General features: G+C 30.5%; 2 protein-coding genes, 1 long non-coding RNA gene and 3 pseudogenes across 5 annotated transcripts; 3 read left to right on the forward strand and 3 right to left on the reverse strand.

Moving 5' to 3' along the window:
- Nucleotides 1-7,124: 7,124 nt before the first annotated feature.
- On the forward strand, nucleotides 7,125-10,576 carry LOC149514110 (beta-glucosidase 44-like; annotated as a pseudogene).
- Nucleotides 10,577-12,699: 2,123 nt separating this feature from the next.
- On the forward strand, nucleotides 12,700-14,724 carry LOC111274895 (hydroxyproline O-galactosyltransferase GALT6-like; annotated as a pseudogene).
- A 3,796-nt stretch (nucleotides 14,725-18,520) lies between these two features.
- LOC111283361 (AAA-ATPase ASD, mitochondrial-like) lies at nucleotides 18,521-20,523 on the forward strand (annotated as a pseudogene).
- A 101-nt stretch (nucleotides 20,524-20,624) lies between these two features.
- LOC111283353 (DDT domain-containing protein DDR4-like) lies at nucleotides 20,625-28,926 on the reverse strand. The gene is made up of 12 exons (XM_022871833.2): nucleotides 27,958-28,926; nucleotides 27,756-27,866; nucleotides 25,037-25,123; nucleotides 24,892-24,929; nucleotides 24,737-24,818; nucleotides 23,925-24,031; nucleotides 23,600-23,756; nucleotides 22,740-22,832; nucleotides 22,520-22,643; nucleotides 22,244-22,286; nucleotides 21,919-22,101; nucleotides 20,625-21,838 (listed from the first exon to the last, which is right to left on the reverse strand). The coding sequence occupies exons 1-12, from the start codon at nucleotides 28,393-28,395 to the stop codon at nucleotides 21,103-21,105; spliced, it is 2,199 nt and encodes a 732-aa protein (XP_022727568.2). The 5' UTR covers nucleotides 28,396-28,926; the 3' UTR covers nucleotides 20,625-21,102.
- Nucleotides 28,927-30,293: 1,367 nt separating this feature from the next.
- LOC111289260 (uncharacterized) lies at nucleotides 30,294-32,478 on the reverse strand. Of its 2 annotated transcripts, none has more exons than XR_016328982.1 (5): nucleotides 32,129-32,478; nucleotides 31,814-31,874; nucleotides 31,089-31,142; nucleotides 30,752-30,826; nucleotides 30,294-30,650 (listed from the first exon to the last, which is right to left on the reverse strand). It is a non-coding gene; the product is annotated as an uncharacterized LOC111289260 (long non-coding RNA). The 2 variants fall into 2 exon arrangements; XR_016328981.1 differs by having other exon boundaries at nucleotides 31,967-32,476.
- A 33,714-nt stretch (nucleotides 32,479-66,192) lies between these two features.
- On the reverse strand, nucleotides 66,193-70,669 carry LOC111283367 (HIPL1 protein-like). Of its 2 annotated transcripts, none has more exons than XM_022871867.2 (7): nucleotides 70,109-70,669; nucleotides 69,858-70,015; nucleotides 68,539-69,336; nucleotides 68,247-68,385; nucleotides 67,766-67,944; nucleotides 66,968-67,209; nucleotides 66,193-66,765 (listed from the first exon to the last, which is right to left on the reverse strand). In XM_022871867.2, the coding sequence occupies exons 1-7, from the start codon at nucleotides 70,227-70,229 to the stop codon at nucleotides 66,375-66,377; spliced, it is 2,028 nt and encodes a 675-aa protein (XP_022727602.2). In that variant the 5' UTR covers nucleotides 70,230-70,669; the 3' UTR covers nucleotides 66,193-66,374. The 2 variants fall into 2 exon arrangements, with proteins under 2 accessions (XP_022727602.2, XP_022727594.2); XM_022871859.2 differs by having other exon boundaries at nucleotides 68,247-68,463.
- Between the last annotated feature and the right edge of the window lie 1,420 nt (nucleotides 70,670-72,089).

Genomic DNA, 72,089 nt, shown 5'->3' on the forward strand with positions numbered 1-72,089 from the left:
AGCTGTAGGGATTGGAAATAATTTTTTAGAAATTTTTGGTGAAAAATTTTTTTGGAAATTTCTGGGAAATTTCCAGATTTCGGCGAAAATTTCGGTGACATTTGAATTTTTCGGCAACAATTTCGGTGAACCTTGAAGTTTTCGGTGACCTGCCCAGTTCCCGACGAACAATCCCAGAAACCGGTGATCTTACGGCAAACTTTCGACGAACCTCCGACGAATTTTCCAGATTTCGGTGACTTTTTTCAGAATCAGGCGAAAATTCTACCGGTGTTCTTCAGGCCCTTTAGAGAGAGGGGAGAGGAAAAAAGAAGAAGAGAGAGAGAGGGAAGGAGCGTTCTGCCAAAAAACAGAGGGAAGTGCCTTTTATACCCTCTCAAAACGACGTCGTTTTGGCCTTAAGTAACCAGAGGATCCGCGCGTTTTGCCGAAACCCGACCCGACCCGAGCGTCGACCCGCTTCTGACCCGCGCATGCCTGCCCCCCTTCGAGCCAAGTCGAGCCAAGCCGAGCTTCCCAAGCCGCCCCTCGAGCCGTTTTCTCTTCTTTGAGCCGAGCCGAGCTGCGATCCGAGCTGCTCCAGGTTTTTTTTTTTTTTGAATTTTTTTTATTTTCATTTATTTGTTTATTTGTTTTTCTATTTTTTTATTTATTAGATTAGATTTATTTAATATTTTTTATCTTTATCTTATTTTTATTTTTGTTTTACTTTTCTTTATTTTTTTTTCTTCTTTATTTACTTTTTCTTTTATTTTGTTTTATATTCTTTAAATAAAAATCAAAAAAATATTTTTGAGGAAAAGTTGAAAGTATCAATTTTTCTTAGAAATAAATTTCCAAAAAATATTTTTGGGAAAAGTTGAAAGTATCAATTTTCCTTAAAAATAAATTTTCAAAAAAAAGATTTTTGAGGAAAAGTTGAAAGTATCAATTTTCCTTAGAAATAAATTTCAAAAAAATATTTTTGGGGAAAAGTTGAAAGTATCAATTTTCCTTAAAAAATAAATTTCAAAAAAAATAATTTTTGGGAAAAAGTTGAAAGTATCAATTTTTCCTACACAAGAACAATCATCATTTCCTTCCTTTCTATTTTGATTTTGATTTTGATTTTTCCTTAATTAATCCGACGACGGAGCCTCTGCAAGTGAAACAGTAGTTTTTCTTGCATACTCTTGAGGTGAGGGAATTTTCTCAATTTTCTGCTAAAAGTATTAGAGTCAATTGAGAATAATTTCCAATAATTAATTACTTGGTAAAATTTTAAGGCTTATTGGATAACACAAAATTATGCTGGTACCATCTTTTGATGGGCGTTATGAGGGTGCTATAACCTTCCTCACACGTAACCGAACTCCCGAACCCTGTTCTGGTTAGCAGACCCGAACTTATTCTTTTAGGGACCTTTAAGCTCAGGTGTTCCCTGAAAGGACAGATTTTTAAGGTGACCAATCGCACCTAGATAAAAAAGATTGGTGGCGATTCCCTAAAGTCAATGTCTAGCGATAGATCCTCGGATCTAGACGTTATGACAGAAAGTATATAACTATAAATTCTGAATCAATTATAATGATACAATCAAATTGAATATCTTTTGAGCCATTTATCTTAAAATAGAAACAAAAAACATAATATTTCTATCATTGTTATCTCATCAATTGACCCAAAATAATTATTCATGGATCAAGGCAAGCAATGAGATAAGCATTTTTCCTCTAGAAATGATAGCACTTATTTTATCAGAACCAAATTGTATGGTCTCAAGAACTAATTCATAATAAAACAAATTGTTTCTGAAATATATAAAAAATGTGAAAGGTAAAAAAAAAATTTTCTTGACAATAGGTTAAAATCAGGAAAAAAATTACCAAAAATCCAAACAAATACAAATTTTTAAAAAAGATATTCTAGTAAGTTATATTTTAATATAAATTTCCCAAAAAACAAAAGAATTTTAATAAACATTTATGAACATACACTATCACTTTATGATAAATGATCAAAACTCTTGAACAAAATATGAAAGAAAAAATTAGTAAATAAGTGTTAAAAGAAAAATGAATCAAAATAAATATTAGCTTTTTATAAGAATAAAATTATGAAAGTAGCAGTATACTTTCCAAAGAAAAGTTGTAAATTGAAAAATAATAGAGGTGTAACATAGTTTTATTGTATGAAAATTAAGTGTATAAATAATTTTTAAATTGATAAATATATTTTGAATTTTGAAATATAATAAATCATATGTCTTTTTTAATTTTAAAACCATTTTAAAAAATAAATGAATATAAAAAAAATATATGAAGGTAAAAATATCAAATTTTGAGATTTTAAAATTTAAAAAAGAGATATATTTACATAACTAATGAAATTTGAATTAAATAAGATTAACTTTTAAATTTTCAAATTTATATTATAATTTACTTTTTATTTTAAAAGGATAACTTTATCTATTTAATTATTTTAAATTTGAATTGGCTGAAAAAAATATTGATAATATGAAACTAACATTTAAAAATTTAAAATCAAGATTTCCCGTAAAAAGATAAAGCTAAAATTGGAACAACACTTGTAGTAAAAAATAATAGAGTTGATTGTAGATAATATGATAAATTATTATTATATATATGAATTTATCTTCCATTTTTGTTTTGAAAGTTTTGCATAACTAAATAACTTTTAAATATATTTTTTGATAAATAACCTAAAATTTTAAAAAATCTTACGTGTTATTTTAAAGATAAAACTTAAAAATTTTCTTACATATTAAAAAGAGAAGCTGTCTATATAAAATGTCCACATAGAGAGTACTTGTCTAAGAAAACGTCCACATTAACATCCATAAAAACTTTTTTATTTTTAGTTTTACTCGTTAATGAGGTATAACCTTATGATTGATTGATAGTGTATTGCAATCATACAAAGTGCATTAAATATTAACTTTTAATAAATATTGTTATTTAATTAAATATTTGGATAATTATGTGCGTTCAAAACAAATAGTTTTTTACATTGGCAATTATGTTTGAATAAATATTTTTATTTGAATGGACATTTATGTCTGAACAAACTGATACTTTAGATAGATAAATATATCTATTAAAATAAACATATACTTAATTAAGTTATAAATACTCTTGTAATTTCTTTGGAAAGTATATAGAATACAAATATCAGAACAGTTAATATTTCTTTAAATAATTCTTAGAATTTTTTTATAACTATTTGTTGTAGATTTTTATAACAGTTTGTTAATCTTGTTATGCATTGATGAATGCTTAGTGGATTAATTTAAAAATGCAATCAACTGCTAGGTTTCGTTATACTCTTAAGGTTTGTTATCTATAACTTTTTCAACACATATTAAGTAAATAATACAACGAAAACAAATAAAACATTAAGACAATTTCGCACTATTATATGTCTTAAAGTCTTTCCTCAATTTTGAAAAAAAATTATTTCATATTTTTTAAATACTATTTTGACAATCTTAAGGCTTTAATGGTTCAACAATGGCTATTGAAGGTAAAACATTAAGGTAATTGGATTCTAATTTTGTTAAATTGGATTGTTTTGATGGTGGTGATTTTCGAAAATATTAAAAGAAAATGTATTTCTTATTGTCAACCTTAAATGTTGTATATGCTCTAACAACTCTCATGCAAGAAAAAAATAAAATAGAATATGTTCTTACAACTAGAGAGAGACGAAAATGAGACAATATAGATTACATGTGTAAAAATCATATTTTGAATGGTTTGTCAAATAGTTTATTTGATACATACCAAAACTAGACTACTATAAATGAATTAAGGACAAATTAGAGAGTAGGTATATGATTGATGATATAACAAGTAAAAATTTTCTCAATGATTGTTTCAATAAGTATCAAATAGTTTATGGTCAAGCTGTTATTGAATAATTGCATAAAATTGAAAATGCTTAAGTAATTTAAATAGTATAATATGAACATGGATTAAATAATTATTGTGTCATCTGTAATAAATAAATTTCTTTCATCATAAAAAGATTTTAGAACTAAAAGTAATTTATTTTTAAGAACTTGACTATTTTTAATTTTATTCATTAATGAAGTATTATTTTATGGTTGTATAGCACTTATACATTTAGATAAATCAAATTTAACTCATATATTAATTATTTAATCAATACAAAACTAACCAAAACTTGGAAACCAAGTCTATGGTCCAACCAGGCACTTTGTCCACTTTAGGCCAATAATATTAGACTTTAATTCTTTTAAATTTAAATGGTTTTTTTTTTTTTTTCAATTAGACATAAGCTTCCCATAAAATGTCTAGCAAGTTTTGGAGGACTTGGAGATGTGAAGGGACAAAATAACTAATAATTGCATAATGTTTTTCCTCAATTTTCTTGAAATATGAAAAGTTGAAATTTATTTATAAAAAAAGTTAAAATATTAAAAAAAGTCTTTGAATTATTTTACTTTTTTTAAATAAGTTTTTATATTTTATTATATGCAAATAGATCTTTATTATTTGATTTGTGTCCAAATAAACTCTTATATCAAACAAAATATTAATTTATATTAAGGGTTTTTTAGATATAAATTAAAAATTAAGAACTTATTTAGATATAAATTAAAAGTTAAAAATTTATTTACATGAAAAATTAAAATCAAGAGTTTATTTGGGTATAATAAAGTATAAAGATTTATTTAGATAAAATGATAAAATTTATAGACCATTTTTTTTATTTTAGAAAAAAAGAAAAAGTTCAAACGAAGTTGCACCATTAGTCTACAAAAATATTATACTACTAGTACTTGGAGGCAATCTCAAGGTTAGGCATTTGTTGGTTTGATCATTTTTTTCTTTTATTGATATGAGATATGATTATGATAATTTTTTTTATTTAATTTCTTTCAATCTGAAAAGAGAAAATTTTGTCTTATCTTGTGGATTTTTTATAAAATTGAAGAATTATTCAAAAATAGAAATTAAAGAGGAAACATCAGATTTTGAGAGAATAAAATATCCTAATAATATAAAATTTTAAAACCGACTGATTTTATTTAGCAAACTTATTTTAATTTTTTCTATCAAAATAAAAGTTTCATTTATCAAGTATATTAATTCTTTTTTTTTTTTTTAGATTTCCCTATTCGATTTTATTATTCAATGTTCGTTTATTCAAATATTTAAAATAACAATTATATCTTATATTAAAACAAACACTCGAATTCAATTAAAATAAATATTTTGTTAAGAATTCCCACTAACAATTTTATTATTGCTGTCACTCATAATATTGCTTTGACTCGCTTTTTTTTAGTATGGTTCCACATGCAAATGCCAGGCAGTCTGAATTAATATCAAAAGTTTGAGTAGAGATAGTTTTTCGAAAGGTTTTGTGTTCGGATAATGGCGTCAGTATATCAAGTTAAAGAAATGGCTAACAAAGATGGTAGAGGACCTAATGTATAATTGTTTTTGTCAAAGTTTCAGGTTAAATAAAATGATTTTAATTTGAGAAGTTAGTATATAGCAAAGTTTGTTTCTTATATCAAATTCTATTCAGCCTCACCTATGTGATGGAGTTATTATCAATATTATAGTTTAGATAGCTTCCGACATCATCTTCGCAATCATGTTCAACCTCATAATTGAGGGTGGTTGCATTCTAAATTTGAGAGTCATAAATCTCATTCCTTATATATTGTATTTGATTCTTGCAGTGCAGCTTTAGTGAAGGGTTCAATTTAAGAGTCGTAAATCCCTTTCCTCGTATATTGCATTTGATTCTTGTAACGGGTGGCCAAAAGTACAAATGAGAAAAAACCTCAAAAGCTCCAAAACAGTTCTTTACGTTCTCAAACAATGTTTGCTATCAAATAAGAATGCTAATTTTGTATATTCTCATTTTTGACATTCAGCAACTCACTTGTGAAGATTTGTTTGCTTATAAAGACATTGAACCGAAGCAAATACGACGTGACTGTGAGGAAGCAAGGAGCAGTGCAGAGAAAAGGGTGATTCGGTCTGAAAAGTGTGTGATTTGACTTAGCTCACACAGAATTGACAACTTTGACAGCCACAGGCAGAGTCCATGTGCACCATTTTCTCGTGAGTTTTGGCTTGGTTCATTGTTCACGGCTAGCCAGTTGCCATATATTTGTTTGGAAGCATTTGAGTTGCCATATATTTGTTTGGAAGCATTTGAGCTGCCAAAACAAGTTAAATCCAGTCCAAGCAAACTTTAGGCCTGATATTTACAAACACTAGTAAATAATTATTCTGTTTACATGGTATTAAATTAATTTTTTTATTTTTTAAAATATAAATAATTGCTGTATCATCCTATTAATTTTACTTGTAAATTTTAAAAAATCATTATCAGCCTATCTGATAATCAGTAATAATAATATTGGCCTTGTTAAACTTCAACTGTTTTTGGTAAAATTTTTGTTCAGTTTTGATTAGAATTTCTTTGAGGATTTAGGGATATTTGGAACAGGTAAATTGATAGAAGAAATGACAAATAATCAATAAGTGTATGCAGAATCTTTTCCCTGATTTATCAAAAAATTAAAAGCTAAGTTGAAATTAAGACGTTGTTTGATTAACTAAAAAATTAAGTAGTGAATTTTTAATATTGAACTAATTTATGACTCATGTATGCACAAATTAATTTTACCTATTTTTTAAATATTAATTTAATCTATTTAAATATGTACATATACGCATAAATTAGCATTTTTTTAATTGCAGATACCATTTTTTTTCTTTTTTATGTTTATTAGAGATTATAGAAAAATAAAAGTAAGGTAATCATCAAAATTAAAAACAAAAATAAATTTTTTCAATGGTAGATACTGTGTATTTTCTTTTTTATGTTTCATAGAGATTAAATATTATAAACTCAGTACTATTTGCAATTAAAATAATCAGCAAGTTTAAAACAAAATATGCTTGTAACTTTATCTCCACTTCATGATTCAATATCAAATGACAATATTAAGTATATTATTTGATACGATATTCAATATCAAATGTTGAATATAAGTATATTATTTGATAACTTGAAATGTTAACTAATTTTAAAAATTATTTATTTTATATTTATATTTTTATCTTGATTTTTATTATATGTTATATTATTTCATAAAAAATTATATTTTAATTGATACCTCACAAAATCAAGATATGACGCCACCTTCTTCCCTTCAGAATAATTCAATAATTGAATTGTTAGAGTCATATCAAAGGCAATCCCAACTGTTTAGTCATTTTTTTCGTTTGATCAAATCTGTTTCTATCAAATTGAGATAAGATTATGATCACTTTTTTAGTTTTTTTTTTTTTGAATTATTACCTTTTTTTATTTAATTTTATCATATCTGAAAAAATATTTATTTCTGGCATGAAAAATGATATTTTTGTTTTCTCAAGTAGATTTTTCAAAGAGTTTTTATAAAATTGGAGAAACATTCAAAAATACAAGTTAATTAAAATATTCTTTTAGATTTTATTTTATTTTTCAATGTCTCTTTATCCAAATATTTAAAATAAGAACTACATCTTATCCAAAAAATCAAACACTGAAATTCAATTAAAATTAGCTTTAGCTTTTTCAATTCCAATAAAATCCCTCCACACACCTATAAATACACGTTGACTGTGAAGCTTTTTTTCACTCAAACAAAACAATAGGTTTGGTCACCATGAAGAGTTTAGTAATCTTATTGTTGTTGTTAATTGCTATTTTTAGTATTGTTTCACATGCAAATGCTAGTGCATGGCAGCCCCGATTTGACACTGGAGGCTTAAGCAGAGATATCTTTCCAAAAGGTTTTGTGTTTGGAACTGCCGCATCTGCATATCAAGTTGAAGGAATGGCTAGCAAAGACGGCAGAGGACCTAGCATATGGGATGTTTTTGTTAAAGTTCCAGGTTAAATCAAATGATTTTAATTTTAATTTTTACTTTTACTTTTTTTTAAATGTTAATTTTTTAAAAATTAATTTTTTTAAAATGTAAAATTTTAAAAGGATATCATTTCATATATGTAACAGGAAATATTAAAAATAATGCTACTGGTGAAGTTTCCATTGATCAATATAATCACTACAAGGTATGATTTTATATCATTTTTATTTCTTATTAATGCAAAGGCTTGGAATTTTTATTTCATTTTTATTTCTTATTAATACAAAAGCTTATAGATTTAAATTAGTCAGGCTTATTTCTTTACTCTTTTTCCGTTTGCAGGAAGATGTTAATTTGATGCAAATGATGAACTTTGATGCCTACCGATTTTCGATCTCATGGCCGAGAATTTTTCCAAGTACATTTACCATCTTCCTTGATTATAAAATTGGCATACACATTTCATTTTTTGATTAATTGATGCTTATATTCATACCTTTATGTAGATGGCACAGGGGAGGTAAACTGGAAAGGAGTTGCCTACTATAATAGATTGATAAACTACATGCTTGAGAAAGGTATATATATTAATTTCAATGTATAAAATACTGAAATTTTGGACCGGGTATATGACATATTGCAGTATTCTAGTTATATTTTTGTAACTGGATGAAATATGTTAACTTTGTTATCCATGTAGGAATCACCCCACATGCGAATTTGTATCACTACGATCTGCCAGTTGCACTTCAGGAGAGATATGGAGGTTTTCTAAGTAAACAAATTGTGTAAGTTGAGAGATAACCTCTTTTTTCAGAGGGAGAAACCATTAACTTAGAAAATTAACTAAACTGTAAAATTAATTTACTATGATATGAATCTTGCAGCAAAGATTATGCTGATTATGCAGAATTCTGTTTCAAGACATTTGGTGATAGAGTAAAGAATTGGTGGACATTCAATGAACCGAAAGTGATTGCTTCTCTTGGATTTGACAATGGCATTAATCCTCCAAATAGATGTTCAAAGGAATTTGGAAATTGTACAGAAGGGGACTCAGCAACCGAGCCTTATATTGCAGCACATCATTTGATTTTAAGTCATGCTGAAGCTTCCAAAAGATATCGTGAAATATATAAAGTAATGATTGTTTTGGAGATTCTCTCAGTCAATTGATTTGTAATCTTGATATATAATCTAATATCTTATTTTAATGATTTTAATGTGCCTTTTCAGGCTGAACAGAAGGGAAGAGTTGGCGTCTTCGCGGACTTTGTTTGGTATGAACCTCTAACAAAATCAAAGGCTGATAACTATGCAGCACAAAGAGCAAGAGACTTCCATATTGGATGGTATAAATCTCTGAATACATACTGACAATGGACAATGTAGTCATCTATGTTTTAATTGTTCAATTAAATAGAATAAATGAAACATTAGGCATCCAGGGCCCCAAAATAGCAAGCTGTCCTATGTTCTCGGATTTCATTATTTTGAAGTATTTTTTCCTGGCACATATCTGGTCCTTATGACTTATTGAAATATATAAAAAAAAAACTTCAAAAAAAAATGGAACTTATCAGTACTCATTTAAGGAGGGAATTATTGTCAAATTTATTTTGCAGGTTTTTGCACCCTTTTGTATATGGAGAATATCCAAGAACAATGCAAAAAATCGTAGGAGAAAGGCTTCCAAAGTTCAGCAAAAGTGAACTGGAGATTGTGAAAAACTCTTTTGATGTTCTTGGTCTCAACCACTACACTTCTTACTACATATATGACGCACACCAGCCAAAGACAAATGTGACTGGTTACGAACATGATTGGAATGTTGGGTATGCTTGTAAGTCATCCATCTTTTCCTACTTCATTTATCCAAAAATTTTTCTAGTTGTTTTGATGATATAACATACCTGTTTGTGTTCACTCTAACAGATGAACGTAATGGTGTGCCAATCGGTCGTCAGGTAATCTTTGTGCTTTCCACGTCTTAGCTTCTTAAGCTGTGTTAACACTAATGCACCAAAAAAATTGCAGGCTCATTCTCCATGGATTTATGAAGTTCCATCGGGCATTTACAAAGTTGTCACATATGTTAAAGAGCGTTATGGAAACCCCGAAATAATTCTCTCAGAAAATGGTAAAATTGAAGTTTTATTTCTCCACTGTTTGATCTTTGTAAACCACGCAAAGTTGTTCATTTGTTTGGTTGATTAATTGCAGGAATGGATGACCCTGGCAATGTTCAATTTCCTGAAGCTTTGTTTGATACAAATAGAGTGAACTACTATACAACCTACTTGAAGGAATTGAAGAGAGCTATGGATGATGGAGCCAATGTCACTGGCTACTTTGCTTGGTCAATGCTTGACAACTTTGAATGGTTGTTAGGTTATACCTCAAGATTTGGCTTGATTTATGTTGATTACAATGATCTCAAGAGATACCCAAAGATGTCAGCATATTGGTTCAGGCAGATGCTTCAAAGAAAAATAGCTTAGGTTTATTTCTTAGGTTTTTAGGCTTTTTTATGTTTCTTAGTGCTTTTGTTTTTAGTTCTTCTGGTGTTCACAACTTCTTAATTTCATATTCTAGAGTTTCAATAATAAAATTATTGTGAGCCAAATTATTGCTGAAGCGTATGGGTTTTTTTCTTCCTTCTTCCTCTTCTCTTTTTTGTTGCCACATTGCGTAGCTATATGGTTTGAGTAGCTTTTTCCATTGCAATTGAAGAACATAGCTCACCTCTTTTATCGAATGTTCATCTTTGTTTCAAAAATCGTGGCTTGAACTCATTGAGATTTTGTAAACAAGAATTCTTGTACCAAGGATACAAGGGTATTCGCAAGTACATAAACTGATGACTTTGACAAAATTATCCGCAAGGAGAAAACAAATTTAACTAATTATTAGTATTACGTACCTTGTTGAGAGAGAGGCAAGAGTTCTGCAACTGAACTTTTCAAGGCGATCATGAGTCTTTCTTGCACAATCAACCGCATCGATCTGCATAAACGGTGACATATCAACTGAACACCACAATTTGCAAGAGTATCAGTCAGCTTTATTGGTGAACCACAAAAGGATATCTTTCTACAAGCTGAAGAATTCTTCAAATAATGATGCCCTTCAAGTAGATTCTTCACTTCTTTCTCCTCCATCGTCGAAATTATTTTCTTGCTATCAAGCACTGATATTTGAAATGTTGTTCTTTCTTTTTATCCAAATCCTTTGATGTTTTCCTGACCTTCTCTTTTAATGATTCTTTGGCTGTTTTATGAGGCAGGTAGTTTGCTTTGATAAGTGAAAACCAGGAGGAATCAGCATCAGCTGACAATGTCATGGCCTTGGCTTGTAAATGAATGTCTCTACTAGGTGAGCCATGTTATCTAATTGGTGGTGTTGTTGGGATAAGGCAAGGAAAGAGAGAAGGGGGTGTTCCTGGGGCCGCATGTAATGGGAGTTGTGGCTTTTGAGTGGTGGGGGTCAGGGGCTTGCGGACTGTGGTGGTGGGTTCACATGATTAGGACACCTCGCATATGTGTGATTATGATGAGCTAGGGCCATTTATCCTCTAGCATGCCCCGTAGTTGGTGATGTGTGATTGTGTTGACCGTTGACTTGACCTATTCCTCCATGGAAAGGCCAGGCTTCGATATTAATCAGTGGGTCCTTCAGAAATGGCAACGGAAGTTGGGTTTTAGCCGAACTTCAAACCATGCCTAAACATAACGGGAAATGTTATTACAAATGATATAAAAGAAAAAGAACATCATTAGAAAAAAAAAAAAAAAAAGAAAATGTTATGACTTATGATCTAAGAATATTAACTTATATGCTGTGAGATTTCAAAATAATCATAATAATAATAATAAAGGAAGAGATATTTAAGTCGCATACACATTTGTCAAATAGCGGGGGTACAAATCAGACGAAGGAATGCTGCATAGATACAACACATTTTTATACTACCACTAAAAAAACATAAACGGATTCTGACTAATGGGAGGAATGAATGGGACAAATCTAAAAGACTAAGCATAATGATAAAACTCAAATACGCATATTCCAAGAGATGGAATCAAAGATGAGAGCGGATCAGTTGCCAAATAATTATGAAAATCAGTGAAGGCGAAGTAAATGCAAACAAGGAATACAAGGGCAGCGCAAGAAACAAAACCTGTTATTTTCTCAATAAAACGGAGAATAATTGTTACAAACAACATTAGCCTTCTCTTTCCTTCACCCTTCATTTAGCCGGTCTAAATCCCTACATGGCTACATCTATGTATCACTTACTGGAGGAAGTAACAAGAAAAATATCATTAACAATAACAGATGATTAAAAAATCGGACTAGTTGAATCAAATATCGATGACATGTCAATAGTTTATAAAATCAGATTTTCAACGAAAGGAATAAAAATCGATTAAACCGAAAAAAATCAATATTTACACCGGTTTTAAGGTTTATTTTATTATTTTGTTATTCATAAGTTTTTCGTAAGTGGTGCGATTTAGTCTTTAACCTCTTAATTCTACATTAAAGACATACCATAACCAAATGCATATTTTTATTAAATATTTATTATATTCAATCCTTATTTAAAATCAAAATCATGAATTTATTAATATTACAGTCTCTTTCTAAATGGATCAACCAATTGACTGAAAATCAAAACTTTCACCTGTTCAACCTTTGGTTGATTTTAAAAACAGAAGATCCATGAATTAAACAAATTCATCATGGAACCATGGATTGCATTACGTTTCAGTTATTTTAACAAATTCAACTCTCTGCAGGCCTAACAAATGAAAAAAGTCGAAAGAAAACAAAAATCTACGGTTTTAATGCATGGCAATCTTCTACATTCTCATGCCACAAAAATGTCTACTTCTTTATACCTGCAGTTGATGGTCAGGTCAAGTGTGAGAAGTGGATTCGGGATGATAATCACGATCACTCCGAGGAGCATTAGACAACAAGGTGGTTGAAGCAATTAATAGGCCGAAGAAAAAAGGTGACCGTGGTCCTTTCGGGGCAAACTTTTTGTGCTGACTCTTACTGCTGGTTTTGGAGGGATATCATGTTAATGTTGATGGGAGGCACATTACTTCTTTTCCTTTTCGAACTGTAAGTTATATACTGTAAACTTAATACTATCCATCGTGTTGCATTTGACTCATTCTTGATATAAGTTGATAATGTTGAGGATGCCACTGGACTAACTTTGAATGGGGACATTGATGTCCACTCTGTATTTGCGACATCTTTGCCTACATCACATCCTAGTTAATTTCGCTCCTCAAAGGCATCTTGAGATGTCCAATGGATGGAAGGCTCCACCACTTTCTGAGCAGCCTGTGGATCTGTCTATTGGTATACTTTCAGCAGGCAATCAGTTCGCTGAGCGGATGGCTGCAAGAAAGTCTTGGATGCTGCATGAACTTGTTAAATCTTCAAATGTGGTTGCTCGTTTCTTTGTGGCAATGGTAAGTTAAGACTATCCTAAATAGTTTCGGGCCTAAAGTTCTGTATTTAACCACCTTCTCCGTATGTTTGGACAGCATGCAAGAAAGGAAGTGAATGTAGAATTGAAGAAAGAAGCAGAGTTTAATTTACTGTATCTTAAGAAAAAACTCTTATATGGACAACTATGACCTTGTCGTGTTAAAAACTGTTGCCATCTGTGAATATGGGGTGAGTGTGCAATTTTTTCCCAGTTTGAAAAAAAATGAATAGTTGAAGTGTTTCTTGAGATTGTTTTAAGGGGTTTGTTTGTTAATTACAGGCCAGTGTGGTGGCTACCAAGTTTATAATGAAGTGTGATGATGACAATGCAGTTAGTAATGAAGCAAAGAAAGTAAAATGAAGTTAGGAGCTTCTATATTGGTAACAATAACATCAACTATTGACATAAGCCCTACACTACGGTAAATGGGCATGCAATAACATAAGAGGTATGGATGGTCTTTGAGTTTATTTCATTTCATCAGTTAATGAATAGTTAAACGAATCATGGGCTGATTTGCTTGTAGAAACACCAATCTATATCAGTTGCACATTTCAGCTGTTTCTTCAGATATTTTTTTCTTACTTTTTGACTGTATTTTAAATGTTGAAAGTTTGATTCATTGGAATTTTCTAAATAACTTCCTGCGAATTCAAAATTGCTATTATTGCTTCATGGTAATTAATTTTATGGAATTTTTGGGAAGCATTCTTATTGGTTCCAACCCATGTATCGGCTGTTTCAGGAGGAAACGTATCCGCCCTATGCAAATGGACCATGATACGTAGTCATCTGACATTGCACTCTTCATCGTGTCCGAGTTTGAAAGCACAATTTAAGAGCATAGCTTGATGTTCTACCAACCTGGATGCATAGAAGATTCTTATACAGCTCACTGCCAGTCCCCAAGACAGAGGATCTTCATGTGGGACAAGTTACAAAGGCAGACAAGGCCTCATTGTTGCTACATGAGATAGTGTTGTAATATTTGGGGTGCCATTCTTGGTATCTCTCGGATGGGTTAGTTATATTTAGGTTGTCTTTTAATTCAAATTTATACTTTATTTTTCCGAGCTCATTTTTTCTTTTTTGTTTCTTTCCCATTGTTTTTTTTCCCCTTAAAAGAAAATGGAAGAGGTAGAAGATATAGGTCCTATGAACATTTTGCTCACATATCCTTCTGTAATTTTCGGCATGATAATGGCATCAGATAGAAACAATTCTTGTCCTTCTTTGTTCTTTTACCATCCTTTCAAACCTTGTTTAGGGCTGCAGTCATAGTGCTCAGCAACCAACGGTTTTGGGAGCCACAAAAGATTCATGTTCATCTTTGTTTGGAAAAGCATTCCACGATTAAAGAACAAGCAAATTATTTAGAGAGGAAGATAATATTAATGTTGCGGACTGAATTAATTGAGTTGATAAAAATCGAATTCTTTATTTTTAAGGTTTAGAACAAAATTCGTTGACAGCAGGATGATTTGTAATCTACCATTCTGACCTTGGAACAAATAAGCATCCCCTCACCTAAACTTTTTTCAACCTAAATAAATAGGACAAAATTTACGTAAAGTTATTTAGATAAAATTTGTAAAGTTTTTTTAAAATAATTTAATAAAAATTTTAATAAAAAATTTAAATAGATAGATTAATAAAATTTAATGTGAAGATTAATAATATGTAAAAAAATTAGTAAAAATATTTATAATTTAAATTTAATTGATACTTAAAAATTTTATCAATATTTGTATTTAAAATATCTATTTAATAAATATATAAAAAAAATTTTCAAATTATTTCAAATTTTGCATGCTTGAAGATTTTTTAATTTTTGTGAAAAAATATTGTTTTTCTTAGGCCATTAACCTATATCCAAAGCATAGCTAAAACTACTTTATCTGATCGTTCTTTATTTGCTTTATCTTCCCTCTTCCTAACGAGAAGACAATCGAGAATATTGCTTTATCTTCCCTCTTCAATTATTCTCATAGAACTCCTAACAATTTATTTCTATATTTTTTGTTTTGATTTGAAGAGGAGAATTTAAATTCAACTCTTTTATTTATTTAATTTTTTAAATACAAAACATGAATATCTCCGAGCTTCGTTTGAATATGATTTCAGCTTTGGACGATTTTAAAATTGCATTCCCACACACTACTACATTAATCTCATACATTCGGGATTTATTTCACAACACTCTTTACAATGATTGAACCTAGATTAACAAAGAAAGAGCATTCATACCTACCAAGTAAACTCCTTGTGACCTAAATCTAACTTTTAGAATATTTTTTTATTCCATCATGATGGTAAAATTTTAGTACAAATAAGAGGAAGGAAAATAGGTCTGATTCGAAACTAGACCTTTGATGCTCTCTCAAACGACTTTAATTACTAGACTAAAAGTTTGGAGACCTAACTTTTAGAATTAAATCTTATAAAAATATTGATGAGCTAAAAAAAAAAAAGACAAGATTTCATGGACAATATGTTAAGCATTAAATAAGAAATGCTTACACTTATCAATCGTTGAGTTAAATCTCGGATTTCGACGTTGTCTATGTATCATGAATTATTGCAAGGTAGATTGCTTACTTGAACCCTTGTGCAAAGGCACAAAATGAGTTCATATTGTGAAAATACCAGTAAGGGATATCTACCGGAAGCCCTGCTTCAATCATTTATCTATCAACCATTCATCAAATAAACAAAAAGACAAGGGGAAAAAAAAAAAACCCTGAATTAGTGGAAAAAACGAGATTGATATAGACATAGTCAAGTATTGGGGGGAAAGTTGATTCCACGTGATTTGATATAATTTGTCGTGTAATTTGAAAAGGTCGAAAGTGACCAAGTCGTCGGATCAAATCATGAATCTGGGTTCCATGTAGAATGGGGTTGTCTTTCTCTTTGTCATATTTGTTTTTGTGGAGAGTTGCCACCCCCATTGCCTTTTTTTTTTTTTTGGTGAGTACAAACAAAGAGGGTTTTCTGCGCTGCCTGCCCCTCAGGCCCTGGGAGGATCACGCCCATTGCTGTGTCACTGAGCCATGTGTTACGCTAATATTTAAGGTCCAAGTCCAAGTCATTGACACTTTATTTGTTGGCTTCTTCGTCGTGGGAAAGGATCAAATGAATTTCCAACTGGACAATGACAGATCCTATAAAAGTCACCTTAATTACTTTTATTTCCTTTTTGTTTTTGATGATAAAATGGACCAAAGTTTTGAAAAATAGTAATCTCCTAATACTCGAGTTCTAAGCAAGAGTCACCATAAAACTGCTCAAGACAGATTTCAATTCAAATTTTATATTTATTAGATTTAAAAAAAATGAAGTACAAAAGAGTTATTGTTTAGTATTATATAGTTTTTAAAATTAAATAGAATTTCTTTGTTGTACGAATGATGCTGTGATTTAAGAATAAAAAAATAAATTGTTTATATTAAGATAAACTTGTTAAATATCACATTTTTAAATAAAATTATATAAATCAATTAAACAAAACTTTAGATAAATTTAACAATCTTATATATAAAATGCTAATACAACATAAAAATGAAATAAAAAAATTTAAAAACAATAAAATTTTAAATTAACAAAAATCATATCAATTTGGTAAAAATAAAAAAAAATGTTTTATATTTAATGTCTCAATATAAATTATAACAAAATAATTTTTGTGTTTGATATGAAATAGAGGTAGCATAAATACAAAAATTATAAGATCTAGCCTTGGTTTCAAAATTAAATAGAATTTTAAATGTACAAAAAATATGCGAAAGAGTCTAGACTTTGTCAAGACGTTCAAAATTGTGATATTTTTCTTTTTAAACTCATGGTCACAATTTAAAAGGAATATATTGTTCATAATAATTGTATTATAATTAATTAATTAATTTTTAGTGTTATGTAAGGTTTATCAAAATATTATGTAGAATCTACTCATAAATAATAAATTATCACATAATTTTTAATTATAATTGAACAATTATAACATTATAATAAAAATAATTATAATTGAAACTCTACCATTTCAAACGTGTAACAATATATAACAACTTTTATGCTTTATTTAGATGAATAATGAGATTAATTATGGTAAGATTAAAAATAGTAATAAAATTTATTATAATTATAATTTAAAAAAATTATTGTAGCTGTAATTAAAAAAATTTAATAAAAAATTTATATTAACTTGATCTCATTGATATTGACGTTTAAATTCAATTGAAGGTGCAATAAGTTTTATCACACCGTACTAAAAATGTGATGAGATCCAAACAGCTACTTACCCTTCTCCAAGAAGATAAAGTTTAAATCTTGCATCTATAATTTTTTTTTTCAATTTAATTTTTTATCAAAATTTTGAATAATTTATTTTGACAAAAAATAATAATTTTATTTAGATTTTTAATTTTTTAAAAAATAATTCAATTTATTATATTAAAATTGACATAATGTCCACATCTGAAATTTTTAGAACAGCCAGTTTAAGGCCCCACAAATTCTGTGGAAAATTGTGTCAATTTTGATCCAGGGTGACGCATTTGAGTGATTTTGATACTTTAAATGCTTGACACATCTATTTTTTTTACATATTTTGTGACTTTTGTGGACCACTGTCCGCTCACCCTCATGGCCACGGCCCCTCACCAACCAAATGTGGCCGACATCAATCAAATTTCGGGTGTTATTTTCGTCGGATTTTCAAGGATTCGAACTCAAAAAAAGTAAATCAAACTTTATTATTATTATTATTATTATTATTATTATTATTATTATTATTTTACACTTGAACATTATCCGTTGATATTATTCAGCGGCGGATGCGTGGCTTATAATAGGATGTTTATAAACATTGAAAATAAAAAATAAATTTGAATAAAAGTTTTCCGTAAATATTTTTTCATCAATAAAAAATAAAATTTAATAATACTAAATATGATTTTTGATTTAATAATTTGTTATTATATACATTAAAAATGATATATCAATAATAATGTAATTATAATTTTTTTAAATATAAAAATTCATTGTGATCTTCATAGATAATTATAACAATATAACAAAATATTTTTAAAATTTTTGTTTATAATTTTTAATATATTAGAAATAAATAAAAAATCCTAGATGCTCCGTTAATGTTATCTTTTGTCACTTTACATACCAAAGCTTGTTCTTTTGTTCTAACTTTTTTAAGTGAAAAAAATAAATAAAATGAAGCGCACTTAAAAAGGCATTCACCTTTTTTTTTTCCCATAAAAGCCCCAGAACCAGACAGAAAGCAAAGGATTTACGAGGTCCTTGTGCATTAACTTATAGAAACACCAGCCTTTGCAGAAGGCTACTGAAAAAAACAAACAGCAAGTATCAGAAAACAAAAGAGAAAAAAAGGATTTTGCATTAAACCGAGAGCCAAGAAGAGATCAAAGAAAGCCTAAGGAAGATGGTGCCCTCAACAATGATGTGGACAACAATGGGTTTAACCATTGCCAGCTTCTTGTTCTTGTGGGCTATTGTTCGGCAATATTGTCCTTACGAGGTACGCCGTTACTTTGAAAAATATACTTATAGAATCATGGGGGTTTTCAACCCTTACGTCAAGATTTCAATCCATGAGTTCACCAGAGATCACCTCTAGCGCAGTGAGGCTTATGTTGCTGTAGAGGCATATCTCAGTGCTTACTCTTCCAAGACTGCTAAAAGGCTCAAAGCTGAGAAGGGGAAAGATAGTACCAACTTGGTTCTCAGCATGGATGAGCATGAGGGGGTGACAGATGAATTCAGAGGTGTTAAAAGTCTGGTGGGTCGTAAGTAAAGTTGTGTCACCAACCAGGCCCATGTCATATTATCCGGAACAGGAGAAAAGGTATTACAGGCTTACATTTCATAAGAGGTACAGGGAGATGATAAGTGGGGCTTACTTGGAGCATGTGGTGAAGGAAGGAAAGGAAATCAGGGTGAGAGACAGGCAGAGGAAGCTTTATACCAATAGTCCTGGATATAAGTGGCCAAGCTACAAGCAGACTTTGTGGAGTCATATTGTATTTAAACATCCTGCAACATTCGAGACAACGGCGTTGGAACCAGACGGGAAGAAAGAGATTATTGAAGATCTTGTGACTTTTAGCAAGAGTAAAGAATTTATGCAAGGATTGGGAAGGCATGGAAAATTGGGTATCTTCTTTATGGGCCTCCGGGCACTGGGAAATCGACTATGGTTGCTGCAATGGCTACTTTGTTGAATTATGATGTTTATGATCTTGAACTTACTACTGTGAAGGATAATACGGAGCTGAGGAAGCCGTTGATTGAGACAACCAGTAAGTCCATTATAGTAATTGAAGATATAGACTGCTCGCTTGGCCTTACGGGTCAAAGGAAGAACAAAGCAAAGAAACCATTGGATGATGAGAAAGGAAAGATGGACAAAGAGAGGAAAGAACCAAAGGAAGAACGCAGCGTCAAAGTGACTCTTTCAGGGCTATTGAATTTCATAGATGGACTCTAGTCCGCTTGTGGGGGAGAGAGGTTGATCGTGTTCACCACCAATTATGTGGAGAAGCTCGATCGGGCTTGACAAGAAGGGGTCGGATGGACAAACATATTGAACTATCTTACTGTAGTTTTGAGGGATTTAAAGTGCTTGCAAAGAATTACCTGAATCTGGAAACTCATCCAATGTTTGATACGGTTGATGGATTGATGACACAGACCAACATCGCACCAGCAGATATTGCAGAGAGCCTAATGCCCAAGTCTCCGTTAGACAATGCTGACAAATGTCTTTCAAGCTTGATTCAAGTCCTTGAGGAAGCGAAGGAAGAAGCTGCCAAGAGGAATTGCAGAAAAAGAAGCAGCAGCCAACAAGATAGCAGAGCAGGGAGAAACAACTTCCAAGCAAATTGAGAATCCAGTTCCTGCCAAGGAAGATGCTACTCAATCCCAAGAAAACTGTTTGACAGAGGAGCCTTTGTGAACCAATGATGTGACCAGGTTCCGGATTGATTTCAAAACAAAAAGTTGATTCCAGATTCATGCACTGCTATGTGAGCATCAGATTACAATTAGTAGTGGTAACAGAAGCAGTTTCATTTAGGCAACTTGAGCATGATATGTATGTTCATCTAATGCGGAAAAACAAAAAGATATATATATATATATATATATATATATATATATCAGAATTCAGAGCAATGTAATAAGGCAACTCTGAATAAACCAAACATACCTTCGGTGGTACCCAACCAACCCAGAAGCACGAGGGTGATAAAAAGATAAAAACTACAGGGCTTGACATCTAAAGCCAATTTTTCTCAGTTACAATATTAGTTAAAATGTTATTGTACATCAATTGGTTAAGCTAAAGAACTCCAAATGAATTCCCATATCCCCATCGACCTGCCTGCTGCAGGTTTCTTTCAACGTGGACAAGCTAAAAAATGACTATCTAATCTACAGAACTCTCATCATGTTGCTTCCCTGCTGCAAGGCAAACCCTGATTGAATTGCATCAAGGTAGAATAATGCCACGGAGGAATGCCGACCATAACTTCCTCTATAGGCTTATCGCAAAATTTATAAATTTTACTATCATACACTTTGCTTCACCAGGAGAATACATACACTTTGCTTCACCAGGAGAATACAACCTATGCTCTCCAGCAAACAGAAGCTCTAGAAATCATTTCTATCATCATCTTTCATTATTGTATTTGGACCATCATCAAAACCAGAACCAGGAGCAAGCTCATTTAGGTCAAGGAAGCGTCTTTTTCGTACACCGTCTGCTTCATCTTGCCCAAGGCCGTTTGATTCCTCAGGTGGTTGGCTTTGTTCTTTCTCTACTGTCTTGGAGTTACCATCCACAGGTGGATCAACTTCCATTTCCTGGTCATCGTCACTGCCATTGGAATCTTGACTTCCTTCTGAATACTCCTCATTCTCACTTGCATCTGACTGTTCATCTGATGGATTGGACTTTTCAGGTTTTGATTCTGTTTCAGATTCCGTCAGCTCGTACTGTCTATAATTAATACGATTTCTGGTGGCTCTTTTACTACGTCTTAGACCTGACTGAAGCTCATCAACTGATCTTAATTTAGTTTCCCTCTTAGTGCGGCGTGGCAATTTCTTGAATTTTGGAGCCTCATCACTGTCCTCACTGATACTTAATGAATCCTCTTCTTCTTCCTCCTCTTCATCTTCAGCATTTTCTTCGTCCCAACAGTATTCCTCATCTCCTTCAGAGCTGCTGGATTGCCTTCTCTGTTTTCGTTTTCTCAGGTATTCCTCATCATATATCGCTTCTCCAACTATATCATCATCACTGTCAAAGTCAGCCTCATTATCTGAAACAGCTTCAATAAACTCCTTTGCTGAATATCGTTGAGGTCTCTGCCTCCGGCGATTGCTATAAGGAATCAAATAAAAATTAGATCAAAGTTTTGCCGGCAACAATAGGAGTTCTACAGCAATGAAATTTTATCATACCTACGGTCCAATTCCTCAGATTTATTATCATCAAAATCATCATATTCAGGTGACTTGGGGGATAGTAGATTGTAATTTTCCTGTTCAGATTCATGTGAAGGACCACTCAATTTACCGTTTGCAGAAGGTTCAGGTTTGGGAACATCTCTTCTATTGAGAGGTTCTGGGGATGGTGGTTTCCGCCTGACACATGGTCAAACAGTGAGAAACCATATCAAGGACAGAAAAAACAAGTACAGATGATCGTAAGGAAATTAATATATATATATATATATATATATATATCAATGGGATCTGGAAAATGCCTAGGTTATAAATTACATACTTGGTAATCTTAATAGCCTCATTTATTGACCGATCATAATCATCTGCAAAACCATAAGAAACTATATCAGCTCTGATAAAAGCATTTAAACAGAATCTCAACGTTAATGATCCCCACATAAGTCAGTTTAAATTTACTTCATATCATAGCGTTAATATTAGTTCTGCCAGTTTTTATGGCTAGGAACTAAAAACCACTGGAAAACTTGGATCTCTTGTAATTAACACAGCAAAAATCCAGTAAAAAAAGGGCATGTTGGACTTTAAACTTCCTTACCAAATGTGTAAGTGACAGGTTTTCTGTCACGAAGGGAGCGTCCTGGACCAAGCCCATCAACAGCCAAGAAGTTATCAAGAAGAAGAGCTTGTCTATGTTGTTTTTTGAGTAACCTCTCCTTCCTCTGAGCAAAGGAAAGAATTTGATAAGAAACAGTTTATAACCCAAAAGAAGGGTAACAGTTCTGGGGTGCTGCTTAATGACAAGCAACTTTTAGTACCTTGTGTTCCTTTTCAATCTCAGGAAGCATGTCATTCTTTAACTTCTTCCCTAGTGAAGCTTCCGTTCTATTTTTACTGGCAAAAAGTTTCTCCTGCAGAAGCAGATTGACAAGATAATATGAAAAATAGGATCAAACAAAAGCTATAAAACTTTGCATTTCTAGCAAATAGCAACCGACTTTCAAGTCCTATGCACAAATCAGTCTGTTCATCACCAGTAGGTGAATCCTCATCCAAAGTTCCATATGACAATAAATTTACATGCATGACCACATCATAACAGATATGATTAATTCCAAAACGCCACTAAAGTTTTGCTAATAACAACAATTTAACATTATAATCTTGAGAAAGTAATGGGCAGTGCAAGCTTTTCAGAATATGAGATTAATTGCCTCAACCAGTTTTAATGAACCAAACAAATTCAACATATGACTGCTCACAAGCAGGCTCTCCAATTTTCAACATTATGGTGCATTATATAATCTGCATAATAAACTCACAAGTGCATAAAAAGAATTACAAACATATTATGGGTTTATTATGCAGTTCATCTAAAGCACCATAACTCTCAGGTATATATAATATGTATAATATATAAATATAAAGGCAGACAGGCAGAGTTTTAGATCCCCGTTGAAACATCAGACATTTAATTCTCAGTTATTATAAACTTGTCTTAATATATAAATTCATATTCATCCTTTTAGATTTCTGTGTTTATTCATAATTATGTCTAAATTTCAAAAATTGGAAAAAGATTTACTAAGAGGTTGTTAAGACGAAATCTTAATGAGAACAGAAGCAGAAGATTATCCAGACAGAAAACACACAACGATGGGTCACTATAGCAACTCACAGAAACATCTTGAAATTCTTCCAAGTTAGTTGCAACTGTTTCCCACAAATATGTTGCACTATTAGGGACATGTGAACCTTTCATCTTTGCTTTCTTCAACTCAACTTTCCTTCTTTCCCTGTATAAGCGATGACCAATGATTGGATCATCTTCATACCTGTGCAAACAACAAATAGATTACACAACAATGCCCAGCAGAGATATCTTCACAATGAAACTATTATAAAAATTCTCTGACAAGTGCAACATTCAAAACCAAGCAAGCAACAATAGGGAAACATGTAGAAGCCTAATTGAAGCTTTTTGATAAGCCTATAGACATTACCAGAAATTAATTCCCTGAGAATCACCTCCAATACGTTCTTTACGAAAGGCTGAAAGTTGAACACCATGTTTAACTGAGTTGTCAATGTAGTTCCGTATGTCTTCTTGCTGCAAAAGATCACTTGGGATCAACTCCTCTCCAATCGAAAGAAACATAAAGAAGCACACACATGGGATAACAGATATCACATCTCTTAGCAAGCCCCAAAGATATTACATTAGTTCGAAAATATGATCTATGATTGCATATAATTGGAAAAAGAGAAAAAAAAAAAAAGAAAAACTCTCCTAGTAGTCAACCATTCAGAAGAAGAAAAACTGCATAACATCTATAATCAGCATATTACAATAACATAGAAGATAATTAAGCACACATTTAGATCTTAAAATCATTGTCAGGAGGTGCTATTTACTTGCTTAGGTTGATAGCAAAATTGTTTCAATGTATGGAGGTATTAAAAGAGAAGGAAGCCTTCATATACATGACAATCAGAGTGAAAATGTACAGCAAAAACTGTTAGTGCATCATTGGTCAACAAAATGCAACTGTAATGCAGGTCCCAGGTAAGGTCAACTGGTGTCTAACCATCCAAGCATTCAATACTAAGCTACAAAATTCCACCTTTCAGGACTTATTTGAAATAATTGTAAACTTAATTTTAGTTCCACCAATATTACATTAATAGACTTGATGCTGTCCTCAAAAATTACAATATGATATCGACAGGAAATCAAAGTCAAAATCAAGATAAGAGAAACATCAAGCATTTACAAATGGAAATTTAAATGACAAATTATTGATGATTATTATACCTCAACACGAATGTCACATAGTGCTTTCAAGATCACAACACGAACTCCAGGATCAAGTGACTTATATACTTCAACCTCCACCCTAACAAATTAGTATTTATTAGAAACACTAAAAGCATTATATGTTACTATTCCAAAGATGCATGGCAACTCACCCGTGTGAAGCAACAATGGGAAGATCCCCATCTGCAACCTGCAAACATGCAGAATTAATATGAATATTGTTTAAATATAAATGTAAGCTATGTTATGCCACAATATTATTAAACATAAATAAAAGGACTACAGAGGTCAAGTTACCCAATGCCACCAGTCTCTTAATTTTCTGCAAAGAACAGTAATCCAGGAATCACGTGTAAGGGCAACCCGAGTAATTGGAGGGATTGCCTGCAATGATAAAATTATACTGATAAGCCATCACGGTTGCAGAAACAAGTGACAGTACTTTCAATGTAATAGATTTTCAAGCAGCATCAGGAGAATAGTTTCAAGAGAAGAAAACAAAATTCTTTAACTATACATATGCCATTGACCAACAAACTTTACACTATTCAGAATCTATAAAAATAGATAGCAAGTAAATAGCAAAGTAGTTTTCTACCTGACTAATTCATTTAAACCGTACATTAAAAACCATTGACACAGAACTAAAAAATACAAGCAGATATGATATGATATTCAAATTAAAAAAGCTTCATTTTTCTAAATAGATTAGAGATTGTACTGCTTCATATGGCATTCAAATGATTCAATATTGTTTTATTTTAAGTGACTTTTCCAGAAGAGAAGATAAAACACCTCATATGAGCAATGAAAAAGTTTGTTCTACAGAGTAGAAAGTTGAAAATTTCAAAAGTCAGATGGAAAATTAATCTCTAGATAATCATTGTAAAAGTCATTACTGAATAGGATAATGAGGATCTATACTGTAATGGAAAAACTTTGGGTAAACGGAATTTATTTGGCTTGATATCCTTCTTTGTTGGCCCTAAATAGGTTCAAAAACTTCAAGCAAGCCATTGAAATTAACAAATTCAACAGAAATCCTCTCACCCACCTTTTATTAAGTACGTCCTATTTTATAATTTCAAATACTTCTTAGCCAAAAAGTATGTGGACATTCAGCATTAAAACCAACCTAGAAGACCTTCCTCCAATCACAAACAAGTGCAAACAGCCATAGTTCTTTAGGGTTCATTGTCATTTTGTAAGCAAATTATCTACTTTTAATGCTTGAACTGCACAAACTATATACAAATTTCTGATGCACATTTTGCCACAAAAACACTGTCTTCTACACAGATGGAAGACACAAGGTCTACAGGCAACCAAACCAAGGCAGCCAGCAGCCAGGAACAACAGATATGATGCACATTAAAACCAAGCTATTGAACTACATATGATGAGGTTCCAATAATTTACACAAGCTTACTACAACTTATAAACAATTTCCGTCCAAAGATGAACCAGGTTTAGGATTTAGAATTATATTATTGGCAATTTGAATTCAGTTACCGATAATAGTACCTACATAATAACTACTTAGGGTCACTTAAGGTTTTTACTTTTCATGCATGAAGCCATCTGCAAACCTATTGAGCAAACTCTTCAGTGAATTAGTACTCCATCACACCTATGGCAAACCTTTGATTAGAATATATAACTCAAGGAAGCTCCTTACCAAGGTATTAACTCCCGGTATCATTCTTCGATGCCATGATACATATCACCATGTTTGCTTCCATAAAAATATGATATCTCATTTACAAACATCCAATATGTCATCTAGCCATAAATCCTACAAAATGACACAACCTTGAACAGAACCATTAGTTATATGACAGCATTTTCTTTCTTGATGCTTCACTGAACTTAATGCAGCTCTATCATTTCAAAAGAATTAATCCAAATTAATTAGCTAAATAAATCATTCTTCATACTCAATGTCTTGGGAGATCAAGATATAAACTACTCTAAGCAAATACCACAATCAGGCATCTGCCAGAAAACCCCAGAAAGCAGCTGATTGGACTAGAAATGGTACCAAAAGGTCAAAAGTAAATAAGACGAGTTAATAAATTTAATCATTACTAATTATGCGCAGAAAGACTATGCAAGCAATTCCTGAAAGGCTCTCCATAGCTATAAACGTATGCTCAGCACCATATCAGAGTTTAATAGTACAAGAAAAGTTGGAACATGAATCATTTCTGGTCTAACCATAAAAAACAAAAAGTTGTCAAAAGCATATGATACAAAAAAAAAATTGCTTGTCTGCTTCTAGATCACTGAAAAGGTTACCCAAAAATTCTACCAAGAAAGAACAAAGCTTAGTGCATTAGGTAGTTCTCTCAATATGTACTCAAGAAAATAAACATTTCAATTCTTTATCTCAAAACTCCAGTAAAGATACTATATCTCAAGTTCAAGGGTTTCAACTGATAACACATTCAAGATTCAACCTTTCAAATGAAAAATCAAGTTTTTCTTATGTCAGTATCCTGAATTATAAATATTCCAAAGGAGAGAACTTATATCATTAACTATTTTGCATGTTTGTTTTAACTTCATTCAGCCAATATAAGGATCAGAGACCTAAGAAGATGAAAATCATCCTCAAGCCACCGTCCAAGAAGACAGTTGATTTGTCTTATACAACTATTTCTTGAGATTCATCAATAGCCACGGCTCTCAAAGAGCCCAATCATACCAATAGCTTCAAGAAGAAATCAAATTCCTAACTGAAGAAAGCCATGATTCAACAGATAGATTCTATAACCATCCAACTATTGCTCTACTACGTTCAAAGTACTAAGTAAAAATCTATACTCTTCTATATCATTCAATTAATAAACGTATTGCTAAAAGAAAAGACAAACTCTAAAAAGAACGTATTGCCTCAATAAGGACTAAAGTAATGCCAACAACCATGAAAAAAAGACAAACAAAAGAAGGGCATGTTTTGAAGAACCCATAAACAAAATCAAACTTTTAAAGAGTTGAAGAGAAAAGAACCAACCTTTAACAGAGGAATATGAATATCTCCCAAAGTATCATTAGGCGTAATCAACGCTGTCTCAAACTCCTCCGCCGAGAACTCCACAGCTATATTTAAAAGCGGCCTGAAAACCTATTACAGTCAAAACCCATAAGTTCCTAACAAAAACCAAAACTTCATAATGAATAAATAAAAGTAAAATAACACAAGGAATTTAACTTACATGCAAGAAATTAAGTACTGAAGCCAACTCCCACATAGACCGAATGCTCCACCTAGGCAACTGCGACTGCTCCGGCGGCCCCACTAACGGAGTAACGATCTTGGTACTACCGCTGCATTGCTGCCGCGGCGACGAAGAACCATCATTCTGGTCTTTGTGTTGTTTCTGCTGCTGCTGGTGTTGCTGCTCCTTCTTCGCCGGTTTCTGCCGCCGTTCGATCGCGGCTTGCTGTTGCTGCGCGAGGAGGCGTTGGGCGGCTCGGATTGTACAAGCCCGCGAGGGACGATTCCTCCTTAAGTGTGAGGTCGGCGTTGGCGTTGTGTTTGCATCAGTGGTTTCCAAGGTTTGGGTAGTGAGGATGTCGTTTTGCGCTGGAAGGGTATCGTTTTGAGGTGGGTCGGAAGGGATCGGAAGGGAAGGGGAAGAATCGAGGGACATGGTGGAAAAGGGAGGGATCGGGGAAGGGTCTTAGGGGAGTTACGGTGGGATTAAGTGTAGGAGATTTGCAATTGGAGAAGACAGAAAGAGGAATTATTATTATTATTAATTATTATTATTATTATACTATTATTATTATCAAAATAAAAAAAAAATAATTAAGAAAAAGAGGGAATTTTTTTTTTTAATCGGGGGAGTTTTTACTTTGGATGGATGAAAAAGGGGAAGCAGAGAGAGAGGAATGGAGGAGGAAAGGTGGGGGGAAATGGAAACAAAAGCAGAGGAAGTACAATATCTGGGGAATTTGGCAGGAGTTGTGTTTTACTATTTTTTATTTTTATTTTACATTAGGTAATTTTGGGGATTTTCTTTTTTTTTTTTTTTTTTTTTTTGGGAATTGGGAAGTTCTTTTTCTTATAATTTGCTTTGATTTTGTTGGTTTTTCTTTTAATTATTGCCTTTGAGAAACCTAGGGTTTGTGTGATTGAATAGGTAAATTCTACTCGACTTAGAACACAAGTAATAAGTTGGGTTACTTCAACGATCTTTTTATTGATTAGTTTTGTTTTAAATTTGTTCATTGTATGAGGTTTCTCGTTTGCTATGGGCCGGACCATCTGTCCTTTTAGTACCAATTTACAATCTAGCATTGGAAGCCCCTTCTTTTTTTTTTTTCTTTTACTTTTTTGAAATATCTGTTTCTCTCATTAATATAATGTTTTATTGATGGAAATTAGAAGGAAAGTTTCTCTCCTTTATGTCCTGTTAGTCGTTACCTTTATTAATAAGTATTCTTACACGTGATAATTTAAAAAAAAAAACATAATATAAAAATGATGTAAAAAATATGAAAATAATATAATTTAAAATTTTAATAAAAATTTATATAATTTTGATTAAAAATTAAAATATATATTTTTTATTTGATATATCTAACATAAACATAATATAATATACAATTTTGTTAAATTTAAATATTATATATATGTATATATATATATATATTTCCAAACATAAGAATAATGTATGCAATAAGTAGGATAATAATAGAGTTTTAATTCTAAATTTATATCTTATTTTGATTTGAGAAACTAAATAATTTATTTATCTTAAAATTTTTCTTAAAAAAAATTTTTCAAGTTTATACCAACGTTTTTTTTTTATTTATTTTCAAACCTTTTTTATTCAATGGGACAAAAAATAAAAAAAAATATTTAAAAGAATAAAAGTTTTCACTATTTTATTTCATGGTAATAAATACACTCTCAACCAAATGTAAGGTTGAAAATTTTTGTTTAAAAAAAATTTAAATAATTTTGTTTTAAAAAATTCATGTGTATATTACTTAAAACGAATAATTTTCGTTGCTTTTACTAAAGCGCATATCAACATAGGTATTAGTAAATCACTTACATCTTCGTTTGTTATATCTAAAATCCCCAAAATAAAAAATTTGTATTTAATTTGTTGATATTTTTCTTATATATATATATATCACAACCACATAATTGGAAACGTGTAGTTTAATTGAGCACTTGGATTTCACATTCTTGCCCAACCTTGTCATGAGCAGATCAAATAAATGCTTGACTGTAAATAGCATGTCGTAACTTAGGCAAGTGAACAGAAACAAAGACAGGTGGCTTATTTTTGTCCATTAAATGGGTTGAAAAAATACCAGTTCTCGACCAAGTTTTTTTTTTTTTTTTCAAACTCTTCTAATGGATGGGCACGTGGAAAATGCTTCATTATATCAGCTGCACAGGGTGGACCAAAAATTAAATCAAATCCAACGACTTCATTACGTTGTAACTAAAATGGAAGGAAAACGTGATCCGAAATAAGTTTCACGTGTGGCATGCAAATAACAGGATTCTTAGGAGTTACCTGGTAATTACTTGTGTGAAATGCAAAACTATATAAACCCAAGTTAGTACATCCTAATTCATTCAGTCATTGTGCACAATATCATGTACACAAATTGTTTGGTTACTTCGTTTCTTTAAATTTAAGTCTCCAAAATAAGCCTTCAATACAAATATTCTTGGTTGTTCACAAGACATTCCCTTGTTAAATTGTTGTTTCAAGTCTTAACGCCAAGAGAATCTTTCAAACAGATTAAAACACCTTGAATAGTTAAAAAGTTGTTGGTCAATGTCATTGCTTTGCACCACACGTTGCTACCACGTACTAATCAAAAGCTAAGAAAACAATACGTCTACGATGTGGCTCCATAAATTCAACTTCTTCCAGCCCTGAAAAACAGAGAACAATTAAACCTTAACACGGAGTTACATATAATCAAATTCAATGTATCAGTTACACATAAGCAAATAAAAGAAAGACTTCTGCTTACCAATTAAGCTTGGCTAGAAAGCAAAGCTTCCTGATCATCACGTATTTTATCATTAACCAAGCTTACTTCGTATCACTGCATGTCAACAAATCCCTTTTAGAAATATGTAAAGAGAAATACATTATGGTAAAATCCTCACAAGCTACGATCCTCTGCGACCGTGTAGAACAACATAACCGGAAAAGCATCCATAAATAAAAAACAACATGCTTAGTTCCAAAGTGTTTTAAAGGTAGAAAAACCACCCAAAAAAAAAAGGAAAAACCATAAGCGACAGAGATAGGAAACAATAAAAGGATGAAGAAATTTTCTAACTGGAGAGTGAAGAAAATGATACCTGACTCTTCTATTTTAGCCTTCAGCTCCAAATCTGTTAATAGTGAGTAATAGCCTGAGAGTTTAGAATATAAGTCTTGTTAAGCTCAATTACCCAAACAAGTCTATGAGATTTATCTTACAAGTGCCTTGGAAACATGTAGTAGTCTCATCTTACAATGAAACTGTAAAAGGTTGGTATCGTTTGTAGCTCAATACTAATGACCACGATTTCACAGTAATCCAAGACTGCTAAACAATGGATTCAGAGTCACCAAATAACTAATAAATCATGGTTAACTGAGTGGAATGGAGACAACAAAACCTTATACTCAAACCCAAATTAGTATAATCTTGTAAATGAGCAATGAGGAACTAAGGCTAATAAATCTTAGATAACATGTACTTCAACAGCAATATGACTACCACAAATAAAAGTAAAAAGATAAACTTAAACAATATAGAAATCCTCCAATCCTAAGATTGTCTGCACCTCAACTGTAATGAGCGATATTACTGTTCAATGGAGATCAATAGTTCAATTTTCTTTTAAAACCTGCCTCTTGACAATGTCTATTATAGTATACTCAAAAGCCAAAAAGACTATAATTCCCTTATCAATTTCAAAGTTCTATCATATTAAAGTTCAGAAACTACCAAAATTAGCAAGGAATGCAAAAATGACATGCGAGTAACGAAACAATTCAATACTACTCCTAGGAGAAGTCAAGGTTACAGCAAGAATACCTTCATCATATCTCCATTTCTCTTTGTTTTTCCTCTATTCTCTATTCCGGGAGTATGCTGTCTGCAACTTGCATAAATATAGATATGAAGTTCTGAACAAATAGAAAAGAAGAAAAGCAACCCAAGCACACTTGTAGACCAAGTAAGGCATACCAGTGCTGAGTTTTTGTTTCTTAATTTTAGGTAAAGTGTAAATTTTCCTTCCAGACTTAGTTTGCCCTCGCCTTTTCCTTTTAGGATCAGATGGTCTAACAAATCCAACTTCCTCCGATTCTAAAATAAAAGCAAACAAAGAAATAAACAAAAATGAACAACCTTGACTGCCTAGGTTCTTTCTCCCAGTGGAAAATGGAGAATAGGGAAGCATCAAAGTGAAGGCACCATCTAGCAAATTTATTTGCCTTTTCCTTGGTCATTAAAGCATAAAATCCACCAACATCACAGAAGTGATAAATTGAATGGACCTCAGACTTATTGCTGTTGAGGAAAGCATAAAATTTTATAATAAGTCTATCTGATACCACTGCAGTTACAAGATGTACAATAAGGAGAGCAATGTCAATAATGTGGTCTTTGAAACAAGTGAACAGAAAGTAAAGAATGTGACAGCCTTCGGGCCACAAAAAATAAGAATCCAAACTCAAAAAACTATTTCAATTGGCACTTGCCAACAGTTGTTAAAGAAGCTATTATATAATTGGGTTAAAGGTTTACTACAATGAACCATGAAAATCTAGAGAGAGATAGTAGATGATATTTCACAGCTACCACGTTTGAATAGTAGAAAAATTTTATAAAAAGTCTAAAAAATTTATGAAATTTTTTTTAAAAAAATAAAAAAGTAAAAAGTAAAAAAAAAACTTAATATTTTTATTTTATTTTTCATAAAATATTCTAATTTTTTACAATTTTTTAGAATGTTTCATTTTTTTTTTTAATTTTCACAGTTTTCTAAAAATTTTATAGATTTTTTTTTTAATTTTTAGATTTTTCAAATATTTAAAAAAATTTTTATTTTTAAATTTTTTAAGTTTTTTGAATTAAAAAAATTTTATTTTATTAAAATTTTAATTTTTTTCGTTTTATAAATTTTTTGGATTTTTTTAAATTTTTAAGATTTTTTGAATTTTTAAAAATATTTCAAGTTTTTTAGTGTTTATAATTTTTTAAAAATTAAAAACTTTTTAGAATTATTTCAGATTTTTTTGAAATTTTTTTTTTTAATATTAACGTGATAATTGATAATATAGAGTTAACTAAACTTTTTCACTTGTATCGGCATTTTATTGTTTGTTCATGTCACATCTGTAAATTAACTAACGGTTTTAGTTCAAAGTATCAAATTAAAAGATAAAATGAAACTTGAAGTACTAAATAAATAATTTTATTTTTTTAAATATCAAATTGACAAAAAAAATATACTACATGGAGCAAATAACTATTTAACCCTAATAAAATGAAGGGTTCAATATTAATTTGACTTATATACTATATAGATTTTTAGTTTTGCATAGATAGAGATTAAAATTCGTAATAAAATCCTTAATTTTCACTATGTCAAACATTTTGCTACTTTGATTGTTAGTTAACTTGCTAATTTGGTATAGGTAATTAATAAAATTATGCCATGTCTCAAAAGTATCACCTTATTGATTATCACGTCAATATGAAGATGAAATATTTTTAAAATTAAAAATAAAACAAATATATATTAAAATATTAAAATTTTAAAAGGTTAATTATTTAAAAAATAAATTAAAATTTTCAAATTTCTGTAAAAATTTTCTAATACAAATTATTGAAAACATTTTAAAAAATAAAAATCTAAATTTTGTATTAAAAATAAAAAATTTTAAAAATTACGATTTTGTTCATAAAAATTCAATACTCTTACTTTAAGAAATCTGAAAATTTTCTAAAATTTTTAAAATATTGAGATATTTTAAAAAATTTTGGATTTTAAAATTTTTTAAAATTTTTTATTTTTCTGAATTTTCATAAAAAATTTATTTTAATTTTTTAAAGAAGTTATCAATATTTTGAATTTGTAAACAATTTTCCATATTTTAAAAATTTTTTGTATATATATTTTTTAAAAAAATTTAAGCCTTTTTCATTTTTTTTTTTACTTTTAATTTTTTTATTATTTTTGTTTTTTGAATTTTGTTTAAATAATTATTCTTTTCATGTTGAAGTGGCATTTTTGCCAAGCAGTAAGATTTTATTGTGTATAATGGCACGTCAACTAATTAACTAACGATATTAAGCTAAAATATAAAAATGCTTAATGAAATGATAGAGTATTTAATTGTAAAATTTATTTTTTTTATGTAACAAATTGATAAAAGTTATGTGGTATATAGACCAAATTTATATTTAATCAAAAATGAAGTTTGGAAATATAAAAAAAGCCCTTGAATCTATTGTTCGGATCAATTCCAGAACATATCTTTTAATTTTATCCCATTCATGATTAAATAATTTTAGGTTTTTTTCAGATAAAGATTCCTAACTCAAGCGATGTACACGTTCTATTAAATATAAAATCTATTGTTGACGTGTCAGTTTTTACCCATATCACCTGACACATGGCACAAATTAACTAAAAATAAAATATTAAATATTAAATTTAAAATATAAATATAAAAATTTATCTTTTGTTTTTTCCCTCTGTTGTTTCTAAATCTTCCCTTGCACAGCCAGAACATTTTTTCTCCGTTCACATGCTAATGTTACTTCTTTCAGATCTAGTCACGATCCTTTTATTGTTTTTTCCTTTTTTTTTTTTTTTTAAGTTGCCGATCTCTACCCTTTTCTTCTTTCTAGCCTAAAAATCTCCCATTAATTTTCTTTTCTTTTTTTTTTTTTTTAATTTTTCATTCCTCTTCGTGGTTGTAGGGACCTTCTTCATTGATATCAACTTGCTGCCTTTTTTTTCCTTATTTTTGTTGTCAACTCTTCACTTGCCAACCTCATCTTGGTTGTTTTTTTTAAATATAAGATCACAAATTTTAGCATAGTGTCAATCTCATTCAAGTTTATTTTTGGGTTTTATTTTTTATATTTTTTTTATTTTTTTTAACTTCTTAAAGGGATTTGTTTCATCTTTTGATTTGATTGAATTAAGAAATTTTTTTTCTTTTCTTTGGTAATTTTGTTTTATGGGTTTTTATTTTTCTTCAAATTTGTTGTCGTTGCATTAAAGGAAAATGTTACTTGTAGACATCTCAATCTATCTGAGGTTTTATTCAGGTTAATTTTGAAAAAAATAAAAAAAAATGAAAACAAAAAATAGGTGTTGAGTTGGTGTGAAATTACGTGAAAAGTTTAAGTTGAATTAAAATTTGGAGTTAAAATTCAAAAGGGATTGAAATCTTTTTTGGTTTAGGGTTTTTAGATTTGAAATCCTTAAATACAATCTTAGATCATACAAAAAACACACAATAAAAAATAAAAAAAAATCAAAGTAGAAATCAAAAATACAGAGGTAAAAAAAAGCATGCAAAAGCCGTCAAAAATTGTTTGAAAATTTTTGGGTTTCAAAAAAAAAAAAAAATTTTGAAAAATTTTCAGTTTTTGGTTGAATTTTTCGGTGAACTTTTCAACATCGATTAAATTTTTCAACAGGTTTTTTAAAATTCAATCAAAGATTCTGACACTGGTTGAATTTTTCGATGAACTTCCAGCGAATCAACTCAGATTCTAGTGATATTTTCTAGAATTCAATGAAGATTCAACTAGAGTTCATCCGGTTCTAGAAAGAGAGGGAAAGAAAAGAAAGGGGAAGAGAGAGACAGGGTAAGAGAAATTTGAGGAAGAAAGACCAAATTCAAGTTTTTATACCAATTCCAAAATGACATCGTTTTGGCATTTTAATTTAGCCTAGGATCCATGCGCCTTATCACTGGGCAACCCTACCCGAGTGCTTGACCCGCCTTCAACCTGTAACCCTGCCTTTGGCTCCAACCGAGCCAAGCTGCAAATCGAGCCATCAAGCCAAGATTCTGGAGCCACCTTCTACCTGAAGCTAAGCCAAGCCGCACCGAAGTTGTTCAGTCGAGCTGTTTCTATTTTTCTTATTTTTTTAATTTATTTTATTTAGTTATTTATTTATGTGTTTGATTATTTTTAGGGGTTTTTTATATGATTAAAATTTAAGAAAAAAATAAAAAATAAAAAATAAAATATTTTTTGAGAATAAATATTAATTATCCAATAATGAAATTTTTAGAAAATTCAAATGGTAAATTTCTATAAAATTTCTAAGTGAGAAATTTTTTCTAGATTTGTCATAAATAGTCGAATAATTTAAATAAAATTTCAATAACAATAATTAATATTTATTTTCAAACAAAAAAATAAAAAAATAAAAAATAAAAAATAAAGATAAAAATATTAATAAAATTTTGGAAAAATACTAATTACCCAAGGATGAATTTTGTAGAAATTTCAAATGATAAATTCCTAAGAAATCTTTAGGTGAGAAATTTCTCTAAATTTGTCACAAATTGTGAAATAATTTAGATGAAAATTCAATAAAAGTAATTGTATTCTTTTCCAAATAAAAAATTTTGGTTGAAAATATTTGACAATTATCCAATAATGAGAATCTTAAAAATTTCAAATGGTAAATTTTTTTAAGAAATTTTCATGTGAGAAATTTCTTTAAATTTGTCTCAAATGGTGAAAGAATTTAAATGAAATTTCAAGAAAAATAATTTTCATATTGTTTGCTTTCCAAAAAAAAGAAAGGAATAAAAAGAATTTCTAAATAGGCCAAAATGGTGAAAAATTTAAAAATTCAAAAAGAGAAAATATTTCTAATTTGGCCCAAATGGTGAAATAATTAGATATATTTTCAATAAAAACCAAACAAAAAAATCTTTTCGATGACGGAGCTTCTTCAAGGAAATAAATGAGATCTTTAAATACTCTTGAGGTGAGAAAATATTTTTAAGAGTTTTACTAGATTGATAGAGAATCTTAAAAATTATTTTTAATATTCAACATAAAAATTTTAGACCATTAGAATCTTAGGATAAATTTAAAAAAAAATGGTATCATTCTTTGGATGGGCATGTGGGGGTGCTATAACCTTTTTCACATGTAATTGAACTCCTAAACCCTGTTCTGATTTGTAGACCCGAACCTATTCTTTAAAAGACCCATAGTTAAGTTTAGGAGTTCCTTAAAAGGATAGATTCCTTAGGTGACTCCATTTATTAAGTCTAGCTATAGATTTACGAATCTATGTGTTATGATAGTTCGACGACTTCACTAGGGACAACCATAGAGAGTTAAGCCATAAACTTTTAAATTTATCTTATTTTTTGGTCTAATGGTTTTAAATTGTAATGATTTGTGTTATCTATTTGCTAACTTTTCTTTTTTCTTTTTTCTTTTTTTTTTTGGGCATGAAACCTATATGTTCCTTCACACACATTATCACAAGCATTTGTATTACATGAGCTCTATACTCGGGCTCCATCCCTCTTAAGATGGAGTAAAGTACTTGCGCTCTCGTGAGATGATAATCTCCGCAATGGCTAGCGAAATACTCCTATTCAAATTGATTCTTTTCCATTGGTAGCTTGTGATGGGTGATGATTAGACTGTCTTATTAGTCTGTGATGGATGATGATGTAAGGAACAATTTAAGAACCGTTAGTGGTCAAAATCACCTAACCTTGCTTATAGGGTACACTTAAGAGGCCAGCCTTAAAATAGAACCATTCTTACCCGTTGATTGATGTAACCTGAAGATTAGGACACAAGAAGGAATAATTTGTGTGGTATATTGATTACCTAACCATTTTGTTTGTTTGACTTTGTGCATTTGCATTACAATATCATGTATCATTTTCATTATCATATTTAATATTGTGCATCTGCATCATTTTCATATTAGATTTCATTCATGAAAATGTACACTTCATTTATGCATCCAAATAAATGATATTCATTTCATCCTATTTATGTTCCATTTTCAATATTTTCCTTTCCTTTTTTATGCTTTGCCATGAATAGAAAAAATGTGTAATTCGCATCTCATATTTTGAAATTGAGATAATGATTAATAATTGAGTAATGTCATAAGAGATTGTGTATTACTTTGAGAGAATTGAAAGGGATGAGGGCCAAATATGAAATTCTTTGAGGGTGATAAAGTCATTGATTTTGAAAACTTCCTTTGGAACAAAGATAAGTGCTTATCTTGAGTAACGAAAAATGGTTTGTAATCTCCTTATGAGAAATATGTAGAAATAAAAATTGTTGGAACCTTAGTACCACAATTAAGATTTCATTTACATCCTAGATAAGGCATGCATGTGCATTATTACATTATCACTTGTTTTGATCTTGGCTCGATTTAGGCCATCTATCTGACTCACGGTTCAATCTCGATCACTCATTTTGATCTTGACTGTATCCAAATCATCTTGCTGACCATGGTTCAATCGTCACCCATCTTGGACCTCAACTCAGTCCAAGTCAATTTTTCAAACTTGCAATTCAATCTTGATTATTCGACCTCGACTCGATTAAGATCAGTTTTTCAGACTTGTGATTCAATCTCAGTCGTTCGATCTCGACTTGATCTAGATCATTTTCTTGACCTGTGGTTCAATCACAGTCATTTGACCTTGACTCGGTCTAGGTTGATTTTTAAGATTTACGTTTCAATCTTGATTGTTCGATCTCGGCTCGATCTAAATCATTTTCTAGACTTGCGGTGCAATCCTAGTCGTTTGACCTAGACTTAGTCCATGTTGATTTTTTAGACTTATGGTTCAATCTCGGTCATTTAATCTTAGCTTAGTCCAGATTGTTTTTTTGATTTACAGTTCGATCCCAATCGTTCGATATCAGCTCATTTTAAATCATTTTCCTACTTACGATTAAATCTTGATCATTCGACCTTAACTTGATCTAGGTCGATTTTTAGACTTGTGATTCAATTTCGATCATTTGATTTCAGCTTAGTCTCGATCATTAACTTGACTTGGGATTTGATCCTGATCATTCAATCTCAGATTGGTCCAAATCATTTTCTCGACATGCGGTTCAATCTCGATCGTTTGACCTCAACTCGGTCCAAGTTGGTTTTTTAGACTTACAGTTCAATCTCGGTCATTCGATCTCGGCTTGATCCAGATTATTTTCTCAACTTACGGTTCAATCTTGATCGTTTGACCTTGAGTTGGTCTAGGTCAATTTTTAAGACTTGTGATTCAATCCCGATCATTCGATCTTGGCTAAATTTAGATCATTTTTTTACTTGCAGTTTAATATCGATCATTCGATCTTGACTCGGCCCAAGTCAATTTTTCAAACTTACGATTTAATCTTAGTTGTTCGATATCGACTTGGTCTATATCATTTTCCCATCTTGCAGTTCGATCTTGGCTGTTCGATCTTAGCTCGATCCAGATCATTTTTTTTACTATAATCCCAGTAGTTCAACCTTGACTCAGTTTAGGTCGTGTTTTCCAAACTTATGGTTCAATCTCGGTTATTTGATCTCGATTTAAACCAGATCATTTTTTTAACTTGCAACTCAATCTCGATCATTTTAGCCTATTAATTTGACTTTCGTTTTGGGCCAAACAAAGTGAATATCTAGGTTTTTGCACTTTCCCTATCTAATAAGGATGTACAAAGAGGGATAACTGTAGATACCCATTTGTGTCTGAGTCAAATAATGTGTATTTGTATTTTTATTTTTATTATTATTATTTTTGTTATTAGTATTATTGTTATTCTTACTATTATTATTACTAGTATTATATTACTATAATATATTATTATATTATACTATATTATCATTTTTTTTTCTTACTTTTTTTCTTTTCATTCTTCAATCTTTGACGGAAATAAGGAAATTAAATCTCCAATCAACTGAATTAGAGAGATCCAATTTGCATAGTCAAAGGTTTTAATTCAAGACCAAAATAAGGGGATTTCAATCAAGTCACTCAAACAAATCTATCTAAATCACATTTGACAAAATCCAATTGCACGATTCAAGCCTAAATTGGTTCTGCTCGAGCCTAAAATTTCTACCCAAAGTAGTCTATAAATTGGACAAAAAGGATCATAGACAATTCATAGTGGATTTTGGGAGGAAAAACTTTTTGTTTAAGTTTCTGGGATTTTGGATTTAAAGTTCTTAGTTTAGTTTGAAGTTTTTAGATTAGGGTTGAATTGCTAGGATTGAGATTTTGAATTTCTAGGTTCAAGATTGAATTTATGGAAAATTTTTGAAGAATCTGAAAAAATTTAGAAAAATCTAGGTTTAGGATGAATTTTTGAATTTTTTAGTTAAATTTTTTGGCAGGGTTTGAACTTTTCAGTAAGATTTTGGCTAGTTTTTCAAAAATTGGTGATCAAATCTAGTTTTCAACGAGTGTTCTTGGTTTTTTTTTTTTTTAAAGAGAAGGTAGAGGATTTCGGGCTAGAGAGAGAAGCGTTCGGAGGGAATTGAAGAGAAACAGAATCTTTACCTTTTTATAGTGTCTCAACATGACGTCATTTCTGGGTGCCTAGGATTTGCGTGTTGACCTGCTGACCCACTCACAACCTGCATGTCCGACTTGACCTGATCATGGGTTTTTTTTTTGTTTTTTTTTATTTTTATTTTTTGAATTGATTTTTTTATCTTTATTTCAGTCTCTTTTTATTTTTAGTTTTTTAACTATTTATTAAATATTTTATAAAATTCTTTTTTGTTTTATTTTTGGAAAATAACCTTAAGATAAAAATAAAAAAAATTCACATTTTAAGTGAATTCATAAATCCTACCAAAATATTGGAGGATTTTTCAAATGTATAAATTTTATAGAATCTAACAAACTATTAGAGAATTTCATAAATCAATTTTCGAAAAAAAATAATTTTTTACAACGTATTTTGTATTTTATCATACCAAACTAATGAAAGATTGCATTTTAAGTTAAATCTTATCAAACTATTAGAAGATTTAATGAAATTTTTCAAAAATAAAATTTTATAAATATTTTACAATAAAATCTCACCAAACTATTGTGAGATTTGCATCAAAGTAAACTTTACCAAACCATTGGAAGACTTTACTAATTATTTTATTAGATAAAATACATTAATAAATCCAACAATGGAGCTTATTCAGGGTGAGATACTAGTTTCTATGAATACTCATGATGTGAAAGAATTATCTTAAATTGCTACCAAACTATTGGAGTAATTTTAAGATTAATTTTCAATATTAAATATATTGGTAAATTATAAACATATTTAAGGCTTGGATAATTTGAAATCAAACTGGTACCATCTTTTAGATGTGCGTTGTAAGGGTGCTATAACCTTTCTCACATGTAATTATACTCTCAAACTAAAAATTTGATTTCATGGATCAGAATTTACTACTTAAAGATACATAAATCAATCTTGTGACTCCTATTTAAATGGGATAGATTTGATCAGGTAACCAATCACATCTAAACAAAAAAGATTGGTAGCGACTTATTTAATCCATGTCTAGTGGTAGTTCCATAGATCTATACATTATGACAAACCTTATCGGCAATGGCTTTCTTGATAGCACCATGTAGGCTTTTTTATAATAAACTTTTAATATAAAAACATATATAGTTTGGCAAAAGAAATTCTTTTCCAAATAATTAGTGCAACCTAAATTTGTAAGAAAAATAAATCTTTTTAGAAAATAAAAATAATAATTAATTCATCTATATATATATATATATATGAAAGAAATTCTCTTTGTCATTTTATGTCCCATAAATCATTCCTATTATTTCCTAATTTTCACTTTTTTTTAACACCATAAATTAATTAATACTTTTATGTATTCTTTTGATCATTTTTTTTTATTTTTCTTTTTTTAACCATAACATTTTAAAATTCTAAAACCTTAAAACTCTAAAAGTAAATATACTTCTTTTATTAAAAAAAGTACTTGTAAACATAACCTATGTCTTGAAAATATATATATAGAGTAGAAATAAATTTTAAAATAAAATATAGATTAAAAAATTAAAAACATATATACGAAACTTCTTTTCGAGTAAACACCAATTTCATGTAGAGTTAAGTAGGAGTAATTATTTGAAGGACACAAGTTTTAACAATCTTTAGAATTGCAACTTATGATAGTAAGAAATAAATGCAAATTTTTAAAGGAATCATAATGAGTTGCTTTTAAGTCGAAACAGGCAGCTACATTAAGGCTTAGAAGCTTGAACCAAATTCAACAAGGATTTTGAATATGTTGAGACTAATGGTAGCTTGCATAGCTTTTTCTATGTTCAACCATATAAAATTTGAAATCTTGTTATTTGAAAATTGATTTGTAAATTTTGTGCTAATTTGGTGCAGCGTTTGTGCTAATTTAATGTAGATTTTGTGTTAATTTGGTTCAAATTTTGAGTAGTTTTTACAAATATAAGGATGACAATCTAAAATTGAAATGTTGAATTTTGTAGACAAAGGTATAAATGTGATATATTTGCTGAGATAATTGACATAATTGTTTGTTATCGATTTTTTATTCATTTTTTCAACCTCTAAAATTAGTACATGTAAGTAACCCATTTTGTCCCACGTATCTTGAAACATATTAGAGTCCCAAAATTATTTTTGAATTTTTATCTAATAATTAAAGTAGAAATTTAAAATTTCATTTTGCATATGAGGCTCTGTAGACACCAAATTTGATCCAGGCCCAGATCAAATGGGCCTGGTCCAAATGGGGTAAATTAGTCCAATTTTTTTTGGTTTATTTTTTATTTTATTATTCCAAATTTTATTTTAATTATTTATTTATCTTTTTATAATTATTATTTTAGGAAATAATGAAAAAAAAAAGGAGAAAAAATTTTACCGTGAATTTAGGAGGTTGGTAGGGTAGGAATTGGACTCAATGATTGATAATCCTGAATCTCAATCAAAAAAGAAATCAGCATTGGTCAGAAACTCTTCTAATCAATACCTATAAATATCGGCTTGAACACATAGAAGGGACAAGAAATACGAAAAAACAAAAGTAAAAAAAAAGGGCGTTTAGAAAAGCAAAAGCAAATTTTAGAAAAAAATTTGAAATTGTTGGTAAATTTTTTTTTGAGAATTTTTTGAAAATTTTCTAGATTTCAATGAATTTTCTAACAAAACTTGAATTTTTTGGCTATAGTTTCCAGCTTTTCTTAGTTTTCGGTAGAATATTAAATCGAATTCTAAGTTGCTAGAGAAAGAGAGAGAAAAAAGGGAGAAGATGGAGAGGGAAGAATGGGGATCTACTGAAAAGGCTGAGATTTAGCCTTATATATCTTGTTAAAATGATGTCGTTTTGAAGTTTAATAAACCTAGGATCCACACGTTTTGCTAGTGGGTGACCCTACCCGAGCACCAACCTGATTCTGCTAACCCACGTTCTAGTTGATTCCCTTAGCTGAGCCGAGCCGCGTCAAGTCTTCAAGCTGTGTTTCTTGAGCCATTGCTTCTATCTCGAGTAGAGCCGGATTCCAACTGCAACCCGAGCCATTCTTTGGTTTTTTTTGTATTTTATTTATTTATTTTATGTGTTTGTTTATTTATTTATTTAGTATTTTTGCATGATTTAATTTAATAAAAAATAAATTTTGGCAATAAATATTAATTATTCAATGATGGAATTTATAGAAATTTTAAATGGTAAATTTCTATAAAATTTCTAGGTGAGAAATTTTGTCTAAATTTGTCCCAAATGGTAGAATAATTTAAATAAAGTTTTGATAATAATAATTAATATTTATTTTCAAATCAAAAAAAAAAGAAGAAAAAATAAAAAAAATAAAAAATAAAAAATAAAAAATTGGTTTGAAAATATTTGATAATTATCCAAGGATGAGATTCTTAGAAATTTCAAATGGTAAATTTCTACAAAATCTTTAGGTGAGAAATTTTCTTTAAATTTGTCCCAAATGGTGGAATAATTTAAATGAAATTTCAATAAAAATAATTGTCATATTATTTTCATTCAATAATAATAATAATAATAATAATAATAATAATATTAATAATAATAATTTTGTTAAAATGGTGAAAAATTTAGAAATTGAAAAAGAGAAAATATTTCTAATTTGGCTTAAATGATGGAATAATTAGATATATTTTTTATAAAAATAATAAATAAACCTTTTTTCGATAACGAAGCCTCTTTGGGAAAGCAAATGGGATCCTTGAATACTCTTTAGGTGAGAAAATATTTTTAAGAATTATGCTAGATTGATGGAAAATCTTAAAAATTATTTTCAATATTTAGCATAAAACTTAAAACCATTAGAATCAAGACCTTTAGGATAAATTTAAAATAATATGATACCATTCTTCGGATGGGCATGTGGGGGTGCTATAACCTTTTTCATATGTAACCGAACTTTCAAACCCTATTCTGGTTAGTAAACTCGAACCTATTCTTTTAGGGACCCTTAGTCAAGCTTATGTGCTCTTTAAAATAATAGATTCCTTAGGTGACCAATCACACCTAGTTAAAAAAAATTGGTGGTGACTTATTAACTTGTTAAGTCTAGCTATAGATTTACGGATCTATATGTTATGATAGTTTGATGACTCCACTAGGGACGCTAGAGAGTCAAGTCATAATTTTTGAATTTATCCTATCTTTTAGTCTAATGGTTTTAAATTGTAATGATTTGTGTTATTTGTTTACTATTTTTTTCTTTTCTTGTATTTTATTTTTGGGGGCATGAAACCTATATGTTCCTTCATACACACTATCACATGCATTTTCATTACATAAGCTCTATACCCGAGCTCTGTCCCTCTTAGGAGGGAGTAAAGTACTCACGCTCTCGTGAGATAATAATCTCTGTAATTACTAACGAAATACTCCTACTTAAATTGAATTCTTTCCATTAGTAGACTGTGATGGGTGATGATTGCATTGTCTTACTAGTCTGTGATGGACGATGATATAAGGAACAATTTGGGAACTTTAGTGGTCAAAATCACCTAACCCTGCATATAGCATACACTTAAAAGGCTAGCCCTAAGATAGAGCCCTTCCTACCCATCAATAGATATAACCCAAAATTAGGATACAAGAAGGAATAACTAGTATATTGCTTATCTAACCATCTCGTTTGTTTGATTTTGTGCATCTACATCATTTCCATATCATTTCATTCTATGCATCATTTTTATATTTAACATTATCATTTGCATCATTCTCATATAGGAAGTACTTACCATATATCAGTTATTGATAAATCAAATCTCACACTTACATCCATGAAAAGCCAAATGCAACCAAAGTCTACATCAACCCATTATGAATCTACCTATCAATTGAAAATCAAGCCAGAGGAAGGTTAAAGAAAATAAGAAAATTGCTTGTCTGAAGGTTTTATCTCTTTATTGCCCGAGAGAGTTCATCTTGACCTCCGACAAAGTGATCTAACCGACCTAAGCAATGCCTAGGGATGTATAAGTAGAACAAGGTATGAGGCATTTGAGAACAAATATGGAGACATAGCTTCACTGCTCTAGGTGGATGTGGACAATAATCTTATTAGAGTTATTTTTCAGTTTTGGGATCCTTCATATAGATGTTTCATCTTCAATAAAATAGACATGGTGCCTACAATTGCAAAATATATGGTCTTACTTCACTTGATTTGCCAAACTCGGATAAGATCTATTGGTCAAATAAGGTAAGCTATCATAAAAAGCTAGTGCAAATGCTTGGACTTAACTTACCTCAAGTTAATGCATATGTTAAGACAAAAGATGAAAGTAAGGCTATCCCATGGAATTTTCTTTGAGATTTCATTCAAGGGTATATGGATGATGATCAGGGGCTAGTAGGTATGGCTATAGCTTTATATTGGCTAGTGATCTTCCTAAAAGTCATCGGGTATATTGATGTCACAGTAATAGACTTCGTCGATCAGTTAGTATACCAAGTCAATGCAGCACCAACTATTTTAGTAGAAACCATTCGTTCTCTAAATTTTTGTAGTCGAAATGGTAAAGGTCGATTTAATGGGTGCCTATAGCTACTTTATGTATAGATGAATAGTTAAGTTGAGTGTGAAGAAAGTCAGTTTCACAAACCATACCTTCGTTGTAGTGTCACGGACCTAAGAAGGAGTTTTAAATCCCACATCGAATATAATAGAAGGGTCATTGGGGTATAAAAGAGTTCACACCACCTCTCATTTGCGAGGTGCCTTTTGTAGGACAAAATCATAAGGTCAGGAAGGCCAGAGCAGACAATACCTCACAAAAGTGTGAATCGTGGTAGGTAGACTGATCTGAGATGTCGGATAAGTAGATGCCTGGGTCTCAGAGCCGTATGAGTTCTGAGCTTAAGTCTTGACCTGTGACAAGTGGTATCAGAGCTAGTTCTAAATCGTTTGATCCACGTCAATAGCCTTGAGGGAGGTAGGCAGAGTGACCAGCCTCCGTGATGAGAACGTCACGAGGTTGGGTAGGAGAGAATGTCATGGACCTACGGAGGAGTCTTGAATCCCATGTCAAATATAATAGGAGGGTTACTGGGGTATAAAAGGGTTCACACCACCTCTCCCTTGTGAGACGTTTTTTATAGGATAAAATCATAAGGTCAGGGGGGCTAGAGCGGACAATACCTTACAAAGATGTGAACCATGGTAGGTAAGCTAATCTGGGACATCGGATGAGTAAATGCCTGGGTTTCGGAGCCACACGGATTTGAAGCTTAAGTCTCGACCCGTGACACTAGTATCCCCATCAAAGAGTTTTGTTGTAGCACATGGCCTCAAGCAAAGTCAAAAGAAAAATGGGTTTCCTACTTTCGAGCCTTTGATAGTCAAGGGATAGTTTGGAGAACACTTTGGATACGTCATGTCATAGTGTTATACAGTTATGGAGATCAACCTTGGGTGTTTTTATTAGGCCTATAGGGTACTATTACTTATGCCCTAACTTTAGTGAGAAGACAATCCGGATGTGAATAATTAATTTTAGAAACCTATGAACTTTACCGGTAGGAATTCTCTTTCACTAATAAAAGGGCATATGAAATGATTGAAAAGATTACAAAGGCATGGAAGCAAACCATCAAGGTTAACCAAGGGAGGCTTACTTATGACATCACTTTAGAATATAGTGTATGGCATGCAAAGAGGGGTAAAGACATTATACTTCCTAAAGAATAATTAGCTGGCCACTCCCCAAAGCCTATTCTTTAAAATCCTTTGCTTAAAGTGGAAACAGCTAAGAGAAAACTCCAAACTAAGAAAGATGAGTTGGAACAAGAAAATAAAATACTAAGGTCAAAAATGAAAGAGAGTTTAAGGCTTTAAGAATTGAAAATCCAGAGCCTCACAGAGCAAAAAGATCAGTAGAGAGCTTTATTCAATGATCTAGACATGACACATTCGTCAGTTACACCTGAGCTTGCTCGAATCTTAAAAAAAAATGAATTACTAAAAATAAGAGTGGAAGAAAGACAAAATGCCACTGTTAAGGCATATAGACATAGCCAGATGCTACAAAAGATAGTGGATCAACGCATAACACAAGTAAAAGCCTTGTCTAATGAATGTAGGAGACAAGCTAAACAGGATGAGCTATGGAAAGACATGTGCACAAAACAACAAATGCATCTAAGGCATTTGTTCGATTAGTTGTGCATTGCTACATATAAAGAATTAGAAATGAAAGAAAAAATGAAAGATTTGAAGGCTTTGGTGCAACCAGTAAGAGTCCATAGACGACAATTGCTTGATCTCCTAAACAAGGTACAAAATCATTACCAGCAAGCTAGAAAATTTATAAGGAAGCATTAAAAATAAAAGATGATGCTTAGGACTTTAGAATATTGCTTTGACTTTATTAGGATATAATATTGAAATTTTATTAAACAAAGTTTCAAATGGAGATTTCTTTTATCAATAATGATGATGTGGCAAATATTAGTACATGTATGCATTTGCATATCCAAACATAGAGCACATAATTTCTAATAATCATATAATTATGATACTTAAGGTTCAAGGATAGCTCCACCTAGCAAAAACCCCATTCATCGATACAACACAAGGACCAGAGCTAGACAAATGAGGTCAAGGTGAATCCCATTTTAACTAGGTCGAGCTGACTCTTTAAGTCATCCTTTGATCTTTTATTCACATTGAGAGTTGCTCTGATAAAATTTTCACAAACATTCTTCTCTATGTGCATCAAATCAAGGTTATGACATAATAAATTATATTCCCAATAAGGTAACTCAAAAAAGATACTTCTTTTTTACCATAACCCAGACTTATTGAGGTCAATTTTTTCATTGTCTTCTTTATTACTTTGAACATCAAGATCATCAACTTGAGTATCAGTATCACCAACTTGCGTAATATGAGGCCAAACACCTTTAAAGATGTCATTTACTCTTTTCTTTGATAGAATCATTTTTTCATAAGTGAAATTGATATCTTTTAACTTTGACAAGATATTAGTCCCACTAATTAGTAAATGCAATCTCTTCAACTCTTCAATTTCATCAAATAGATGTTTTTGAAATCTAAATCGATGATTATCATCTAACCATCGATGATGTCCTATATAATAGAACTTCCTACCATTAGGTAACCACTTCAAACATGTCTTTGTAGCACAACATAGATAAGCATAACGATCTTTTGTACTCTAACTAGATAAATTCGCATAAGTAGAAAAATTATTGATAGTCCATAATAAAGCAACACGCATATTAAAGTTCTTTTTTTTATGCATCATAGGTTTCAACTTCTTCCTATAATTACTTTAACTCTTTAATAAGACGTTGTAAGTAGATGTCTATATCATTACCTAAACTTTTTTCCCTAGGAATTATCATAGACAAGATAAATGACTATTGCTTCATAGCAATCCATGGTAGCAAATGTAAGGAATCAATACAATTGGCTAAGTACTATAAATACTCATCATTTTAAACAGGTTGAATCCATCAAATGCTAGTCCAAGCATAACATTTTGAGGATCAGATGCAAAGTCTGAAAACGTAAAATGAAATGATTTTTATGCCAAAAAATCTACAGGATACCTCAATGATCCATCATCCGTCTACTTGTCATGATGCCACCTCATTGAATCTATAGTTTTGGAAGACATGAAAAGTTATTGAAGTCTTGGTATTAATAGAAAATAACATAAAACCTTAGTAGGCTTCTTTTTGACATAAACCTCATCACCATTCTCATTCAACCTTTCATCGAGGTTTTTGTCTACCCAACGAGAAATACTACACAAATGACAAGATTCTTGATTTTTTTATCACCCTAATACAACATGCAGTTATTGGGATAACTATGAATTTTCTCATATCCGAGACCTAAATCCTTGATTATCTTCTTTAATTCCTTACAAAATTTAGGGACTTTTGCAAAAAAAAAAATTTTTTTTATAAACTATAATAATAAAGTCAAAAAGTTTCATCCATCCATAAAAGCATTTCAAGTGAAAATGATGAACACAAAAAGATAGCTTTGAATGCTTCGATCCCTCATAAAGTTCTTCATTCATATCCTCAAGCAACTATAAAACTTTGATGCTCCTCCTCTAGATTGTTGGTCACCTACACCTATCCCAAGTTCACCAAATTCATTCATTTCAACATTGGACTGATTAAATCCATCATTTTGGGGAGACATATTATGAAAATATTGGTTATGAATGTTAAAAATATCTCGCAATATGCCTTTAATGTCATCTGTTATAAAAATATCATGTTGGTGTTGGGGAGCCCTTAAAGTTGAAGAAACTCTAGTGGAAGACCTTGACGGTATAGACTCTCTATGAAAATGCCAATTAACATATCTCGAAACAAATTCAATACAAATTAAATGTTTGAAAATAACTTTACGCATTTACCAATCGATATTAACACACTTCACACATGGGAAAAATATCATATTATCTTCACTTGTATTCTTAAATGCAAAATTAAAAAAAAATTTTACTCCATCTCTGTATTCTTGACTTAATCTTGACTGTTGCATCCAACTCTTATCTATTTAGTACTTGCTACATTATTAGACCAAATGTATATGAATAATTTATATGAAAAGGAACATATAAAATACTTAAGTTTACTATATTTTAAACAAAAAATAATAACAAGACCAGTACTTACAAAAGACCAGAACTCTTTGTTTTGAAGTATTTTCTTAGCTACCTGATATAAAGCATTTAAAACTTTGCTGCTAACCTAGATAGTGCCTTAGAGTATTTGTAGTTGGGGTTGAATAAGGTAAAACAAGTTCAAAGAAAACCCAGAAAATGAAGAAAATGAAAGCAAAAAGGAAGTGGATGATGGGTTTCAAATGAGTATTTGAAGAATGTGGGTTTTAGAGAAAATTTTTAAACAAAAAAAAATCATGAATTACAAAAACTGAAAGAAGAGTAGAATGAAGTAAAAGCCAAAGTAAATAACTAATGAATAGTTAAAATAGGGTTCTAAAAGATAAAACTTGAATACTAAAAGCTGAAGAAAAGGGAAAGTAAATTATAGTTAGTTTGGAAAAAGAAATAGTAGAATAATGAAGATGAAGCTTGAAGTTGGTGATTGGATACGCTAAGTTTGAGGACAATTTAATTGGACTGGATTATTAAAGCCGTTTACTAAAAAAATGCCTTCAATAATTTTCATTTAAATATTTTTTGGGTATATTATAGGTGTCTAAAATATTCTCATAGTAAAATTTTAAGGGGATTATTAAAGACATTTGTACTTAAAAAATGCCTTAACTAATTTTCTCTAAATTTTATGGTGTATTTATTGAAGATTTTTTTGCATAATATGCCTTTAATAATTCCTTCCATTTTTATCAGTGAATATAAGTGAAAGCAATTTTCTACTAAAAATGCCTTCAATAATTGACTCCAATTTAAAAGAAAAAATTATTGAAGGTATTTTTTTTTTTAGAATAACGCCTTTAATAATTTCATTTTAAAAATTATTTGGTATTATTAAAGGCATATTTTAGTAGAAAACACCTTCAATATTATATTACTAAAATTTTAAAGGGTTATTAAAGGCGTTTGTTCGAGAAAAACACTTTTATTAATTCATTCTAATTTTTGAAAAAATTTATTGAAGGCATTGTTTATATTATACGCCTTCAATAATTTTTGTACAGAATTATTGAAGGTATTTTTTGAAAATAAATGCCTTAAATAATTTAAAATAGTTATTTAGGATTATTAAAGGCATCTTGCAGTAGAAAACACCTTTAATATTCCATTACTAAAATTTTAAGGGGGCTATTGAAGGCATTTATTCCATAAAAACACCTTCACTAATTCATTCTAATTTTTTAAGGAATTTATTAAAGGCATTTTTTGCATTATATGCCTTCAATAATTTTTGTACAGAATTGTTAAAGGCATTTTTTGAGAAAAAATACCTTCAATAATTTTCTTTTAAAAATTGTTTGGGATTATTAAAGGCATCTTGTAGCATAAAATACCTACTAAAATTTTAAGGGGGTTGTTAAAAACATTTATTCCATAAAAATGCCTTGACTAGTTTGTTCTAATTTTTGAAGAAATTTATTGAAGGTGATTTTTGCATTATACGCCTTCAATAATTTTTGTACAGAATTATCGAAAGACGTTTTTTGAGAATAAACGTCTTCAATAATTTTTTTTAAAATATTATTTTGGATTATTAAAGGTGTTTTGTAGCAGAAAATGCCTTTAATATTCTACTACTAAAATTTTAAAGGGGTTATTAAGGGCTTTTCTTTCATAAAAACACCTTCACTAATTTATTCTAATTTTTTAAAAAAATTTTGAAGGCGTTTTTTGCATTATATGCCTTCAATAATTTTTGTATAAAATTATTGAAAGTGTTTTTGAAGAATAAACGCCTTCGATAAGTTCTTTTTAAAAATTATTTGGGATTATTAAAGGCTTCTTTTAGCAGAAAACGTCTTCAATATTTACTATTAAAATTTTAAGGGGGTATTGAAGGCGTTTTTTCCATAAAAATGCCTTCACTAATTCGTTCTAATTTTTTGAAGAAATTTATTGAATGCATTTTCTATAAAATACACCTTCAATAATTCACTCTAATTGTTGATAAAAAATTATTGAAGGCATTTTTTGCATCATATGCCTTCAATAATTTTTGTATAGAATTATTGAATACATTTTTTTTTAAAGGAAACGCCTTTAATAATTTCTTTTGAAAAATTGTTTGGGATTATTAAAGACGTCTTTTAATATAAAATACCTTCAATAATTTTAAAGAGATTATTGAAAGCGTTTTTTCCAGAAAAATGCATTCACTAATTTGCTCTAATTTTTTTGAAGGCATTTTTTGAAGAAAAATGCCTTTAATAATTTCTTTTGAAAAGTTTTTTTTGGATTATTAAAGACATCTTTTAGTAAAAAAAATGCCTTTAATAATCTTCTAATAAAATTTTAAGGGGATTATTAAAGAGTTTTTTTCCAAAAAAATGCCTTCACTTATAATTTTTTTATTCATTCCTCTATCTTGAACATCAGAATCACAAATTGCTAGCATAAAGAATGATTAAAAGCTACATTAATCAACTAGACGAAACCTATAAACACATTTCTATCAGACTTTTAGTTTTTTTATCTTTATCGTTGCCACTGACCTTCAACAACTCAATGACGTGCACCTCTCTGTTTACTAGTATGTCTTTATTTTTTTTTGTTTACTATATTATTTACATTACTTGATAGAGGTATTTTTTTGGTTCATTACTATTTACATATGCATATATATTTTTATTCATTTCACCGTAACCATATAGTCTAAACACTTTTCATTGCATGTATGCTGTTTTTATGTAGTGTTCTTTAAATATTATGGTTTGTTGAATGGTATTATGTGATATTATTTTGCTAAATGGTATTGTATGATATTGGTATGTTGAATGGTATGCTAAATGGTTTGCTGATGGTGTTTTTGTATGTAGTATGGTATTAGTTGTATTTAATTACATACAGTGTTAAATTTATATAGTTAATTTGGTGTATTTCATATAATTATGATAAAAATTATAGGTATTATGGACTTCAAACAACATAATTCTCTTTCTACTAAATATGCACAAGACACACCTATAGGCCAAAAAAGAAGAGGAAGGAGATGAAATAAACAAATTAAAGTGAATGACACAAAAATTCATGTTGACTTCAATCAAAGTGGGCAGCTTACGTCTGAAGGAGTTGCCAAGTTGGCTACTCATATTGGTGTTGTCATCTGTAGTAGCATTTCAATTATGTATACCAATTGGTGATGAGTTTTTGATGATCTAAAAGATGGTATATGGAAGTTGGTTGTGGTATGTTTATTAAACTATTTTGTAAAATTTGTTAAATGATCATTTAATTGAAATTCAATGTGTTCATACTAATTTTGTTAAATCATTTAGGAATGGTTCGACGTCCCAACTAATTCTAAAAAATTTATGGTGGAATTTGTTGGAAAAGCATTCAAAGACTTTAAAAGCAGATTGACAACCTAACATATTTTATTGCTGGTTGATTAAGGTGATGTATTGGCTGTTCCATCTACGTCATATACAGATGCAATAAGTGTTGAAGATTGGAGAAATTTTGTTTGAGATTGGCTTTCAGAAGATTTCTCAATACGTAAACCTATTACGAAAAAAAATTGTTTATAAGATTTTATGCAATATATTCAATATTTTTATATGTGATTGACATAATTTCTTTCTTTTGTAGAAAATCAAAGAAAACCAATGGAACATTCGGGCTAAACAAATATATCATCATCGGACAGTGAGAAAGGGATATGCAAATAGGAAGTATAAGCTTATAAGTATTCACACACTTGTTTTATACTCATTAATGAGTATTTATGAACATTTATTTCATAGATTCTGATTCTTATATTTTGGTACTTTAATAGGAATCAATGAGCTCTGGCATCAAAGTGTTCAGATGGGATGTCTGAAAATAAAGACATCTGCGGAAGGATAAATCTTTTGCAGATGAAGCATCTGAAGAAATAACTAAAAAGATTGTATGTATAACTGCTTGTTTAATATCATGTATGATTGGTATTGTGGTTGTATGCATGACTCTATGCTGACTTATATAGATTTGTTATTACAGCCCATCTTATTATTATTTTTCAGGATGATTATGCAGCCAAAGTTAAATCCAATGAACTGGCAACCCAATATAGCAAAGATCCTTTTTCTTTAGCATTAGGAGCTAAAAAAATGCTTGGTCGAGTTCATGGGGTTGGTAAATTTGTACTGCCATCAAAACTTTTTAGTAATCAACCCAAAACCCTGCGAATCACAAATACATAATATAAAGCAATCAATGAGCAACAACAGCAATGACTTGATGACCAGGAGCAACAGCAAAGACTCGCTACTTTGGAGGCCATGTTGGCAGCAATGTAGCATGGCATGCCTGTAGGCCAACCAGATAGCATCGTCCATGTAGGACAAGCTTTCATTGCAAGTCAAGCATGGAACCCAACCTCCGCTACCAACCATGAAGTATGATTTTGTTTATAAGTTTAATATTAATTTGTTTATTATATTTATTGATTTAGTTTTAATACTTATATTTTATTATATATTGTAGCAGGATGTTGGGACTTAGAGTATGACCTTTGCTTAGGCTACCATGGATGAGTTATCTAATTATTCGCTCGATCATTTATCCAAAGGAAACTATATAACCATTGAGTCTTAGGAAGGGTTATTTGATAAACCATCATTTTCTTACATTGGTGTGGATGAGGTTAAAGAATTTTATGAATTGGATAAAATATCAGTTGTTGATATTGTTGCTTATTTGAGGTTAGCTTATAAATAAAAATATACATACTCAATATGTATTAATATATTATGGTGTAATACTAACTAGTATTGTTGATTGTTATCGTGCAGCTTCCTATATAGAAAGGTCAAGGTGAGACAATTGACCCATAAATTTAGATTCGTTGACCCCAACTTCATTAGTGAGCAAAGTGGCACAGTCACTTTTCATGCTAATCATGTGATTAACTGCATGAAAAAATCGACTGATTATTATTTGCTCCCGTATAGTGCGCAATAAGTTATATTCATACAAATAATTATTCCAACCTTACTCGAATTTGATATGATGCCTCATCTGAGTATATCATTCTTATTATTTTACAGTGGTTATTGGGTGCTTGTTGTGATTGATACCAAATCCTTAACACCATACTTATTTAATTTAGCTAATCCAACGACGATGCCTAACCTTAAAATTCAAACTTTTATAAAGAGGTATCACATGTTATTATTTTATATATCTTCTGTTTCTTCATAAGTAATTTTATTTATGTATGAAGTAATTTTTTTCTTTTCAATTTAGGGTAATATTTGCATTCGATAAGAAGACAAAGAAAAATGGGTGTCATTATCAGTAAATGTGAAATTTATTCTTTTATGCTGAGTTTGTGTAGATAAATATTTCCTAAACCCACTTAATTTAAATTTTAGGTACCTTGTCAACTCAAAAATACTAAATGTGGATATTATGTCTTTCCTTTTATGTGAGAGATAGTTTTATATAATTTTATGACTATACCATTCAAAGCTAGTATAAATTTTATAAAGTCGTTATATCTTCAAAAAAATAAAAAGCTAAATTATGTTCTCATTTATTAACATTTACTTCTAATTTTTTTTTTAGTAGGAGAGTAAAGAAAGCTTCACGATAGAAGAACTTGATGAAATCCATAAAGAACGGTGTGAGTATGTATTATCACTTATTGATAAACCTTAAGGTTGGACATTGTTGGTTCAATGTAAATATATGAGGAACATTTGTTATAATGTTTTTAACATGCCATGTTAGATGGATAATTTAAGTTTGTAGATTAGGGTATTGGTTTAATATTATTGGTATATATTTGTTTTATATGATTACACATATATTGAGTAAGGTTATTTGAGAAAAGTGTATTAATATAGCAATGTTATCAGTTTTAAATTTGAAAGTGTGGTCAATTTATTGAAATACAACAATATTCATAATTTAAATTACCAAATGTAATTCGTAGTATCACATATATAAATCAAATGTTTTTTAGGCATAAACCTACATCTGACTTTAAATATTTTCTGGGCATAAACCTACAATTAACTTCACATATATAATTAAACCAAAGTTTTTTTAATGGGATTACTGAAGGCATTTTTAGTAAGAAAATGCCTTGAATAATCCCTAACAAAATGTTATTGAAGCCATTTTTAACCAAAACCACCTTTAATAATCCCATATAAAAATTTATTGTGTGGATTATTAAAGGCACTTTGGGCCAAAAATGACTTCAAGAATCTGTTTCAACTTTTTTGTATGGATTATTAAAGGCATTTTTGACAAAAATTACCTTTAATAATCCCATTTAAAAATTTATTGATTGGATTATTAAAGGCACTTTTGGCCAAAAACGCATTCAAGAATCTGTTCTATATTTTTTTTATGGATTATTAAGGGCGTTTTTCTATTGAAAATACCTTCAATTTTCCCTTTCCAAAATTTTTAAAACCGATTGATGAAGGCATTTTTACCCAAAAAATGCCTAGAATAATCCATTACAAATAATCTCTATAAAAACCTATAAAAGGCTAAAAGGAGGGATCAAACTTACCATCTTATGGTTAACAATCGTATGATCCTTAAAATTTGATAGGATGTTTATTGAAGATATTTTTTTTTTATCAAAAACACCTTTAATAATCCCTATGAAATTTTTTTCATGCAATTATTAAAGGCGTTTCTTGTAGAAAACACCTTCAATAATCACATAAATTTTTTTATAAGGGGATTATTTAAGGTGTTGTCTGTCAAAAATGCCTTCAATAATCCCCTATTAATTTTTTAATTGGATTATTCAAGCCATTTTTTGCCAAAAACACCTTTAGTATTTATTCAAAATTTTAAGACAGGATTAATCAAGGTGTTTTAGTTGATAAACGCTGCTAATATCAAGTCTCGGGTGGCGTTTATAAGTAAAAATGTCGCTATTTGAATATTTAGTGGCATTTTGATAATAAACACCTTAAATTTTATAAAAACACGAAAGCTAACGATGTTTGTAAGTGAAATACCACTACAAAACTGCCACTAATTTTCATTTTCTTATAATGCAATTCAATTTTCTTACTTTTTTATAGGTGGTCAATAATTGTAGTAAAGAAAATACGATTAAGCAACACGCACACCTATAACATTTAATCAAGAAGTGCTTTTGCTATATTAGAACCACCTTCATTAAGAAAAGCTTTTATAAGAGTCATGTATGTCACCATATAAGGTGCTACCTTGCCTACCTTTTTCCTCAAATAGCTTGTAAGCAATTTGGCCTATTAGCATTATAGAGCCCTTTTATCATCTGGGTATGACTATACATATCAAGTTTCCATCCTTTTCACCAACTTATCTACCTCGTCCAACATAAGTTCATTACAACAATAATTCACAACACATTTGTTAGAGGCATATGATGATAAAAAGGTATAGTGTTCTTTTCCCCTCTAAAGGCCTTCAGTAGACAAACAGGGTCATTTTTATTATTTGTGCCGACCTAACATGTTAGGTCAATCTGACATGGTTAGTGTCGTCTCAGTTTGGCTCTGTCCTTAGTGTCTTCTTATGGACCGCCTCAACTTACTTATAAATATAAAGACTCAAGCACCATGAAAGAAAGTTTATCCTATTCATCTCTTTCTCTCCTTCCTACTTTTTCACTTTCTTTTCAACCTAATCCTTATGGACTTACACATTAGAGTGCAAACATAGGGAATACCCTTTGTCTTTGCCTTAACTATCTTTCCTTTCTGCATTTATAAGAACACCCTAATGTCAGAGATCGGCACCAACAACATTATAGGTAACCAAATCCAACTCACACCTATTTTTTGTCATTAACAACTTTATTGCCTGTGCCTTATCAATATTTCTCCTAATTTCACAAAACTAACTAATAAGAGCATTATAGAGCAACGAACCAAACTTGATATTTCTACTCTTAATCACCTCAACGGCAAGCTCATATACCAAATCAACCTTCCCATCTTCACGCAACCTAATGACAAGGGCATAAAAGGCTTTATTATTGGGATGAAAACATTTCCCTACCATTTTCCCACCATTTCCCACCAAATACCAATAGCATTATCAAACTTCCCTGCTTTAAACATCCCATTAGTTGTTATTGTATATGTTACGACATCTGGGTTTCTTTGGTTTTTTTTTATGGCTTTAGGGTTTTTAGAGAGAGAAACTAAAAAGAAGGTAGAAAGCATGAGAAAGAGAGTAAGGAAGAGGGAGAAGGAAAAATTAACTTTTATATACGATTGTTATTGCCACGTGGCAATATAGCATATTATATGATAGTGTTATATCAAAATACATTAAATATTAATAATTGAGTGATTCAAAAAATATTTTTAATATATTTAACAAATATTAGTAATTAAATAAAAAATTTAATAATTTGATATTATTTTAAAAAGACTTGTATAATTAAATTACTATTAATATATTTTAACCTAAATTATGTACATAAAAAATGTATAAGATAACTTATAAAAATAATCTTAGATTGCAAGTAACTATATGTGGTAGGCGTCTTGAATGATTCTAACATAATAGTAAACATCTAAATTTATAAAAGCAACCAACTTATATATATATATATAACAATTTTGACACATATATGAAATAAATGATTATCTAGAAGCATTTATCTTTATCATGATAGTCTCCAAAGAAACGATATCAAAATGCTTATGTTGTTAATTAATTAAATTTCATTTTTAATATATTAAAATAAATCTCAAAGATTAGGATTGAAGAATTAAACTTTTAAATCAATTCAAGTAATTGAATCAAGTCAAACCTATAATAAAGGAAGTTGGTAATACTCTATACAAAAGATTTTGAATATCATCTATACTTTATATATTAAAAGTATCCCTGAAGGTTTAAAGAGTTGATAGCTATCTTACTCATGGGTTTTGTAAGTTTTTAAGTATCACTACAAAAAAACTACTCTATACTGACGCTCACAAAACCGTTAGTAAAACTTAAAAATCTATAAGTATAGCATAATAAACCCTATACTGATGGTCAAAATATCTATTCCAATGAATTTATAACCGTTAGTATATCTTTTATCGGTATAAACCTATACTGATGGTTTTTAAGCTATCGAAATATGTAATAGAGATATACTGATGGTTTTAGTCCGTCATTATATGCATAGCTATTAGCATGGCAACTATTGTATTTTTCGCATTATATCTTTTACCACCAGTTATTTTTGTCAGTATAGACTTGTATTTTTAATTTTTTTTTAACTTATACTGATGATGTCTCCATCAATATATCTTTTACCAATGGTCAATGCTCATCAGTATACCCTTATATGTTTTAACGTTTACTGACTGTCTGTGATGACTGTCAGTATAGCCTAAAATATTCCAATAGTTAAATGCATTGGTATAAATTTTAAGGCGTCAGTAAAAACCTTTTTTTGAATTATATTTTTAATTATTAATATTAATTTATTTATAATCATAATATGATATGGTTTCATATAAAGTAAAAATACATAAAAAATGTAAAAATATTTAATAACATTTGAAATAAAAGCAACAACCAAATTGTTTTATAATCCACAAATTTAAAATAAGTCAAGAACTATCATCATTATACCAAATCCAAAAAAAAAAGAACATTAATATCTATGATTTAATGCCTACAAACGTGGTGCTCAAAGTAAATAAACAACTCCTTAAAGTATGATGATGCCATATTAAGTTGGTCTAAATACCTGTTTAATTAGTTAAACCCAATAAAGAATTTCATATCAAATTAAGCTTTTACCAATCAATTAACATAGGAAATGTTCTTAAGGTCAAGTCAAGCATACTAGAAACTATAAATAAATGAATTGCTGACAAGATTTTGTCTATTGTTATAGGCTTCCCCTATTTCACCAACCCAAGCAACTGCTAAAGTTGTTGAATTCTTTAGAATTGTTTAAAGGTCTCTAAAAGGTTGCTATCCACCATTTAGATAAGATGGATCTAGGATTTTGTTCCTAAGCTAATTATCATTACCTACATACAAGAAAAATATATAATTTAATAAATGAATTCCAGGAAATATTTTTTAAACAATGTAATTTACTATTTTGTTGTACCTGTACAAAGGTTGTAAATGTGTCAAGTCACTACTTGTAACGCCTCCAATCCCACATCAAGAGGATGTGTGGATAAGGAATGATATATATGTAGAGACTTAATCCCAAACTTGTGAAGCACCTTTTGTGGGATAAAACCGTGAGACCTTCAGGTCAAAGTGAACAATACCTCGCAGGTTGGGTGCAAGTCTCTACAAATGGTATCAGAGTGATCACCAGTCCACAGTCGTGAGAGTCACTAAGTGCTACACGGTGGAGCTGTGGGAGTCACTAAGTGTTACACGATGGTCTGGTGTGATCTTGGCCCTGTGGATGGACTCGGCTTGACAGGGACGTCAAGCATTAAAGGTGGAGAGATTGTAATGCCCCAATCCCACATCAAGAGGATGTGTGGATAAGGAATGATATATATGTAGAGACTTAATCCCAAACTTGTGAGGCACCTTTTGTGGGATAAAATCGTGAGACCTTCGGGTCAAAGTGGATAATACCTCGCAGGTTGGGTGTATGTCTCTACAAAAATGCACCCAATCCCACATCAGGAGGATGTGTGGATACGAAATGATATATATGTAGAGACTTAATCCCGAACTTGTGAGGCACCTTTTATGAGACAAAATCGTGAGACCTTCGGATCAAAGCGGACAATACCTCATAGGTTGAGTGCAGGTCTCTACAAATGGTATTAGAACGGTCACCAGTCCGCAGTCGTGGGAGTCACTAAGTGCTACACGGTGGAGTCATGGGAGTCACTAAGTGTTACACGATGGTTTGGTGTGATCTTGGTCCTGTGGATAGACTCGGCTTGACAGGGACGTCAAGCATTAAAGGTGGAGAGATTGTAACGCCCCCAATCCCACATCAGGAGGATGTGTGGATAAAGAATGATATATATGTAGAGACTTAATCCCAAACTTGTGAGGCACCATTTGTGGGACAAAACCATGAGACCTTCGGGTCAAAACGGACAATACCTCACAGGTTAGGTGTAGGTCTCTATACTACTTACAGAGATTGGGTGTTTTTTGTACAAATTGTATGAACCCCAAACATTCAATCGTCTTAAGCTATTACTTCTTCACAAAATATTCAATCATCAAAGCCAGCACCAGTAAAAGGATAAAAAAATAGGCATGCTTGATGACACAAAATTGAAATGTAGAAAATAAAAAATACCTTTAAGAAATGACAAGAGTCTTGATGCTCCATCTTTGATTTAGCTTTAAAACAAAATGGGTGTCGTTGAGTTTAAGTTTGTAGAGTTGGTGAAAAGTGGAGAGAGTTGATGGGAGATAGAGATTAGGCTATGGGTATCAATGGGGTGGAGAGAGTTGGTGGAAAATAGAGATTAAGCATGTAAAATCAACGGAGGTAGAGGGAAAGAAAATGATTTAAACATTTTGGGGATTATTTAAGGCATTTTTGGCTAAAAAATGATTTGAATAATCCTTTACAAAAAAATGAATGGAGTTATTCAAGGCATTTTCTGACCAAAAAATGCCTTGAATGATCCCTTTTGGGAAGGGATTATTCTTAGTTTAAATAATACCTTTTAATCATAAAAACACTTGAGTAACTCAATTGGTTAGAGCATATAGCTATTAACCATAAGGTTGTAGATTCAATCCCTCCCTCTAATATTTTTAGGTTTTTCAAGAGATTATTCAAGGTATTTTTTAGCAAAAAATATTTTGAATAATCTCAAAAAAAATGGGAGGAGATTATTGAAGGCATTTTTGATAGAAAATGTCTTGAATAATCCCCTTTAGGAAGGGATTATTCTTAGTTTAAATAATATCTTTTAATTATAAAAATACTAAAGTAGCTTAATCGATTAAAGCATAAGCTATTAACCATAAGGTCATAGGTTCGATCCCTTCCTCTAGCTTTTTTGGGTTTTCAAGGTTTATTCAATGTGTTTTCTTGTAAAAAATGCCTTGAATAATCTTCTTATAAAAATTGACTATGGTTATTAAAGATGTTTTTGATAGAAAACACCTTGAATAATCCTCTCTATGAGGAGATTATTCTTAGTTTAAATAATACTTTTTAATTATAAAAACATTGAAGTAGTTCAATCGATTAGAGCATATAGCTGTTAATCATAAGATCGTAAGTTTGATCTTTCCCTCTAGTGTTTTACGAGTTTTTCAAGGATTATTTAAGGCATTTTTGGCAGAAAAGCCTTGAATAATCCCCTGTAAGAGGAGATTATTCTTAGTTTAAAATATTAGAGTAACTCATTCAGTTAGAGCATACAACTGTTAACCATAAAATCGTAGGTTCAATCCTTCTCTCTAGTGTTTTTTAGGTTTTCAAAATACCTTGAATAATCCCTTTCAATTTTTATGAGGGGATTATTCAAAGCGTTTTTGGCTAGAAAATGCTTTGAATAATCTTTTACCAAGTGCCTCCTAATTTTTTTCCTAAACAAAAGCCAATAGTTTTTTTGTTTTAAGCTTATACTGATGGCTACATTAATAACTGTTAGTATATAACATATACTTACTAACAGATAGTCATATACCGATAAAAAAAGTTTATTTATATCAATGGTTAAATAAGTGTTGGTATAAGCATGATATATTCTGACGGTATTAAAAATCTATTAGTAAAAGGTTCTTTTATTGATGTAATTTGATCATCAATAAAACCATGCATCAGTATATGAAAAAAATTTTTTAGTGTATGAAAGGTAAATCTATGTTTAACTATTTATATTTTTTGGGTGTGGAAAGCTTTAGAGTTTATGATATTATAGTTATTGTTTATTGGATTGCTTTAAATTGTTAGATGAAAGTCTTAATCCAAAAGATAGATCAAAACATAGGTACACATACTTTCTACACCATTTGATTAAAATATTTATTATTGAATCGATTTATATCTAAAAGAGAACTAAGAATTTCAAGGACTAAAAGGCCATAAGCCTAGGATTTCTCTCTTTCCATATGCCCAGTAAGGATGACAAACAAAAAAAAAAAAAGCATGCATCTAAGACAAAGCAAAAAGACTATAGGGGCAATGGACTTTCATGTTTACTGTAGACATTTATTTGATTGACATTACTATCATATACTTTTGTCTCCATGTTTACTATGAACATTTGTTTGGTTGGTTGACATCATAAGGGAGAGATTTTACCAAATGTTAAGGGTGAGTTGAGGAAAAAAATAAATTAAGAAAGATCTAGAAGATTAAGAAATTTATCAAAACAGATAAAGACAAGGGTCAACTCAAAAATAAATAAATAAATAAGATCTAGAACGAATAAATTATTATCATTTATACATATATTAAAACGTATAAAATAAAAGTTGGTTAAATAAATTATTAAAGTATTATTTAAATTAAACAAAAAAATCTCTGACAAAGCAAGGTTCATCATTCTAGTATTATGTAATATGAATATATTAAAATAAAATATATCAAATAAATGAATTCTAAAATAAAAGAAGTGAACAAATATTATAAAAAATAATTTATAGATATATTGAGAGAGTATATGTCAATGGAAAACTATAATACCCATAAAAAAATATTTTAAGTATTTCGTAATTGAAGGAAATTTTTAATAAAAGTTAGAATGATAAAAGACTTATCAATAAATAACCCAATTTTTAATAAGGTTAACTTATACTATTGTTTTGGCTGACAATTGATCCAAAGAAATAAAGGGTTATTTCTCTTTTCTTTCTCGTATAGATTAGACAAATCAAAAGATTTCAAGTGGAGGGTAGGAACAAAATCTAAAAAAAGAATTGTCTTTCAAAGGTGAGTAAATAATTTCCTTCAATTTTGGAGAAATAATATTGATTGTTAAGTCTTAAGGTTTAACTTGTAATTGAGAAACTCTAAAATTTTAGGAAATCTATTATCCCTTTTCAAGATTGGTTTGGGCAAATCATTTAGACTTTAATCAAGGTCTAATAATGTGTTAAAAAAGTTTAATAATTTGATTTTATTGCTATAAAAATAGGAAACAGAAATTTGATGGGACTAAATTTTTTTTTTTGTTTTATATGAATCTTGGTGTTTATAATAGTAAATTAAGATAATATTCTATATTAAGGGATAAAATATTGCTATGATTATAATATATTGTTGGAAAGCTTGCTGAATTTACTTTTTAATGAAATGAATATAAGTCAAATCCGAGTTTTTTATGAAGAGTAGTTTAATTTTTACTTAAAGATGTATGGCTACCTAGTAGCAGTAGTATAGAGGAATTACGAAATTCCTCTTAATTGTTATACAAGGAATTATAGATTAAGCCATATATATTCAGAAAGTTTATTGAGTCTACTTTTCAACAAAATAAGCAGAAGTGAATTTGGAGTTTCCTATGAATCAATGTATAATTTTTATTAAAAGGTATACATGCTACATGACAATAGTATATCACGTGGATTGCAAAAATTATTATAATTAATCTGCAAGGAATCACAAGATGGACCATACATGGTTAGAAAGATTATCAAGTCTAATTTCTAACATATGAAAAAGCTCTTAATTCTAAGTTGGATATCTTAAGATATGGTGGTTTTAATAAAAGGAGTTTAGGTTGCTAGTATTAGTTAGTTGAGCTAACTTTTGTATAACTTAATTTTTTTTTGGTATAATTGATCTTTGATTAATTTTTTTTATGTTAAAATTATCTTGAATAGGCCATTAATTATTTTGGAGGAAAAACTAAGTGGTGAAATCGAAAGGAGGTAAGCAGAATCTCACGTACTTTGCTTATTTTCGAACCTGTGTATATATATATGTTTTTAAATGAGTAAATGTCTTAATTCATTATTTTCGATATAAATAGGACCAAGCATATGATTATTTTTTATTTTTGCTATGTAAATGATGGATCATTCTTATGAATGAAATGAGAAAATTATTTACGTTTAAGAAATGATTTTATAATAGCTACATATTTATATCATTGGGAAGTGGAATCATTGATAGCAAAACTAGTTCTACGGCCCTTGCTAATGGGTTATAGTAATTAGTATAACCATGATCATAAAGCCTTGCTAATGAGTTATAGTAGTTAGCATTAGGTCCTAATTAGTTGGTTATAATAGCTAGTAATGATCATGATTATAAAATTATCGATACAACTAATGTCAGGGGTTATAGCAGTGATCATAACTAACGATGAACTAATGATTTATGATGATTTGTGATGATTTTAAAGATTGATCCATAATTTATATATGAAAATGATTTACGATGATTTTAAATGATTGATCCATGATTTGTTTTGATTATGATATTTGAATGGTAACATATTTTGCAATGATTTATGAATTAACATATTTTGACATTAATTTATGAATTTACAATATATTTGACAGAACGATGATCTTTGAAATGTTTTGACATTATAATTTGACGAATGTTTTGAATGATTTATATGATATGTATAAAAATGAAGCTTGATCCGATAAGGTGTGTGAGCCTATACTTACTGAGCTATGGTTTGCTCATTCTCCTTTTACTTTTTCTTTACAGATGATTAAAGTGATAAGTTTGCTTAGTCTTGAAAAAAGTTAAAGGATCAAATTGAAAAAATCACTTAGGCATTGGAGATATTATTGGCTAATGAGATATTATAAAATGATTTTGTATTTTTATTAATTTACATTTAGATATATAGAGATTTATTGTAAATTGAATTAAATATATGAATTTTACTTGACAAATTATCATATTAAAAAATTTTAAAATGATTAAAAAAAAATTTCATATTATTTTTATATTTTATTTCAAGGTAATATAAATTTCAAGATAATATAAACGTTTTGCGTTTTGATCTCAGAGGCGTTACAAAAACTATGAAAAGTATGAGTTAAGACATGAGTTAAACCACTCTCTTTAGCATGTTTAAGGCGATTGGTATTTCAATTTGATTGGTCACGCCGCCCCCAATATACATCCCAACGTTTTTCGTTGTAACTTTACAAACACTGCACTGTTGTAAAGCAAACTCTACTTCACCACGATTTTTTGTCTAAAAAATATAGAAAAACTTAATGAAAAAAAAACTTAATTACCAGGATGCGAACGAATCATGTTAAGATGTAATAAAAGAGTTCAATTACAAAGGAGAATGATGACTGATTAATGAAGACGAACGAAAAAAGAATTCAATTACACAAGATTAAAGTGTTTTTCTTTTCTTCATTTCATTTTTAACTCACTCAATGTTGCAAAAATTAAAGCAACTAATACATCTCTTTATTAACCAAAAAAACGACGAGAGAAAAAAAGAAACACTACCCTTCTCTACACAGCATGAAAAGCGTTAGGAACTAGGGCATGTTAGGCAAGACCTAGCAAAAGCAGCATAAAAGCAGATAATAAGATTACTGGACTGATCAACAGCTTTGCATGTGATGATGGTGAAATGGTAGGACTTAGACTTGCAACAGCGGTAACTTTTTCCTTTGAGCAAGTGTAATTGCATCGACTTGGAGGGACAACTCTATAAACTCCACTGCTGGTTAGCAAGTAGATATCTTTGCTATTGTCCTGCCCAAATGAGAAAGTGTAACCCAATGCTGCAAGAGCACTTTCTGGCACAGTGCTGCATTGTATAGGAGAGTCTCTTGCACAACCAAAAGGAATGGAGCTAGTCGAAAAGTTGCCACTATTTTCTGGATCTTCAGTTGCTGCCCATATTGCACCAGAATATAAATCTGCATATAAGTACCTGGAAAAGGCCATGAACGTTAACATGAATCAATCAGTGATAATGAAGAGTTTGGCTGGCTCGGCCACCTAAGAAAACAAACACAAAGAAGCTTAATGTTTCAAGAGTAACTGTGGCAGGAAAATATTGTTTTGTCACATTGTCATATGTGTGCAAACACCTAGTTCTTTTTCTTGGTGTTCAATGAACAAAGGTTGCTTACCTTCCATACATACAAGGATCGGTGTTGGACCGGTAAAAGTAGCCTCCCATAATTGAGGCTGATCCAATTTTCTTGTTTACTTCAGAGTGATTGTATCCCATAACTGGAAAAATGGGGCTTATGGAATTTACAGATGTATTCCCTCCAGGTGATGATTTAGGATTAAAAGGATATGGGCCCTCGTATGCACGCCATCCATAATTTCCGCCCTTGCTGATGATATCGACCTCTTCGTACAAATCCTGTAGGGTTATCAACTTACTACGATTAAAACTGGCAAAAATCTTCTGAATTTAGAATTTGATCATACATATTAGACATCCTTGATTTTAGTTATATCTCTTTGAAACACAGACATTGGTGATGCATGGTAGTCAAGTATACACATGTAATCCTAACAACTATAACGGATTAAAGTCAAAGGCATTGCTGGAACTTCAAAATGTTCTAACATCAAACAATTTGTAAGAAAATCCCACCAGATAGGATTGAATAACTATTTTCTTCTCATGTGATGTTTAAGACAAAAGGTTGGGAAATAAAAAATTTAAAAGGATTGCTAGATGTCTGCTTTATGGAGCATTGTCTTGGAAATTGAAAGCAATGAAAATGAAAACCCAGTGCAGGGTTTAGGCAGATGTCAAGGTAACCTGCAGAACTCTCATTCTTAAACTTGTATGAAAAGGAACAATGGGAGCATAGAGGGCCTAGATTTTTTAGTCCAAATACTCTATTTTGGTTGAGTGATGACAGCATATGAGTTGCCTGTCTATAGTTTTCAGAAGAAAAAAGTCAAACCTCGCCAACATCCCCACACATAAAATAGGAAGGCCTCTCCAAATCAAAACTGCAGCGCCAAGGATTTCTTAATCCAAAAGCCCATATTTCAGGCAGCAACTCTTCGTCTTGGCTGAACGGATTGTCTTTGGGGATAGAGTAGTTTCCCCATAGACCAAGTTTATTAATTTCTGCTGCACCTGGAACCACATATTTAGCGTCATGAATGCAGATCACTGACTGAAAGAACTATATATTTGATTATCATGAATGCCATATAAATATAGTTTTTTTTTTTTTTTTTTTTTTTTAACTTTTCAATTGCCTTAATTATAAAAATAAATGGAGATTTAGGTTCCCACAAGACTTGTACATAGGCAGGAGTGTAAACTAGGAAAAACTTGATTATGGAGGATGCAGTAGGGAGTAGAAAATGCCAACTAGCGAGAACAATGTTTTAGAAACTAATTGTATGTATAAACCACTCGAAGATGGTACTCACTTGGTATATTATCTACATCAAGCCTCATGATTTTCCCAAGCACTGATTTCTTGTTTTGAGCAAAATTGTATGGATCACCACCACCGCCACCATCCCCCGTCATAAAGTATAGATACCCATCTGTAGGTCCAAAAAGTATCTGTCCACCATGTTGAGAAGTAAAGGGAAGCCCCATAGTGAATATCCTTCTCACTTCTGATGGTTTAGCATTTTCTGCCTTAAAATGGAATAGTTCCATTAGAATCTTGAATCTAAGAAAATAAAGAAGTTTTAAGTGTATAAAGATGTGTACCAAGGAAGGCTGCGATGCGGTACCATTGGCAGTATATTCTGCAATAACACTTTGATACTGGCATGGCTGGGCACCATTGTCGGTACCTAGTTTTGAGGGATCACAGTTCACATCTGAGTTACATGAACATCTTCCTGCACAACCTGGCGATTTACCCTTGTCACAATTGAATGAGGCAAAGAATCGACCATTCTGTGCAAAGTTTGGATGAAATGCAATACCCATCATCCCAAATGCAGTATCAAAATGAACTTCATCAGTAAGATCTATGAAGGGGTTGGATTCATCAAGCTCCAATGTTCCTCCTGATCCCACTTTAGGAATAGTCGCCAACCAAATCTTACCTTGTTGATTGGAGAAGAATGCACGGTTTGATCCATCAGGATGAGCAACCATATCCAAGTAACTTCCATTCCCAATTTTCTCAAGGCATAAGCCATGCGGAGCACTAGGGGTTCCAGTCTCATTTAGTGTAACAGGTTCGCCATCATAGCAAACTGATCCATCAGTAGATGCTCCACCAAAGGCATTGCAGAAATCAGCTTTGGACTGCCAAAGTTCGGTCAATTTGGTGAAATTTGATTTGACAGGTGCTCCAGCTTGCCCTTGTAATGAAGGTGCAAAGGGGGAATTCAATATAGATACATTTTCACATGTATCCCATACTTTAGAGCAGAAATCATTTTTTTCTTGGTTAGACTGAGATGAATTTGTTGAAACAGTAGAGTTGCAGAGGAGAGGCACTGGTCGAGGCACAGAATCGATTGTGAATAACTTTGCTGAAAATGGATCACATCTCTGAAAATCATATTAAAAAAAATGTAAACTTGGTAAATTTGAAGAAGAATTTCATAATTAACCTTCTGATAAATATTCCAGCTGCCTGAATTATTACCCCAGTAAAAGGAATAGCTCTGTAAGTAATTAAAATAACTATTGAAGCAACTGAATTCCTTAATGAAGTTATAAACACATGCAGTCTTTCCAGAATTCAACAGGAAAACACCACACCAACGTGAAAATTTCACTTCTGCTGTGCATGAAGGATCAAACAAATAATTGCAAAGGAGATTTCAAGTCTACACCTACAGTCATAGACTGGCAAATAATGCAAGTATTTTAAAACTCATTTTACAATTTTCCACCCGAGTACTTACTGTTATTTTAAGGGAAAAAAAATCATCACATATGCAGAATTTGCTTCATTTTTTATTCCTTGAATCAAGCATTAAACCATTGCAAGGTTTGAAATTTTACTCAAAACTAACAGGTTCTCTCTTTTTTCTTTTCAATAAATAATTGAAGAAAAGAATTCTTACTGCACAGAGGACTGATTGCAGAAGTGAGGCACAGCTGGGATTAGAGATTTTCATTGCTTGAAACTGCTTCTGCAATTGAGAATCTTTTGTGGAGTTGCAGCAGCTGCTTCCATTGTAGGAACAAAATCTCAGCCTGGTGTTCAAGGCAAGAGGTGCCCCTATACCACAGAAAGAAAAAAAGAAATCAGGCAGATAAGAAGAAATAATCAAATAATCACTTCATGAAACTGAAACTTAGTTGTAGAGCTTACTGGAATCTGTGCACAAAGGAAAAGAAGAGGAGGGATAAGGAAGCAACAGCAAGTTGGAGAAGAGGAAGATAATAGCAAAAAGAACTTCTATCACACCAAATTGGTAAAGAATTGCAGCCATTGCTATGACACCTTTTATTTCATTTACAGCTCAGAGCATCTTCAGAGATATACTAGTATAAAGTAAATGGTTTTCATTTCTGGCTTTTGAACATTCTTCCCACTTCCATCTACACTTTCAGCATCCCCACCGCATTCTCTCTTTCTCTCTCTCTATCAAATATCTCTTCAATCTTTTATTCTATATCAATTGAACTCCTTTCTCAGCATCAGCCTTCTTTTTCCTTTTTTTAAACCGTCCTCCCAGAAGGAAGCTTTATTCCAACTTTCTCTCTTTCTTGAACACAAGCTTTTGACATTTTCTTTCCCAAGCAGGTACATGAGTTGAATATCATCAATTCATCCTCAGTAGCTTTGGATCGGAGATAGAGACATCAATTGCCCAGTATGCATTAGTTGACTTGTCTTCAACTTTTTTGTTATACATTAATAACAGTGGGTGAGACTTAAAAAGTAAGAAAATTGTATAAAAAAAAGACCCACTTGGTGTTTTTTGCCCGCAATACCAAGTTGAAAACGTTGGGATAGATCTTGGTTGGTTCAAAAAGTCCTGTGCCCACATTAATTGTACATTTCTAAGCTGATTTATGTTTGCCCCCAACGCGACCAAAAGACAAAGCCACAAAAGAATGGTCATATTATTCAAACATGAATAATGCAACAACTTGCCAATGTCTTTCCTTCTTTATTATCATTCTCAAAATGGTTAAAAAAAGAAAGAGAAGTTAACGGTAGGGATGATATCAAATCTAGAAGAAACAGACAAAAATATGACAAGAGGGAGACAGTGTGACTTTTATATCTAAATATAGATAGAGAGAGATGCTTTAGATAAACAACAATAGTGTCCATGATCCACCATTCACATGTGCAATAATGGTGTGGCTAAAAAAAATAGCATAATAAATGGATGGGGTCTTGGATTTGTTAAGTTTGCAAAAGTTGCGACTTTTGAATGTGGAGACAGGAAAAAATGCACCCAAAGCAGCTTCTTTTGGTTTGATGGTGGCACCGGACATGGCAACTCTTTTTGAGTTTGACCAAGGAAATATGTGAAAGAAAAAAAGGGTGTTTGTTACCAGTAATTATATTGAAATTTACTGCAGAGTGGCATTCAAATTAAGCTTCCGTTTATTTCATTGAAAAAAGCTTTTTAAAAATAATTTTTATAAAATAAATTTATTTTTTAGTAAAGTTGATTCTTTTTATTGTTTGGATGATTTTTTGAAAAATATTTTTTGATATTTGGATTTTTTTTTCTAGAAAATCTACATTTTATTAAAGTAATATTCTTCATATAACTATTTAAATAATATTTTTACATTTATCCAACATAATAATAATATCATAAATATACAAATAGCAATTAATAAATTAAAAAACACAATACAATAAAATAATTATAATAAAATATTACAAACTTAGAATATAATAAAATAATTTATATATTGTTCTTGTACAAATGATGTCCTACAAAAGTTTTTAGATCAATAGTTAAATAGTTAATATTGTTCTTACACAATTAATAAACTTACCATAACCATAATTAGTTTACATAGGCATGTGGTTTCCATTTTACCAACCACATAAAAACAGTCAACCAACAGGTGAGGTTCCTTTTTTAACTCATCAAAACCTTTTAAAGTTAAAGTTTCCTAAAATTGTTACTTTCAACCATGAATGCTTTAGTTTGTTTCTATGCTTCAATAGATAATCAAAGACAGCAGCAAGGGATTCCTCATCAAATCCCTACATCAACAGCACTTGCTCATAAAGGTATGCAATCCTAACTCAATCATCAGTGAAATTTTTTATGGTTTTAGCAATCTCACCAAGTTTTATCATATTGTTAAGTTTTTCA

The sequence above is a fragment of the Durio zibethinus genome, chromosome 17 (assembly GCF_047325235.1).
Source record: "Durio zibethinus cultivar Kanyao isolate XHJ-2024 chromosome 17, ASM4732523v1, whole genome shotgun sequence".
Lineage (NCBI taxonomy): Eukaryota > Viridiplantae > Streptophyta > Magnoliopsida > Malvales > Malvaceae > Durio > Durio zibethinus.

Coding starts and splice junctions, on each gene's coding strand:
- LOC111283367 (XM_022871859.2), bottom strand. CDS start 70,229: ATGGCTGCAATTCTTTACCAATTTGGTGTGATAGAAGTTCTTTTTGCT. Junction 67,945..68,246: donor TGATGTAGATAATATACCAA/GTGAGTACCATC, acceptor ATGTGGTTCCAG/GTGCAGCAGAAATTAATAAA. Junction 67,210..67,765: donor TGTGTGGGGATGTTGGCGAG/GTTTGACTTTTT, acceptor ATAACCCTACAG/GATTTGTACGAAGAGGTCGA.
- LOC111283353 (XM_022871833.2), bottom strand. CDS start 28,395: ATGTCCCTCGATTCTTCCCCTTCCCTTCCGATCCCTTCCGACCCACCT. Junction 24,819..24,891: donor CCCATTGTTGCTTCACACGG/GTGAGTTGCCAT, acceptor CTAATTTGTTAG/GGTGGAGGTTGAAGTATATA. Junction 22,833..23,599: donor AAGAATTTCAAGATGTTTCT/GTGAGTTGCTAT, acceptor CTGCTTCTGCAG/GAGAAACTTTTTGCCAGTAA.